The following is a 72,089-nucleotide window of genomic DNA, read 5'->3' as shown; positions in this document are numbered from 1 at the left end:
AAATGTGGGAGTGCACAAAGATGGGGAACCAAAAAGGGGGATAAGATGTGACTTATTTTTTGAAATCAACCAACTTTGAACTTCAACAAGAAATTGAATGTATCATTAAAATCAAATTTTCAAGATGTAATGATCAAGATTTTTGGTACTCCAAATATGGTTTATAAACTAATAATTTATTTTGAAAATGGTGGAGATTAAGGCCCTCAAAAAGGGGAGCACAAAATATTAATTGTATATATTTCTTTTTAATAGGGAAATGGCTCAAAAACAAAATATTGATTGTTGCTGTTGGACATGGAAAATAAAGCTAAAAGATCAAATATAACAAATCTTACAAAAAGTTTTTTTTCTTTAAATAAAATAAATCCTATAAATAGGCTTATACTATTTTTATCTTCTTGGGAAAAACTTCATTGATCCCAACATTATGTATCTATTACTCCTAGCTAAACCATCCCTTTCAACCAATACTAATGCATCAACAAGTCTATTTATAAATTTATTTTCAACCATTACAAAGTTTCGGAAGGAAATTGTTAAACTTTGTCAAGATATTTAAAAAAGTTTAAACAATTTATATGTAATTATGTTAGTTGATAGAATAAGTTAATGTCTATTAGAACTTAATAAATACAAGAATTTCAATATGTGTTTTTTTATATTTCTTATTTGATTTTTCATAAAGATCGAGATTTACAATAATATTAATAATAATTTAAATTGAATTAACAATAATCCAAGTAGTATAATTTCTTCATCAAAAAGATTCTTGGCTTTTCAATAGGATAAAATTTGTGTTCTAGTTCTCATATTATGGTTTATTCTTTGACACTTCTATTTTTCTTAACTTCAATATATGTGTATCCTTGTACCTAAAGATGGGCATGTTGACTCTTGAGAAGCACCATGGGGAGACTACTAATGTTTATAATAAATATATTTTTAAAAAAATGCATATATACTAGATATATAATAATAAGTCAATTGTACAATTGTAGCTACAAGCAAGCATAATTAGGTAGTTTCTGCAATACACATTCATTTTTGTTCTCACACTAAATATATTATTAACCCTAATGCAAATACACATTCAACTAATCCTAAAGAGGATTCATATAGTTTTGATAAACCCCAGATTGAAAGTATTTTGCCTATTGATGATTCAAAAAATGAGCAGAGAACGAGAATGAGCATACCTGTCCATACGAGCATACCTGATAAACCCTAGATTGAAAATATTTTTCCTATTGATGATAAGAAATGTCCATACCTATAGAGAAGGAGTAGAGGTCGAGATGAGTAGAGGTCGGGACCAGCAAGGTGTGAACCAAGTGAGATGTGCAATGAGCAAGGCGTGAACCAAGCGAGATGTGTAACGAGCAAGGTGTGAACAGGTGAGATGTGCAGAGGTGGGAATGAGCAAGGCCAAAAATGTGGTCGAGCACCAAATATTAGTCCATCGCAAACCTAACAAAACATTGTTTTTGCAATAATTTGTAATGCTCGATTTTGTAAAAATGGAATTAAAATGGGAATTTGGACAATTCCACCTATTTTGGTGAAAGACCGAATCCTTGTTTTGGGGGCAAATAAGGATACTGGATCCCACTTTTTTCTAATTCCCATTCCAATTTGGCAGAGCCAAATAGTGGATATGAGAATCTTGAGAATTCTATATTCTAATTCCAGCTCTAATCCGCGAGCCAAACAGGCCCTAGAAGTACTCAATAGTAGCCCCTAGTTGTGGATAGGAATTGGTTCGGAAAGAATTTTTATCATAAAATATGTAAATCATGAAGAATAGATATCAAAAATTTTGTGAAAATACTTTTAAAATATTCTGGATTTTGTAAATTTATATTGGGAAATTGTCAGCCCATTCGGGAAAAATTATTTCTGATTGTTTTAAGCTATTTTCCATTTTTTTGAGTTCTTTGATTTATCTTTATTTCTTTTAGATTTATGTCTATTCATATATGTTGTATCTTTAAATCTCCTTTCTACTACAGCTCATAGTGGGTTTTATTAGGCTATTTGGGATATTTCCATTTTTTATACTGATTTTCTTGATAACTAGTCTTGAGATATACTTTTTAAAATGGGAGAGAGACTAATTATGGCTAGAAGAGAAGATTGTAATGGGAGAAAAATTGAAATAATACAAAGTTTTCTACATTTTATTCTATGTTTGAATAATAAATTACATTGCTCTTTTGAAGCCTTGGTATCTAAAGTTGCATCTTATTAGGGATTTGTATTTCTTTTTTTTAAATTTGCATGAGCATACATGATAGTTCAGTCGGAATAAGATTTGATTATGATTAAAATTGGCTAATATGCATAAAATCAATTTGTCCAAGCCATTTATTGATCACATTCTGGACTACAATAATCTCTATTTATTGAAAATGGATGGAAGTATTGGATTGTAGAAGCCAAACTAGGTGTTGGTGAAGCACAAACTTGATGCTTGAGAAAATTGGTTTTTACATGAATTTGTTTTCCTGCATGCATCCTATACAAATACGTGAAATGGCATGTCTTATTCAAATTAGAGCAGATTTGTTTTGAGAAATCTAATTTTTTAAAATGTTTTTATGGAAAGAAGTTTATGTCATGCATTTAGGGTTGTTAAAATAGGGAACTTGACTATAGTCAGTTCTTTTAAGTTTCAAAGACATAAGTGCAGATTTTGGATATTGGTGCATGCAGATAATTTATAGTAAGAATTTATGAGTAGATTATATGCCATATATTATTTACCTTAATGTTTCAAAGTGAGGAAATCAAATCTAAGTTTGAAAGGGGATTTAGAAGCTCTATTTTATGAGCATGAAATTGATTCAAAGTTTTTCTTGAAAACAATGGATAAAGGAATGATTTTTTATCTGATTCAAGCCAAAATAAAGTATATCCAAGTTATGAAATTATTTCCTTGGATCATATTTATGCTATTATTTTGGACACAATAAAATTTTGGTGTGGATTCCCCTGAGTCATGGTTGAACCAAAATTTTTGTCATTTCTCATTATGCAGATCCATATGAGATATACAACACTTAATGTGTTGAGAGAAGTTGACCACCAATTGTTTGATAAAAATCAAGTACTAATCTACAATACGTTACTCTCCTGTAAGTTTTTTAATTAAAAAATGATTATTATTTTGTATTGACTATCATTAGCTTTAATGGTACAAAGCATATCATCTCTATCAACTTTGTTGCATGTACACAAATGAGCAAGTGCTAGTTTTTAAAAATTTGGTGAAAGGTGCATTTTATAGAGGGCAATGTCTATCTAGAAAAAAATATTCACTGGATTTGACATTTTTATTCTAATTTATTAATTAATGTAAAAGTCACAAAACAATGGTTCTATGAATTTTAAATTATTTAATAAATTAGAAAAAAAACTTAAATCTGATGCATATTTTCAACTATTTAGTCGAGGGCTTTATAGAGAACCTAACATTGTCCATCATTTCCTTGTCATTTGCATGTATCCTAGTTTTCATAATATTTAAGAAATTTGCATACACCTTATTACAAATATATAGTTCTCCAATCAAGTTGGAAAGGGGTAAACAAACTCAAGCTATCTAATGTATATTTGAGAGCTTCTGAAGTTGTTCCTTTAAAGTTCTTTAATAAATTTCTTTTATTCTTTAATATTTTTACACTCAAGCTACCTAATATTTTATTGAGAGTTGTGAAGTTGTTCCTTTAGTTCTTTAATAAATTTCTTTTATTCTTTAAAATTTTTGCAATAGTTTCTATTTTTACTAGGTGCTATCATGATAAATACAAATTTCTTATGTTAATTTATTTAAACTTCTTTCTTTCATTCTTTTTGTGCTCCTAGATTTGATTGTATATGGTTGTTTAACATCAACTTTTTGCATCAACATTCATTTTTTTATCACGGATTGTGATTTGAGACATTGATGTTAAAAAAATACATAATCAAATCAAATGCTAGGAAATAATCAATTGGATTGTGGAAAATTGATAAAATTCTTCCTTTCATCCAAATATAATCAGATTTAAATTTAAAATAATGAGTGAATTAGTTTGAGGCCAAATATTTCACATTGAGCTTCATTGTTTGAAAATATGAAGCTAACAAAGGACATTTTCTTGCACAAAAATATTCCAATTTAAAATTGTTATTTGAGAGAGTCATTTTCTTCTTCTCTACCCATTCTACCAAGTGTATATTATATCACAAACTGAAATCCATTTAACATGTAATGCCCCGCCAAGGGATCCAAAGAATTAACCTAAAATTTCACTAAGTTTGGTAGCATTTTTTTTAAAAAAAGTGAATACATGAAAGTAAATACCACTTATACACAATAATAGAAGCAATAGCAATAACCATCTAAAAGTAAACATAACATACATAACAGGTTACATTCTTTAAGGATCCCTTAACGTTGAATTACATCTAAATCAACTAACATTTTTGAATCCATCTAATACAACAACTACATAAAATAATAATGATAAGTCCAATGTTTATACATTACATTTCCCATTGCTCAATCATCCATTATACATGTCACAGGGTATGAAAGGCTTAAAAGAATATACATATGTGAAACAAGGTACATCATCCTATTCTAATCCATGATACAACAAGTAAAGATAACCACATGTCTCACATGATACATTATCATAAAAAAGTCAACATAATAAACTAAGTGCACGGTTCCTCCCAACTGTAAATAGCATCATTAGACCATCGTGGGTCCTAGCCATCCCTCCGTGCATAACATTCTAAATTACCGAAGAGATCATCGGTATTAACATAGTAGGAATGTCACACCTATACATACTACATCATATGCAAAAAATAATCTAACATGAAAATATAAGCATAAGATAACATCATCTAACATATGCTAACCAACAATGAAAGGATACATATCCACCATCATAAAAGATGCATCAGCCACGATGTCTCAATCGGATCTCAAATGATAAGAGTGGAAAAACACTACCATCCGACCGTGTGGAACCTAAGTGGTCCACTCCCACCGTGCTGAGGAGATAATCTCAAGTCCCAAATAGGCTATCAAAATCACATAGCGTAAAAATACTCTCTAAGTCCAAGAATCCTAAAAGTATACTAACTCAAGGTTCCAATCACAAAACCGACATCTAATTCCCAGAGGCACACAAAGACATGTAGAAAACCTACTATGCAAGCGGGAAAGTGTCATCACATATATCATGTAGAAGTTCCCCTAGCAGTTAGCTTACAAGTCCACGGGTCCCTATTGATCCTCATGTGGCCAATAGTATCCTCTCATACTGACAAGGCATACTATGGAATGCAAGGTTGCAACCAAGGGTTCTCTCTACTCCCATCCTAGTCTGTACAAGCACTCGAGGCATGGGGGAGAACAAAACAATTATCTTTTTAGGTTCATTAAGTCAGTATTAGGTGAGAATGTTTTCACTTATTAAAACAACTTACAATGAGTTACCCTGGCAGCCTCTTAGGGCCTCGACCCCCATTGCAAGCCACTTCCCGACACTACAAGCAGATAGCCTACCCTAAGCTCATGGAATCATAAATCACCTCAGTCTTATACAAGCGACTAGAAAGAAATATCAAAAGATAATCCACAATAAGAACATCAAATACCCATAATAAAAGCATCAAATCTCCATGAGCAACTGAAAAGCATCCATAGATAATCATGACCACAACAGTTCTCTATTGGTAACTAAAGGTATCACTGATAATCAAAAGTAATCCATTGGTCCTCAATAAACAAAATATATCTCAAAATCATACTGATCAAAGACTCCAAAATGGTCGAGTCAAAACATGTCTCAACATGACATCATAAATCAACATTTTAGTCCATCATGGCGACTGGATAATAATCCAAGGATAACTGATCGATGACTCAAAAATGGTTAAGTCAAATGTCTCATACATAAGACTAACATTCAATAAATACAAGCATTTCATAGAGAATTCCATCACATTACCATGGTTGGGTTTATAAAGATCGGAAATAAGACATCATCATGACATCACAATCATAACCCCCAAGCCTCTAGTAGACGTCCTATAACTGGTCAACACTAGTCAACCCAAAACCCAAATAGAAGCATAAGAATACACAATGCAAGCTCATGTTTTGGTTTACATAATTGAATTAAGTGTGAAGGTTTTAGTTTTCGTTTCCAATTTTAGATATTGAATGGAGGAATGTTTTGCACGTTTTCCCTAACCCATGTATATGTTTGGGTCTAAAAATTGATCTTCCAATTATTAAAATAATATTTTGTTTATATGATCGTTATTTGTAAACGTCCCCCATTAAATTTAAATCATAAATTTTGACATGAAAATTTACCAATTAATTTCATAAACCCCTTTTCTTAAATTAAATCTATATAGTTAGACTGTACTATTACAAAATAATTCTTTATTATAAAATATCATCCTTTAATTCAAATCATTTATCAAATTATGATAATTATTAATTACTAATAACTTATATACATACTTACATATATACATACATATATATATATATATATATATATATTTATATATATATATTTATATATAAATATATATACATACATACATACATACATACATACATACATACATACATACATACATATATATATATATATATATATATAAATATATAAAATTACTAATATTAACATTTTTAAAAAAATAAAATATAAAAAAATTGAATTATATATAACTAAACATACATTCTTCCCTTTAAAAAAAAAATCAAATTTTAAAAAAAGTCGTCATCATTTCAAACGACTGTCACAAATGTGACTACTGTTGCGGGTACCCTGCGACTGATGTTTTAAGTACACTGTCGCGGGTACACTGCGTAAGCAGGTACCCAACAACCATTAAAGCCATGGGATACAGGGGAAATGCAATCCGCCCCACCCAAATTTATATAAACTTTCTTTATAACATTTTCAAAATCACATTTCACAGATGCAAAACGAAATTCGAATTTTTAATGAAAATTCTTGACTACGATTCTATATTCGATTTTTAATTATATATATATATACACATATATAAATTTATATGTATATATGTATATATATGTGTATATATATGTGTATATATATGTGTATATATATATATGTAGATATTTATTAAGCATAACATATATATATATATATATATATATATATATATATATATATATATATATATATATATATATATATATATATATATATATATATATATATATATATATATATATATATATATATATATATGCAAATCTGAATAAACATGTCTATATCTACACAATTTTAAAGGCTTTCAATTTTAAGAAAATCCATAAAATATTTGTTCTCCAAATTTAATCAGTAAAATTTTCTAATGGATTTGGTTATAATTTAAACCCTAGCCCCGTAATCTCTTCAGATCTATGCATATAAGGTTTTCTCAAATAAATTTTAACTATCCATATTGAGAATGCATACAACCAAAATAGGAAAACCCTCAGAAAGCATATGGAAGACACGAAGAAGATAGGAAGTGCAAGATGCGAAAATAACATAAGCAAAATCGCAAGAGTCTACCCAGATTCTGATGCTAATTCGCTTCTCCTCAGAAACTGCAGAGCAAGCTCCTTCCTTCTCTCACATTCCCGAGTCCTCCAATGCTCCAAAATGCTCCCCAAACGCTCTCCCTAAGCCTCTAAGAGTGCCCAAATATAAAGGACTCTCAGGAAGCACATAGAATGTCTCTAGAAACAACTAGAAGGTGTAGACAACCAAGCACAAGCTTTTCCAACCTTCTTGATGAGTCATAAGGTTGTAGACACCATGTGCTTAATTTGTGTGCTAACCTCCGTGTTGTTGACATATGAGAAATAAAAAGGTGCATTAACTCCTAGGCAAGCTTATAACTTTTATTTAATTTTCTTATAACTTCTATTTAAATTTTATTATAACTTTTATTATTATCATTTATTTATTATTTTATTATTATTATTATTACTTTTTAATTAATTACTTTTATTTAATTTTTTTCTCAATTAATTCTCATTTAATTAATTATAATCAAAATATCAAAGATCATGATATTATTTTTATTTTTATTTTTTTAAATTCCAATAATTAATTTATTAATTAAATATATTTATCAAGACTTAATTAATAGGAAATTCACCATAGACCTCCAAGATAAAATATGAAAACCCATCATAGAAAAATTCACACAAAATCAATCTAAAGGGTTAAACATCACGAAATATGTCATCCGACACATTCGGAAGGTAAAATATCTAGATACTTGTCTTACCTCACTAGGACAAATGGTTTAAGGGTTTGGGATTTGGACTTGATAATTTATCTCCCTTCTCTTATCATTGAGATAGTGTGATAAGGTATGCTCATCCTGGCAATTCAGGGAAGTCAATACCCAGTACCTGCAACCTGCATAAAAAATAATGTATGTACATACAATACATATATAATGCTAAGCTAAATAGGCAATGGCAGGAAGTGGTGCATCATGTAGATCCCAACTAGCAGGTGACTACGACTCCCTTCCTTAACCATATCAAAAATGCCATACAATAAGAGCAAACATGCACACCATACACATGCAAGTATGGGGTAAGTATCCATAATAAAACACATGAGATAATAAACCATCTAACTAATCATCATCAATAACTGAAAGCAATGTAATAATCATCATGCATACATAAAATGTAGAGTCTAAATAATCTCATCATACATCAATTGAATCCATAATGTCTGATAGTCTCGAAACAATGCTACTAATCCATCAACATAAAACTAGTCCAACATAGTCTAATAATAATAGCAACAATGTGTCCAAAAAAAGGTAAACGAGGGCAGGCACTACATCCACCCCCCCTTGGATTAGGCTTACTCCTCGAAGCCTAAAAACAAGTAGGGATATAACTCCCATAATCTCGTTGCATCCTCCCAAGTAGCTGAAGAATCATCATTAGGATCCCATTAGACCCTTAACTACTCGATGGTTTGACCTCTGAGGGTCAACCCCCGCTACTCCAGAATATAAACAGGCTCTAAAGCTAGTTGCCCGTCCTCTACCTGTAACGCATTCCAATCAAGAACATGTACAACATTAGGAATATACTACCTAAGTATTGAAACATGGAAAACATCATGAATGCGAGCTAGGTTGGGTGGTAGAGCGAGGCAGTAAGCAACTGGTCCAATCCTCTGTAGAATCTCAAATAGTCCCACAAAGTGAGGTGCTAGCTTAGAACCCTTTCCATATCGGATCAGACTCTTTCGTGGTCGCACTCTCAAGAAAACCTTATCTCCCACAACAAACTGCTTATCTGTCCTATGTGCATCAGCATACTTCTTCTGCCTGTCCTGCATGCCATAGTCAAGTGCTCACAAATACGCACTACCTATTGCTCCATATCATGAAGCATCTCAAGACCCAATAGGATACGATCCTCAAGACTGTCCCAACTCAAGGGTGTACGATAAGGACATCCATATAAAGCCTAAAATGGTGCCATGACAATAGAACTATGATACCCGTTGTTGTAAGAAAACTCCACTAGGTAGAGATAGTCCTCCCAATGTGTCTGCCTATCCATCACATACATCTGTAACATATATTCCAAAACCTGATTCACCCTCTCCATCTGATCATCTATCTCTGGATGATATGCCGAACTAAAATTTAATTGCACTCCAAGCTCATGCTGCAGCAATGTCCAAAATGCAGATGTGAATATAGGATCCCTATCAGAAATGATCTTTATAGGAATGTCATGTAATCTCATAATGTCACACATGAAGACATTAGCTACAGAAGCTGCTGTGTAGGAAGACTTGATCGGTGAAAAATGCACCACCTTAGTCAACCGATCAATAGTGACCATGATAGCATCATGATGATGAACAGTCATAGGTAATCCTACTATGAAATCCATGGAGATGATATCCCACTTCCATGAAGGAATGAGATTTGGCTGCAAAAGTCTAGCCGAGTGCTGGTGTTCTGCCTTAACTCTTTAACACTCAAGACACTTGGCCACATAATCAACAATGTCTCGCTTCATCCTAGACCAAAAGAACAAATGCCTCAAATCAGCATGCATCTTCTTGACACCTGGATGTGCCAAGTAGGGTGTACAATGGGCTTCTGCTAGTATCAAGGTGCGAAGCTCATCCAGTAAAGGCACATAAATCCTCCCCAAATGTCTCAAAAGACCATCTGACTCTCAGACATAGCCTGCAAACTTACCCTCCAAAGGTCTTCCTAAATCTATCTCTCTACACACTTCCTAGTACCAGAAGTCTATAGGAAGTGCTTGAAGAATCTGACTCCTCAAATCCACACTAAGAGTCATAGAGGATATCACATGTCTCTTGCAACTCAAAGCATCTGCCATCACATTCTCCTTTCCCTGAATGTACTTTACCTCAAAATCATACTTGCATAGAAATTTCATCCATCGCCTCTAGCGAGCATTCAAATTAGGCTGAGCGAAAATGTACTGAAGATTGCAATGATCACTATGTAGCTTGAATCTATGCCCCAACAAGAAATGTCTCCACCTTGTCAAAGCATGAACTACTGCTGCTAACTCAAGATCATGCATAGGATAATTTAGCTCGTGATCTTTGAGCTTGCGTGACTCATACATAATCACCTGTCCATTTTGCATCAAAACTGCCCCAATCCCTTCTAGGGAAGCATCTGTACACACCATGAAATCACCTTCTGGATCAGGTACGGCTAAAATCGGTGCACTAGTCAAAACCTCCTTGAGCTTCTAAAATGCTTCCTCACATTTCTCTATCCAAATAAACTTCTTTCCTTTCCTCTGAAGATAAGTGATAGGATACGCTATTATGGAGAAGTTTTGGACAAATATGTGATAATAACCAGCTAAACACATGAAACTACAAATCTCTGACACATTAGTTGGTGTAGGCCAATCAATTATAGCCTGAATCTTTGCATGATCCACTAAAATACCATCACCTAAAATGACATGCCCTAAGTATTGAATCTCTAATTTGAAGAATTCACACTTAGCTGCATTGGCATAAAGCTGATTGTCCCTTAAACACTATAAAACCAATCGCAGGTGTTCCTCATGCTCCTTCTGTGTCTTAGAATATATCAATATGTCATCAAGAAACACAAGTACAAACCTATCAAGATAAGATCGAAACACACCATTCATCAAACTCATGAAAATCGATGGAGCATTAGTCAACCGAAAAGGTACCACTGTGAACTCATAATGCCCATAGCGAGTTTGAAAAGCGGTCTTATGAATATCAGCTTCCTTAATGTGAAGCTGGTGGTATCTTGACTTAAGGTCAATCTTGGAGAATACTGTAGCTCCCTTGATCTGATCAAATAAGTCATCAATCCTAGGTAGAGGATACATGTTCTTAATAGTCACCTTATTCAACTATCTATAATCAATACAAAGGCACAAAGAACCGTCTTTCTTCTTCACAAAGAGCACTGGAGTACCCCATGGTGATACACTAGGTCGAATGCTCCCTTTGGCCAAAAGTTCCTCTAGCTAAAGATGTAACTCACCCAATTCCTATGTAGTCATACGATAAGGAGCTTTAGAGATAGGCTCTGCTCCAGGAATCAGATCAATGTTAAAATTGACGTCCCTCTTTGGAGGCATGCCTGGAATCTCACTAGGAAAAACATCTGCGTACTCCTATAAAATCGGGTGATCTAAAGTCTTCCTCACAGGATCTTCCTCATCAAGATCATTTACCATAACAAAAAATATCTGACATCCCTTACGAAAACTCCACTTCATTTGCATAGCAGAAATCATCCATAGAGATATAGGCCTTGGTATCCCAACTATCTTCACTGTTATAATTCTTTAGAATAACTGAGAGGTGGGGGTGAATCAGTTATTCAAGGTCCAAATGCCATAATAAAACTTTTTCTATTTTCTCTACAAATCCTTAATGGTGCATAACTAAACTTTATCATGCATGCAATTTAAATATTGAAACAACTTAAGAAAAGTAAACATGCATCACACCATAACACTAAGAATTTGATAACCCAGAAAACCTCCAGGAATAAGAAGGTAAAACTGGGGTGGGGATGATACCCACAAAATAACTGCGCAATTGATTTTAACCACTTCTGATGGTCTGCCCTATGAAAGACCTCCCTTGTTAAAGGCTACAACATATTGTTAAATGTGACCTTGTTAGAGGATTTCACCAAACTGTTAGGAATGGGCCTGGTTAAAGGACTTTGGAACATTCACTTGGAATGTCACCCTGTTAAAGGATTTACAACATGGCTATTAAACCAACCTAAGTCCATAGGTTTTATCTTAACTGTTACAATTGCTAGAAAGTAACAACAATGGCTTTGATCTGATTCAACTTACAACATAACTTGCAGATTACAGATCACACTTTAGTTCAATCCTTTGCTTGGCTTTTAACCACTTCAGTTCTGTTAGCTTGTCTTCCTCTCAAGCTTTGTTTCCTTGAGTCTTCTTCTTTACTCATCAAACCAATGCAATCATATTTGTGGTCATCCAGCGAAACAGAGTATTCTTTGTTCTCTTACTCCTCAGTAGCTCATGATTTCATACTTTCTCACCACAAAACTTCTGCTTCGTGGCCTTATGACTTCTTAAATAGAAATCTGAAATATCTTTCCCGCTCAATTCTCCTTCTCCAATTTTAGGGTTTCAATGGATTAGGTAGGATACAATGTATCTACCCCATATTTCTTCTTCATCTAGAGACCTTGTCTAGCATCTAGTTGTATTCGCTAAAAACCTTTTTACATGGTGTTCTGTGCCACCAGCTCATCACTCTTATCTTCTATCTAGTTTACAAACTTCTAGGTAACAACCTTGTCGGCTCAGATCTAGGAAATCTTTCATTTCAAAATAATGCAGCAACTCGACATTATTGGTTTACTGATACTCGGCTTGTTGTGTGTTACTCGACACTTGTATCCTGCTTGACATCTATATCTTTACTCGGTACCTATTTCATGCTCAAAATTTGATGTTTACTCGGCACTTGTTTTCTGTTCAGCATCTATATCTTTACTCAGCACCTATTTCATGCTCAACACTTGTTTTCTGCTCGGCATCTATATCTTTACTCTGCACAATCTAAAAGTGAACTTGCTCGGCTTCCTCTAAGAATTTGCTCAGCACTTACTTGCTTGCTCTGCTCTCTCTCTCTAATGAACTTAGTTAGACTTTACAAATGACTTAGCTAAAACTTTACATCTTTGATATGTTTCAGTGTGCCCATTCTCTATGTCTTAGAGTATGTCATCAATACACTTTTTCATCAATGGCTTAATTGATCCTTGTATTTTATTAAAACATCATAACTTCAACCTTTCTCTAGGTACTCTAGTTACATCTTATTGATTGCCTACTCCTTGTTAATAAACCAATTGATAGTATTTGGATCACTAAAGCAATTGTCATTCCTACAAGTAGCAAGTTTGACATCAATGACAAAACAATGATTGAGAACATTCTTTACTAGTTCGATTACTTTTTATGTATAATCTCTTTAGTCATTTCCAACAATCTCCCTTATGATCTTTTTCAATCATTTCCAACAATCTCCCTCTTTGGCATTGATGTCAAACCAAACTAATCATTTGATCAACTTAGTTACCATCAAAATTACATACATTTTTCTGCCACTTTCTGTTTCTCCCTCTTTTGCTGTAGTTTTATTACTGATCATATATCTTTACTCGTAAGTCTCCCTCTTTCATATTTATCTCCCTCATGAGTATCTTTCTCCTATTTTGTTTATTTTGATTAGTTTCTTCATATTTTGATCAGTTTCTTCATATCTCCCTCTTTGACATAAATTCCAAAGATGTAGCATCTTTAACATGTGAAATATAGGCTTTGCATCTCATATGTTCTCCCTCTGTCACCATTCTTTGTGATTGATTTGGAGTTTCTGCTCCTACTGTCATCCTTTGCATCATTCTTCTGATATTTCAATGATTTATTCCTGTTGATGCAGGGAAACTTCCTTGTTATTTTTATACTGCTTGAGTTAGGGGTATTACCCCCAACTTGCCTCTAAGATATTCATAAGCATCCTTGGGAAATGGTTTGGTGAAGATATCTGCGGTTTGTTCCTTTGTGTATACTCCATTTTCACTTGTTTGTCTTCTACCAATTCTCTAACATAGTGATACTTGATTGCAATATGCTTGGTTTTTGCATGCATTACTGGATTCTTGGATATGTTTATAGAACTTTTGTTATCACAATACAATATCACAAGTTTGGTTACCTCTTCTTTCATTCCTTTCAATAAATGTGTGAGCCACACAATGTTTGTGCAATTGACTGTTGCTGCCACGTATTCTGATTCTGCAGTGGATTGAGACGTGCATGTTTTCTTCTTGCTAGTCCAAGTAACTAATATTTTTCCTAAAAAATAGTGCTCCTCCACTTGTTCTTTTTCTGTCATCAATGTTACCTCCCCAATCTGCATCTGTATATGCATTGAGCTCAAACTTTTCATTCTTTTTATAATATAGACCAAAGTTATCAGTTCTTTTGAGATACCTCATTATTCTTTTTACTGCTATGAGATGATTTTCTTTGGGATTAGCAGAGAATCTAGCCACTATTCCAACTGCTAATGCTATGTCTAGTCTGCTATGCACAACATATTGTAGTTTTCCAATCATGGATCTGTATATTTTTTGATTAACTTTAGCTGATACATCATTTTTGGATAGCTTATTTCTTTTTGCCATTGGTGTGTTGACAGGTTCAAAATCTTCTAATCCAAATTTTTAAGTATCTCTTTGATGTACTTTGATTGTGTCATAAATATGCCATGTTTTAGTTGATGTAATTGCAATCTAACAAAGAATTTTATTTCTCCAAACATAGACATTTCAAATTCATGTTTCATTTTGTCAGCAAAACTTTTGCAAAGTACTTCCTTTCCTCCAAAAACTATGTCATCTACAAAGATTTCAGATACAATAATGTCCTTACCTTCTTCTGATTTGATATACATGTTGTTGTTGTCATCAGTTCTTTCAAATCCAATTTGCACTAGATACTTGTGAAGTCTCTCATACCATGCTCTAGGTGCTTGTTTCAGACCATAGAGTGTTTTATGTAGTTTACAAAACATATCTTTGTTTTTTTCATCAACAAAACCATCTGGTTGTTCAATATAGACTTCCTCTTCCAATATACCATTCAGAAAAGTAGACTTTACATCCATTTGATAGACTTTAAAACATTTATATGCAGCATATGCAAGTAAAGTTCTTACTCCTTCCATTCTTGCAACAGGAGCAAATGTTTCCCTATAGTCTAATCCTTCTTCTTGAGCATAACCTTTACACACTAGTCTAGCTTTGTTTTTGGTAATTTCTCCATTCTCATCTAGCTTGTTTCTGAATACCCATTTGGTACCAATCACATTTTTGTCAACTGGTCTGGAAACTAAATTCCAAGTTTTTTTCTTTTTAATTTGATCAATTTCTTCTTTCGTAGCTTTATACCAGTCACCATCTTGTAATGCATCGTACACTATCTTAGGTTCAATTTTTATTACTAGACATTATTCATATTTAGTCTATTCCTTGTCATTGGTCTTGCATCTTTGTCACCAATTATCTGTTCAGCAAGGTGATGCCTCTTCACAGATTTGGACAATCTTGGTTTTGTCCTTGTTTCCATATTTGATCTTTTAGATTCAGGATCACTATGCACTTCATTGTCAGGTAGCTCTACATCTCTATCATGTGTACTGACTTCAGAGTCAGAATGAGCATTTTCTTTATTCTGCAACTCGGCTTCTAAATGCCACTCGACTTCTGAATGCAACTCAGCTTCTGAATGCAACTCAGCATTCACTGGTTGTGAGTTGGCTGAAACTAAAACTTTTTGTTGAATCCCAGTTTGATTGATGGTATCTTTGTCAATAGGCATTCCTTCATAAGAATACATGAAGGTTCTGTAATCATCCATTTTCTTTGGTTTTTCAACTTGGACATCTGCGTGCTCATCAAAGTTTACATTTGCACTTTCCACAATTTTGTCGGTGTTATTATTTAAATACTTGTATGCTTTACTTCTAGTGGAATAACCAAGGAATATGCCTTCATCACTTTTTGCATCAAAATTTCCATTTCTAGAATCTTTAAGGATAAAACATTTGCAGCCAAATATTTTGAAATGCTTTACATTGGGTGAGTGACCATACCATAATTCAAAAGGTGTTGCATTTGTACCTTTCTTGACTTGTACTCAGTTCAGTGTATGAACAACCACACTTACAACTTCTCTCCAATATTTTAGAGCAATAGTCTTTTCCATCATTAACGTTCTAGCACAGTCAATCACAGATCTATTTCTTCTTTCAGTAATTCTATTTTGTGGGGTTGTTCTTGGGGCTGATGCTTGTCTCTTGATTCCTTTGTCATTGCAGAATATCTTGAATTCATTTGATGTAAATTCACCACCTTTGTCCGATCTCAAGCATTTCAAAATTTTTCCTATTTCCTTTTGAACTCTAGCCACATACCACTTAAACATTTGAAAAGCATCAGATTTTTGCTTTAAAAATATAACAGTCATCATCCTGGAATAATCATCAACAAACAACATTATATATTTGTCTCCTTTGTAGCTTTGTACTTCCATTGGAACACATAAGTCAGTATGGACTAACTCAAGTACTTCTTTAGATGTATAGTTTTTACTTTCAAAACTTGACTTGGTCATCTTTCCTAGCTGACATTGTTTGCACATGATATTGTCAGGTTTCTTCAATTTAGGTAAACCTCTAACTTTCTTCATTTTACTAATATTGACTAGATTATAAAAGTTGACATTACATAGCCTTCTATGCCATAACCACACATCATCAAATTTTGCAACGAGACAAGAGGTATTTTCTAGATCAAGATAAAATAGATTTCTTCTTGTTTGATCTCCTTTTCCTATCAGTCTATCATCAGTATCATAGATTTTTGCAGTTTTATTTCCAAATTTTACTTTGTAACCTACATTGCCTAACTGTGAGACACTTAGCAAATTTTAGTTTAGTCCTTCAACATAGTATGCATTATCACATGAAATTTGTTCTGTAAGCTTAATGGTACCTTTTCCTTTGACTTGAGATGGAGCGTCATTACCAAATCTAACACAATTTTTATCATATTGAGTAAAGTTAACAAACTTACTTTTGTCTCCTATCATGTGATGTGAGCATCCACTATCTATGATCCATTTATCATTATTGTGCATGCATGTTACCAGTGTTGTTGGCTCTTCTTCATTAGATTGGTCCTTCATGGCCACATAAACAACTTCATCAGAATCCTCTTCAGCAATATAGCACTTCTTGCCTTTGTCTTTGTAATCTCTCTTATCATCTTCTCTTCTATTTTTGTGCTTGTTGCCTTCCTTGTATTCCTTTTTCTGTGTACACCTTGCAGCAATATGTCCTACTTCATTGCAATTAAAACAAATGATAGGCATCTTACCTTTGAATCTTCCTTTGTCTTTGTGAAATCTTCTAGCTAGTAGTGCTTCCAATTGTTCCACATCTTCCTCATTAGTGCTACTGTCACTAGATACATATTTCATCTTTCTTCTTTCTTTCTTTGATTTCACCCAATCAACATCCTTTAATGATAGCTTGGCTTTGAAAGCAGATTCAACATTTTCAGGTTTGTAGTTATCAAAGTTAGATAAATCAAATGCAGTGAGTCTACCTACTATGCCTTCAAAACTTAGATTGTTTCTTGGCACACATCTTAGCTCTTATATAGCTGACACTCTAATAGCATAAATAGGGAGCAAGGTTCCTAAAAACTTACTAAGAATAATATCATCATCTAATTGACCATTCAAGCACCTTATTGCACTTACCACTTCCTTTATTCTAGCAGCATACTGAATAGCATTCTCACCTTCTTCCACTTTCATATCATTAAACTTTCCTCTGAGACTTTCTCTTTTTGCTCTTTGAACATTCTAATCTCCTCCATAAATGTCAGACAGGGCTTTCCACATTTTGAATGCAGTTTCACATCCTTTGATATCATCAAATTCAACATAGTTAAGTGTAGAAGCAATTTCCAGCATTGTTTGATTGTGTTCCTATTTATTTTTTAAATCTTCTGTAGTAGGAGCACCAGTTGGATCAACATGTTTAGTATCAATTGAGTTTCAGACATAATCTCCTATGGATCCAAGATGTATGTAATGTTCCCATGTTTTAGCCTTCATGTTCTCCAAAGTCTAAGTGGAGGATAAGAAAATTAAAGTCATTCAATTAAAATTAAAAGGTGACTTTGTATTAATAGCTTCTCGGGTTTGTATTAATTATTGGAATGACAAAAGCCTCTCATGATTTAATTAATTATTGCCAGGGAGGAATTTCTAGGGTATGCATTAGTTATTGGAAGGAGGAAGCTTCTAGCTCTTGCAATTAATTAATGTTTTAGTTCCTTCCAAAAGGATGAAGAAAAAGATAAATAGGGATGAAAGTCTTATTGCTGAGCATCCGATGATTATAAATTGCATTTGATAAGAGCTTGGATGTGTGAATCACACTCTTTTTTGGCAATAGGGGACGTTCATTCTCTGTTGTAACATTCTAGACATCATTCCCTTAGGGTTTGGCCTTTGGAATACATCTCTTTGTACTTTATTGCATCATTTTTAGAATTAATATAATTTTAGTAGTTGGTTCAGCTTTTGGGCATTCCACTATAATGGGCACCCAAGAATGCCCAAAAGCTGAATCAACTACTGAAATTATATTAATTCTAAAAATGATGCAATAAAGTACAAAGAGATGTATTCCAAAGGCAAAACCTTAAGGGAATGACATCTAGAATGTTACAACAGAGAATGAATGTCCCCTATTGCCAAAAAAGAGTGTGATTCACACATCCAAGCTCTTATCAAATGCAAGTTATAATCATTCGATGCTCAGCAATGAGACTTTCTATAATGCCCCACCCGGAGATCCTTGGAAACAAGGATTCAAATCAAGCCAAGATTTTTTTTTTATTTACAAGTATGAATGCACAAGACAACATCATACCGGGATCACAAAGATCACAACGGAAGACTTCAACACAATCCCGGCAACCAACGAATCTTCGAACTCCACTACCCAATTGACACACCCAAACAAAAGCCAACAACCACCACAACAAGATGAGGGCACAAGAAATGACCACTGATCAACAAAACACCAAGCTAGGGTAAAATGCAGAATCCTAAAATTTGGCTAAGCCTGAAATCTTGGAGCCCTGAAAATTGGCTAAGTCTGGATTTCTGAAGCCTTGAAATTTCCTAGAATCCATAACTTATCTCCGAGAGGTCTAAAACCTATCTCAAATGATTTATCACATATATTAAAACATATCTTAAGTATAAACTTATACTTAAACGATATATTTTAAACTCCGAAGGACTACAACAGAAACCCAAAAATTGAATTCCAAAAGAAACCTCCTAAATTCAAAATGCAACAACATAGGCTTGAAGAACGCCCAAAAGGGTATCAGATCAACTCTCAAAAAGACTAGAACACTACAAAAAGTGCCCATTGTTGGCATGCGCAGGTTTTAACCAAAAGGCGTACGACACTTTTCACTAAGGGAGGGCGACACTTCTCCCTTACTGCGTGCGACACTTCTCAAGAAGGCGTACGATACTAAAAAAGTATCGCGCGACATTTCTCATAAAGCCACGCGACACTCTTCCAGTGTCATATGAAACTTCTCCAATAATACGTACGACACTTTATAGTATCGTACAACATTTTTTCTATGGGCGTGCGATACTTTATTAGTGTCGCACAATGCTGAACAAATATCGTCCATAGAAAGTAAAAACACTTCCAGAACTCAAAAATGGGGAAAAATCGACAAAAGAACCTCCACACTGGGGAGTACCAAATCCACCAAGGCTCAAGGAATGAACACTCGAGTGCAAGAACAACACAGAAAGAAGAACATCAAATCATCTAAACTATAGCAGCAAAGAACACATTGAATTAAACATCGCAGAGAACAAAAGCAACATCGCAATGTACAAAAATACATCTCAGGAACAAAACAACCAAACTAAGTACGCAGTTCCTCCCAACTATCAATAGCATCATAAGACCATCGTGGATCCTAGCCATCCCCCGCACATAACATCCCAAGCCACCTACCAGGTCGTCGGTACTATCGTAATAGGGACGTCACTACTAAAAAAATGCAATAATATAAGCATAAGGAAATCTAATATGCTAGTAGAAAAGCATAAGATAATCCTACAGTAGATAACATCACCTATCACATGCTAAACAATAGTAAGCAATATATATGCTAATACAATAATTCACAGCATCTAATCATATGCTAAACATCATAATAAGGGAATGCGCCAAATAAAATAACATCATCTAAACATGATATACAAGCATCCCAATGAAAGCATAAATCACAAGAAAGCATACTCCGGAACCCGAAGTACCAAGTGAAGACATCCAGCAACGGTCGCACTAGGGAAAAAGATCGTCTCTGTACACTGATCCCTAGCAGTGGTAAAGGTAGCTATGCCTCCCAACCACGTGGCACCCGTAGGTCCACACCCACCGTGCTGATGGAGATAATGATCCAAACATAAACACACATAAAGCACAACATCCAAGGCTAACACTCATGCCAGACAGTATGATGGCTAAACTAAGAACCTAAGACAATACAAGGAGTAAAGGTCCTAGTCAGACACTCAATAGGCTACTATGTAGGGGCTGACATCCTGGAGAGTCGCTTGGCATCAAAAAGCCCAAGCTTGGATCATGTGTCCTCAAACTTAAATGGGTGCTCACACATTGTGTCCTCGAACTTAATCGGGTGCTCACACATTTTACTTATCTTAAGTTTTATTAACAATCACACATTTTATTTAGTTATCACTTGCTTAAAACTTCTTATCCTCCGTCAACCTCCGGTGCCATGAACGCCAAGCTGCGAGATAGAAGCCCCCTCTAGATGCTATCCTACCCTACCCATGCTCATCCTACAACAAGTGCCCATGGGCATGCATACTCCCATCCGAACCCCAATGATCATAACTTTTAGCAAATTCACTGAAGATCGGGCCTCGCAAGTCACCCAACAAATGTACATGCACGTACTCGTGTGTGGTGCACCACCATCACGAAGATCATAACACAAGGACAAGAATGAGAACATAATGCAAAGAAAACTCCCAACTGAAAGCAACACGGGAAGGATGGATTCTACATGAATCCCAAAGCTGATAAAACCATACATCATTAAATCACTCAATCGGCCTCAATCCGAGAGTATGGATTTCGCACGAATCCCAATTATGCAACAAGACCAAACATCATGAACTCACTTAACCGGCCTCAATCCGAGAGTATGGATTCTACATGAATCCTAGTGTTCACGAACAAAAGCAAAGGTCTAAAAGAAACAATAGCAAGTATAACATCACTCAACCGAACACAATGTCGAGAGTACGGATGCAACACGCATCCCAATGTAACATAAAAGTGAAAAAGTGGTCTGACTGATATCCAAATGGATCATCCAAGTCCATGACCCACATTGTGCCAAAAAAACTCGAGAAAACAGGACGACATGCAAAACGAGGTAAAAATCTCAAATTTTGGAAAAACTTCAAAATTAAAACCCATTTGGCCTTTGGGTTCAAAAACTCCAAAAATCCAAAAATAAATGGAATCGGACACCGTATGCAAAAACGGCCAGCATAACGGCATAAAATCCCAAACCCTCATCCCAAAAAACAAGGAAATGTTCATACCCGCCCAACCAAGTAGAACTAACATACAGAAACGAAGGGGAACACTAGTTCTCAGCCTCCAAACAAACGACTACCAAAAACAGAAGTTGTAACGAAGCAGAAACAATAAAACGGAAAAGCCCTACCTCATAGACAAAAGGGAAAAATGAGAATCTGAACCATAAAATAAATATCCCGTAGAAGTAGCTGAAAATCGTAGCAATCCAAGGTTTCCCCGAGCTGGATCCAATGAGCCCGACCTCGCGACGATCCCATGCCCATAGCTCCCACAACGAAAAAAACAGTAAATCCTTATGAAGAGGATTTTGGGTTTTACTCTCCAACTTTCCAATTTGAAAGTGAGAAGTGAGGAATTAAATTCCTTTTTGGATATTTATTCACTTTTCGGGTGAATAATCGATTAGGGCATTTAACCAGCCAATCTAGTTAGACTCCAAATCGACCCAAACGAAAATAGGTTATTCCTATAAATAGGAATTCATCTATAGAAAAGCTACCAGAAATTAAAATAAATCAATTAAAAAGCCCGAAAACCCAAAAACACATAAACCTCCTTAATAACTTTTTGTGACAATGCGAACCTCTAAATGCACAGACACGCTTACTGGTCTAATCACATAATGCAAATGAGTTTGGATTTAATAATCATCGAAAGGTTTAATTTAAACATTTAATTAAGGACACGTCGACCATATAAGGACGACATTGGTAAAATATGAACGGCTGAATCACTAACTCCATGTGCCACTGCCAGGGATATAAATCCTGCACACTAAACAACACGATCAAGTGCAATTGCATATAATAACATAGCTGAAGCAATAATGCGTTAAATCACCTAATTTAACCATTTATTTAATTAGATTAAAATAATCTATTTACATCACTCACGTTTGCATAAAGCATAACAACGTAGGAATGAAGTAAATAACCATAGCATTAAATCTATCACATAACATAATAAGAGATATGTCCAAATACCAGATAACCAGATAACATCATAAAACACACTATCATCTCAAAATGACATCATCATGCAATATGATTAACTGAACAACATAGTAGTCTAAAATCCATGATACTGGAATCAAAGTGTAGCATTTGACCCTCAAATCATCTCAAATGTAAAACATCACATAAGAACAGATATCTCTTAGATCAAAATAAAACAAGGTAAATGTCCACAGCACATAACCAAATAATCTGACAAGAACAATCCATTCTAATTACTTAAGCATTTAATAATGATTGATTACTCTACATTAAAAAAGAATTTAAAACACATAAGAAAACACAGTCATAAACATGACTAACCACTGCTACAGCAACCTAGTCCAGTGTAGCATGGTAAAAGAACATAGTGCAATCTCTGCACACATCTCAATGTAATCACGAAACAACCTCATGATACCACATCGATCCTGGTAACCACTGGCACAAACCTCAGTGAACCAAAAATCACATCATAATCTCAAAGATCACTCAAAAGCATAATCCATGCAATTGATAAAGAAACATAAATCCAAACACCTCAACGGTGTAGACCACTCAGGGTCACAATCATGATCCCATCACAACAAAAGATCATCAAGGGTGCATCCATCAGGATGACGTACAAAAGTCAAGTGGGAGAGGCACTACACTTTCAGCCCTATTTATCCTTTTCTTCATCCTTCTGGAAGGAACTAAAACATTAATTAATTGCAAGAGCTAGAAGCTTCCTCCTTCCAATAATTAATGCATACCCTAGAAATTCCTCCCTGGCAATAATTAATTAAATCACGAGAGGCTTCTGTCCTTCCAATAATTAATACAAACCCTAGAAGCTATTAATACAATGTCACCTTTTAATTTTAATTGAATGACTTTAATTTTCTTATCCTCCACTTAGACTTTGGGGAATGTGAAGGCTAAAACATGGGAACATTACAATGTAGCTTCATCAAGCTTTGCCAAGCAACAAAGTTGCCTTTGTTGAGCTTGGGAGCTTCTCTCTTAGGCATTTTGATCTTTTCTGCTTCTGATCTTTTAAACTAAATCAATAGCTGAGGCTCTGATACCAATTGTTATAATTCTTTAAAATAACTGAGAGGGGGGGGGGGGGGGGGGGTGGTGAATCATTTATTCAAGGTCCAAATGCCATAACAAAACTTTTTCTATTTTCTCTACAAATCCTTAATGGTGCATAACTAAACTTTATCATGCATGCAATTTGAATATTGAAACAACTTAAGAAAAGTAAACATGCATCACACCACAACACTAAGAATTTGATAACCCAAAAACCCTCCAGGAATAAGAAGGTAAAACTGGGGTGGGGATGATACCCACAAAATAACTACACAATTGATTTTAATCAGTTCTGATGGTCTGCCCTGTGAAAGACCTCCCCTGTTAAAGGCTACAACACATTGTTAAATATGACCTTGTTAGAGGATTTCACCAAACTGTTAGGAATGGGCCTGGTTAAAGGACTTTGGAACATTTACTTGGAATGTCACCCTGTTAAAGGATTTACAACATGGCTATTAAACCAACCTAAGTCCAAAGGTTTTATCTTAACTGTTACAATTGCTAGAAAGTAACAACAATGGCTTTGATCTGATTCAACTTACAACATAACTTGCAGATTACATATCACACTTCAGTTCAATCCTTTGCTTGGCTTTTAATCACTTCAATTCTGTTAGCTTGTCTTCCTCTCAAGCTTTGCTTCCTTGAGTCTTCTTCTTTACTCATCAAACCAATGCAATCATATCTAGGGTCATCCAATGAAACAGAGTATTCTTTTTTCTCTTACTCCTTAGCAGCTCACGATTTCATACTTTCTCACCACCACACTTCTGCTTCGTGACCTTATGACTTCTTAAATAGAAATCTGAAATATCTTTCCCGCTCAATTCTCCCTCTCCAATTTTAGGGTTTCAATGGATTAGATAGGATACAATGTATCTACCCCATATTTCTTCTTCATCTAGAGACCTTGTCTAGCATCCAGTTGTATTCGCTAAAAACCTTTTTACATAGTGTTCTGTACCACCAGCTCATCACTCTTATCTTCTATCTGATTTACAAACTTCTAGGTAACAACCTTGTTGGCTCAGATCTAGGGAATCTTCGATTTCAAAATAATGCAGCAACTCGACATTATTGGTTTACTGATACTCAGCTTGTTTTGTGTTACTCGGCACTTGTATCCTACTCGGCATCTATATCTTTACTTGGTACCTATTTCATGCTCGGAACTTGTTTTCTGTTCGGCATCTATATCTTTACTCAGCACCTATTTCATGCTCAACACTTGTTTTCTACTCGGCATCTATATCTTTACTCGGCACACTCTAAAAGTGAACTTGCTTGGCTTCCTCTAAGAATCTGCTCGGCACTTACTTGCTTGCTCAGCTCTCTCTCTCTCTAAGGAACTTAGTTAGACTTTACAAATGACTTAGCTAAAACCTTACATCTTTGATATGTTTCAGTGTGCCCATTCTCTATGTCTTAGAGTATGTCATCAATAGACTTTTTCATCAATGGCTTAGCTGATCCTTGTATTTTATTAAAACATCATAACTTCAACCTTTCTCTAGGTACTCTAGTTACATCTTATTGATTGTCTCCTCCTTGTCAATCAACCAATTGATAGTATTTGGATCACTAAAGCAATTATCATTCCTGCAAGTAGCAAGTTTGACATCAATGACAAAACAATGATTGAGAATATTCTTTACCAGTTCTATTACTTTTTATGTATAATCTCTTCAGTCATTTCCAACAATCTCCCTTATGATCTTTTTCAATCATTTCCAACACTTCACATCATTCCCTTGGTCATCTTGGCACATAATAATCTTCTTCCTGCAATCTATACTAGCTTTATGAGATCCAAGCTAGTCCATGCCCAAAACCACATCATAGGAACCAAGGGGTATAACTCAAAGGTCAACTGCAATATCAAAACCTCCTAAGCTAAGCCCACACTTATGAACTACATAATATGTGGAGACCTTAATACCTGAGGCTAGTTCCACTTGCCAACCATAATCTTGCTTCACCGCATCCAGCTTACACTTAGAAACTATAGATGGTGAAATAAATGAATCTGTAGCTCCTGAATCAAACAATACTGAAAGAGATATACCTCGAATAGCACCTATGGTTTCAACCACTATCCCCTGATGATCTGCCTAACGGTGGTCTACTGCTGCAAACACTCTATGAGCTCTACCTGCATCACCAACTGTAAGCTCTAAAGCTGTAGGCCTAGGTCCTAAAAATTGAGGTGCTCATTGTGGACATTGAGTTGCATAAGTCCAATCTGTCCACATGAAAAACATTATGTATTTTTTCCAGATCCTTTACCCATAGGTGGTGCATTTGATTATTGATGACTATTCCTGCTAACAAAAGACTGGCTACTCTGAGCTAATTGATTGGGTGGATTCCATTTATTGTGCTGAGTATTGTGGTTGTTCTTGGAGTTAGAACCTCTGCCACCACCTTGAGTCTGAGAATTCGATCCCTTCTGCTACTGCATCTGCTAAGACTACTGTTGATACTGTTTCCTCTTAGAAAAAGAAGGCTTCCTGTTACCCCCTAAGTTGTAGTTGCCTTTAGATCCGTAAGAACGGTGCTGCGGGTTGCAATAGTCTGTGGTGTAATTAAATGCAATACTGTCACATACTAATATATATATATATAGTGTTTGCTTTAAAATATGTTGGTTGCGGAAATCGATTTGTATATTTCAATTTTTGTTATAATGTTTATAAAATGATATTATTATTATTAAAATTTTATTATCAAAACATATATATATACATACATATATACATATATACATATATATATGTATATACATATGTATGTATATACATATATATATATATATATACATATATATGTGTATATACATATATATATGTATATACACATATATATGTGTATATACATATATATATGTATATACACATATATATGTATATATATGTATATATATATGTATATACACATGTATATATATATGTATATATATATGTATAAACACATATATATATGTATATACACACACACACACACATATATATATATGTATATATATATGCATATACATATATATATATATATATATATATATACATGTATATATATATGTATATACACACACATATATATATACATATGTATATACATATATGTATATACATATATATATGTGTGTGTGTGTGTGTGTGTGTGTGTGTTATTAATTATAAATAATTATTATATTTAAAATGATTTGAATTATTGGATCATTCTTTAAAATGAAAATAAAATTAAAATGGGATATTATTAATATCCATTTAAATAATGTTTATTCTATTGAGTTGTTTAAATTATGAAAATTATTAGTAGAATTTCAATTAAGATACTATTAATTGATTTGGGGTCGTATATGGGGATTTATATACTCCATTAATTAATTTAATTAAGCGAGAATTTAAATGGGAATAATTCATAGAGAGATTCCTTGCCTGATAAGAATCATTATAACAATTATGTGATTATTAATTAAGTTAATTAAGTATAGAATTAATTAAATTTAATTGATAATTAAGTTATACAATGGAGTTAGATTGAAATGATTATCGATAATATGAATTTGTCAAGAAAATATTAGTATTCATTGAAAGAATGACGAATGTGGTCATTATAGATTTATTAATAAGATTTCCAATATGACTTGTTATTAAATATTAACAAGTCATCATTGAACTATTAATATTAGAAAATTGGATTGTGGATTGGCCTTTAACTTACAAATTATGGCTAGTTATTAATTGGGTCATTGATATGGATATGTAATTATTAATTAAATTAATTAACTAGAGTTAATTAGATTTAATTAATAATTAAGTTATGTAATAGAGTTTTAATTGATATGCTAATATCGATTCTTTTAACGAGATTGTTAAGTATTTACATCGAAGTTGATAAGTCTTATTCTAATGATTTGAATAATGACTTTAGATATTTTAATGGTTGTCAATGATAATTTAGTTATTATAACGATTAAAATTAAAAGGCTTAAATTTTAGTAATATTTAATTAAGTTTTAATTAAGTATTATTAGAATGATAAAAGTCATGGATTGTGTACCTATGTTAATTGATTGATTTAATTGATCATTTTGATAAAGTTATAATCTTCTTATTCGAAGACTAGTAACTGGCTTTCTTGTATTTAAACGAATAGTGATCCTTTGTTTATGTTCAAAAGTTGAAGTAACATTAAGGAAGAGTTATTCAGTTAGTAACATGGATCTTAGCAAATGAAGAGAATAATTTATTTAAGGATCAAAGAAGATTAGTTCAATGAGTAAATATTTACCCTTAAGTTATTCTTAGAATGTAATTTTAAATAAAGGAAGGATAATCTTATCGAGCTAATAAACGGGTTGACTTGTAGGTCAAATGATGAATCTTATACACTTGAAGTATACTTGCAAACAGAAAACTGAAAAAAGCTCTACACTTAATTTAGTTATGTAATATTAGTAAACCAAAACATGTGCTTGCATTGTGTTTTCTCTATGCTTATTGTTTTGGTTTTTTGGGTTGACTAGTTGTTGACCAGTTATAGGATGTCTACGAGAGGCTTAGGGGTTATGATTGTAATGTCACGATGATGTCTTGAATTTGATCTTTATAAACCCAACCATGGTAATGTGATGGTATGCTCTATGAGATCTTTGTATTTACTGATTCTTATTGCTCATCAGTCTTCTTGAGTGAAGTTGAGTTATATGTATCTAAAACACTTGACCTAACCATTTTTGAGTCATCGATCAGTTATCCTTGGATTACTTTCCAGTCGCCTTGATGGGACTAAAGTATTGATTTATTTCTTGATGATGTCATGTTGTGACATGTTTTGACTCAACCATTATAAGAAAATTAAATAAAAGTTATAAGCTTGCCTAGGAGTTAACGCACCTTTTTATTTCTCATATGTCAACAACACGAAGGTTAGCACACAAATTAAGCACATGGTGTCTACAACCTTATGACTCATCTAGAAGTTTGGAAAAGCTCGTGCTTAGTTGTCTACACCTTCTAGTTCTTTCTAGAGATATTCTAGGTGCTTCCTGAGAGTCCTTTATATTCGAGCACTCTTAGAGGCTTAGGGAGAGTGTTTGGGGAGCATTTTGGAGCATTGGAGGACTCAAAAATGTCAGAGAAGGAAGGAGCTTGCTCTGTAGTTTCTGAGGAGATGAAAATTAGCATCAAAATCCAGGTAGACTCTTGTGATTTTGCCTATGTTATTTCTGCATCTTGCACTTCTTGTCTTCTTCGTGTCTTCCATATGCTTTCTGAGGGTTTTCCTATTTTGGTTGTATGCATTCTCAATATGGGTAGTTAAAATTTATTTGAGAAAACCTTATATGCATAGATCTGAAGAGATTACGGGGCTAGGGTTTAAATTATAACCAAATCCATTAGAAAATTTTACTGAGTAAATTTGGAGAACAAATATTTTATGGATTTTTTTAAAATTGAAAACCTTTAAAATTGTGTACATATAGACATGTTTATTCTCTATATGTTTATTCAAATATGCATCTATATATGTATGTATGTATGTATGTATGTATGTATATGTATATATATAATGTGTATATATATATATATGTATATATATATATGTGTGTGTATATATGTGTGTATATATATATTTGTATATATGTGTATGTATATATATATGTATACACACACACACACATATATATACATATATACATTTATATATATATATATACATACATATGTATATATATATATAAAATTAAAAATCGAATATAGAATCGCAGTCGAGAATTTTCATGAAAAATCTGAATTTCGTTTCGCATCTGTGAAATGCAATTTTGAAAATGTTATAAAGAAAGTTTATATAAATTTGGGTGGGGCGGATTGCATTTCCCCTGTACCCCATGCCTTTAATGGTCGCTGGGTACCTGCTTACGCAGCGTACCCACGATAGTGTACTTAAAACATCAGTCATAGGGTACCTACAACAGTAGTCACATTTGTGACAGTCATTTGAAATGACGACGACTTTTTTTAAAATTTGATTTTTTTTTTAAGGGAAGAATGTATGTTGAGTTATATATAATTCGATTTTTTTATATTTCATTTAAAAAAAAATGTTAATATTAATAATTTTATATATATATATATATATATATATATATATATATATATATATATATATATATATATATATAAGTTATTAGTAATTAATAATTATCATAATTTGATAAATGATTTGAATTAAAGGATGATCTTTTATAATAAAGAATTATTTTGTAATATTACAGTCTAACTATATAGATTTAATTTAAGAAAAGGGGTTTATGAAATTAATTGGTAAATTTTCATGTCAAAATTTACGATTTGAATTTAATGGGGGACGTTTGCAAATAACATTCATATAAACAAAATATTATTTTAATAAGTGGAAGATCAATTTTTAGAGCTATAAGGGAAAACCTTTATTTACCCAAACATATACATGGGTTAGGGAAAACCTGCAAAACATTCCTCCATTCAATATCTAAAATTGGAAACAGAAACTGAAACCTCCACACTTAATTCAATTATGTAAACCAAAACATGTGCTTGCATTGTGTATTCTTATGCTTTTGTTTGAGTTTTGGGTTGACTAGTGTTGACCAGTTATAGGACGTCTACCAGAGGCTTGGGGGTTATGATTGTGATGTCATGATGATGTCTTATTTTTGATCTTTATAAACCCAACCATGGTTTTGTGATGGAATGCTCTATGAAATGCTTGTATTTATTGAATGTTAGTCTTATGTATGAGACATTTGACTTAACCATTTTTGAGTCATCAATTAGTTATCCTTGGATTATTATCCAGTCGCCATGATGGACTAAAATGTTGATTTATGATGTCATGTTGAGACATGTTTTGACTCGACCATTTTGGAGTCTTCGATCAGTATGATTTTGAGATATATTTTGGTTATTGAGGACCAATGGATTACTTTTGATTATCAGTGATACCTTCAGATACCAATAGAGAACTGTTGTGGTCATGATTATCTATGGATGCTTTTCAGTTGCTCATGGAGATTTGATGCTTTTATTATGGGTATTTGATGTTCTTATTGTGGATTATCTTTTGATATTTCTTTCTAGTCGCTTGTATAGGATTGAGGTGATTTATGATTCCATGAGCTTAGGGTAGGCTATCTATTTGTAGTGTCAGGAAGTGGCTTGCAATGGGGGCCGAGGCCCTAAGTGGCTGCCAGGGTAATTCATTGTAAGTTGTTTTAATAAGTGAAAACATTCTCACCTAATACTGACTTAATGAACCTAAAAAGATAATTGTTTTGTTCTCGCCCATGCCTCAAGTGCTTGTATAGACTAGGATGGGAGTAGAGAGAACGCTTGGTTGCGACCTTGCATTCCATAGTATGCCTTGTCAGTATGAAAGGATACTAGTGGCCTCATGAGGATCAGTAGGGACTCATGGAGTTGTAAGCTACTGCAAAGGTAACTTCTACATGATATATGCGATGACACTTTCTTGCTTGCATAGTAGGTTTCCTACATGTCTTTGTGTGCCTCTGGGAATTAGATGTCGGTTTTGTGATTGGAACCTTGAGTTAGTATACTTTTAGGATTCTTGGACTTAGAGAGTATTTTTATGCTATGTGATTTTGATAGCCTATTTGGGACTTGAGATTATCTCCTCAGCACGGTAGGAGTGGACCACTTAGGTTCCACGCGATCGGGTGGTAGTGTTTTTCCACTCTTATCATTTGAGATCCGATTGAGACATCGTGGCTGATGTGTCCTTTATGATGGTGGATATGTATCCTTTCATTGTTGGTTAGCATATGTTAGATGATGTTATCTTATGGTTATATTTTCATGTTAGATTATTTTCTGCATATGATGTAGTATGTATAGGTGTGACATTCCTGGTATGTTAATACTGATGATTATGTTAATTCCTGGTAGTTTATTATGTTGACCTTTTTATGATAATGTATCATGTGAGACATGTGGTTATCTTTACTTGTTGTATCATGGATTAGAATAGGATGATGTACCTTGTTTCACATATGTATATTCTTTTAAGCCTTTCATACCCTATGACATGTACAGTGGATGATTGAGCAATGGGAAATGTAATGTATAAACATTGGACTTATCATTATTATTTTATGTAGTTGTTGTATTAGATGGATTCAATAATTTAAGTTGATTTAGATGTAATTCAACGTTAAGGGATCCTTAAAGAATGTAACCTGTTATGTATGTTATGTTTACTTTTAGATGGTTATTGCTATTGATTCCATTATTGTGTATAAGTTACAAGTGGTATTTACTTTCATGTATTCACTTTTTTAAAAAAAATGCTACCAAACTTAGTGAAATTTTAGGTTAATTCTTTGGATCCCTTAGCGGGGCGTTACATGTTAAATGGATTTCAGTTTGTGATATAATATACATTTGGTAGAATGGGTAGAGAAGAAGAAAATGACCCTCTCAAATAACAATTTTAAATTGGAATATTTTTGTGCAAGAAAATGTCCTTTGTTAGGTTCATATTTTCAAATAATAAAGCTCAATGTGAAATATTTGGCCTCAAACCAATTCACTCATTATTTTAAATTTAAATATAATTATATTTGGATGAAAGGAATAATTTTATCAATTTTCCTCAATCCATTTGATTACTTCCCAATATTTGATTTGATTGTGTATTTTTTTAACATCAATGTCTCAAATCACAATCCATGATAAAAAAAAATGAAGGTTGATGCAAAAAGTTGATGTTAAACAACCATATACAATCAAATCTAGGAGCACAAAAAGATAATGAAAGAAAGAAGTTTAAAATAAATTAACATAAGAAATTTGTATTTATCATGATAACACCTAGTAATAATAGAAACCATTGCAAAAAATTTAAAGAATAAAAGAAATTTATTAAAGAACTAAAGGAACAACTTCACAACTCTCAATAAAATATTAGGTAGCTTGAGTGTAAAAATATTAAAGAATAAAAGAAATTTATTAAAGAACTTTAAAGGAACAACTTCAGAAGCTCTCAAATATACATTAGATAGCTTGAGTTTGTTTACCCCTTTCCAACTTGATTGGAGAACTATATATTTGTAATAAGGTGTATGCAAATTTCTTAAATATTATGAAAACTAGGATACATGCAAATGACAAGGAAATGATGGACAATGTTAGGCTCTCTATAAAGCCCTCGACTAAATAGTTGAAAATATGCATCAGATTTAAGTTTTTGTTCTAATTTATTAAATAATTTAAAATTCATAGAACCATCGTTTTGTGACTTTTACATTAATTAGTAAATTAGAATAAAAAACGTCAAATCCAGTGAATATTTTTTTCTAGATAGACATTGCCCTCTGTAAAATGCACCTTTCACCAAATTTTTAAAAACTAGCACTTGCTCATTTGTGTACATGCAACAAAGTTGATAGAGATGATATGCTTTGTACCATTAAAGCTAACGATAGTCAATACAAAATAATAATAATTTTTTAATTAAAAAACTTACAAGAGAGTAACGTATTGTAGATTAGTACTTGATTTTTATCAAACAATTGGTGGTCAAGTATATCTCATATGGATCTGCATAATTAGAAATGACAAAAAATTTGGTTCAACCATGATTCAGGGGAATCCACACCAAAATTTTATTGTGTCCAAAATAATAGCATAAATATGATCCAAGGAAATAATTTCATAACTTGGATATACTTTATTTTGGCTTGAATCAAATAAAAAATCATTCCTTTATCCATTGTTTTCAAGAAAAACTTTGAATCAATTTCATGCTCATAAAATAGAGCTTCTAAATCCCCTTTCAAACTTAGATTTGATTTCCTCACTTTGAAACATTAAGGTAAAGAATATATGACATATAATCTACTCATAAATTCTTACTATAAATTATCTGCATGCACCAGTATCCAAAATCTACACTTATGTCTTTGAAACTTAAAAGAACTGACTATAGTCAAGTTCCCTATTTTAACAACCCTAAATGCATGACATAACTTCTTTCCATAAAAGCATTTTAAAAAATTAGATTTCTCAAAACAAATCTGTTCTAATTTGAATAAGAAATGCCATTTCATGTATTTGTATAGGATGCATGCAAGAAAACCAATTCATGTAAAAACCAATTTTCTCAAGCATCAATTTTGTGCTTCACCAACACCTAGTTTGGCTTCTACAATCCAATACCTCCATCCATTTTCAATAAATAGAGATTATTGTAGTCTAAAATGTTATCAATAATTGGCTTGGACAAATTGATTTTATGCATATTAGCCAATTTTAATCATAATCAAATCTTATTCCGACTGAACTATCATGTATGCTCTGCAAATTAAAACAAAAGAAATACAAATACCTAATAAGATGCAATTTTAGATACCAAGGCTTCAAAAGAGCAATGTAATTTTTTAGTCAAACATAGAATAAAATGTAGAAAACTTTGTATTATTTCAATTTTTTTCCCATTATAATCTTCTCTTCTAGCCATAATTAGTCTCTCTCCCATTTTAAAAAGTATATCTCAAGACTAGTTATCGAGAAAATCAGTATCAAAAATGGAAATATCCCAAACAGCCTAATAAAACCCACTATGAGCTGTAGTAGAAGGGAGATTTAAAGATACAACATATATGAATAGTCATAAATCTAAAAGAAATAAAGATAAATCAAAGAACTCAAAAAAATGGAAAATAGCTTAAAACAATCAGAAATAATTTTTCCCAAATGGGCTGACAATTTCCCAGCATAAATTTACAAAATCCAGAACATTTAAAAAGTATTTTCACAAAATTTTTGATATCTATTCTTCGTGATTTACATATTTTATGATAAAAATTCTTTCTGAAACAATTCCTATCCACGACTAGGGGCTACTGTTGAGTACTTCTAGGGCCTTTTTGGCTCGTGGATTAGAGCTGGAATTAGAATACAAAATTCTCAAGATTCTCATATCCACTATTTGGGTCCGCCAAATTGGAATGGGAATTAGAAAAAAGTGGGATCCAGTATCCTTATTTTCCCCCGAAAACAAGGATTTGGTCTTTCACCAAAATAGGTGGAATTGTCCAAATTCCCATTTTAATTCCATTTTTACAAAATCGAGCATTACAAATTATTGCAAAAACAATGTTTTGTTAGGTTTGTGATGGACTAATATTTGGCACTCGACCACATTTTTGGCCTTGCTCATTCCCACCTCTACACATCTTGCCTGTTCACACCTTGCTCGTTACACATCTCACCTAGTTCATGCCTTGCTCATTGCACATCTCACTTGGTTCACAGCTTGCTGGTCCCCACCTCTACTCATCCTGACCTCTACTCATTCTCTGTAGGTATGGATATTTCTTATCATCAATAGGCAAAATACTTTCAATCTGGGGTTTATTAGGTATGCTCGTATGTACAAGTATGCTCATTCTCGTTCTCTGCTCATTTTTGGAATCATCAATAGGCAAAATGCTTTCAATCTGGGGTTTATCAAAACTATACGAATCTTCTTTAGGGCTAGTTGAATGTGTATTTGCATTAGGGTTAATAATATATTCAGTGTGAGAACAAAAATGAATGTGTATTGTAGAAACTACCTAATTATGCTTGCTTGCAGCTATAATTTGAACCCTGTTCATGATTGCAGAAGAACGTGAGATATTGAATGTTGATGAAACCCTATGAAAGATCAATCTAGCCTTAAACCTCCACATTTTTGTAAGATTTTTTTTATAGGAAATTAATTGGCCAAACTCTGTGGGTTTTTTTAAACGCCATGGAGTGTGATTCTCAAGTAAACTATCGTTTGGCTGAACGAACAGACACAAATTACATACCCATCGCTTCAATACATTTTTAAAAGATCCCCCAACGATCACCTATTCCCCAATAAATCCCTTTAAAACCCCTCTTTACACACAACCTTCATTATTTTTGTACATACTGAACCTAGATGCAGATGTTTTTGACAGTTCTAATAAACCCTAGGTAGGACATATTTAAATTTGTGTCTCTGTCGCATATGGCCACTAGTTACTTACATCTATATCATAACAATCTCCACCACTCAAATATTCCCTTCTAATTGGTTTCTCTGGCTCTGGAAACCGTAAACTATGGCATTCTAGCAGATGATGATGAGTCTTTTATTATGCATGGTAGTTAAATTAACTTGAGAATCATGTTTCATGAAGGATATATTATATTCTTGTGAACTATTTATGACTTAAAATCTTCATCATTTTTTTCAACAAGTTCATTCTGTATAAATGACAATGATCAATGTTCATGGAATCCCTTATTTTGCATATCCTATAAGTATCATTGCCTCGAAATGATTTATTCACATTCGAAGCATAGCTTTAGTCCATTGGAAGATATTGCACATGATTTTTCATTCTCATTGTAGTCTGAACATAATCTGATTCATTATGTTCCTAATTTCGATGACCTAGCCAAACCTGGGGACACTATGAAGCTCTGAAGCCTAACACTGGTAAAATTGACGGTTGGAATGGCCAAGCACTATATCCTCACTTTCCTACCCATAACTTCAATCCATTGTTGGACTTTTAAACTAAGTATGCAGTGAGCATACCTTGTATGAGGCTTCTTGCTCATATTGTTGTTAATGATATTTATCACAACACTTGGAATGAGTTTCAAACAAACCTAAATGCCGCCGGTGCACCTACAAAAAAATGGGGAATAAAATTGCCAGTCGAAAACTCTAGCCTTACTATTAATAGAGCCCACAGGTTGCACCAGAAGTTACTGTTGGCCCTCCAAAAACTAGGTTCTTGAAGATCAATTGGCTGTTCACCATTAATAATTTCATATTTAAACTTTTCTATAAAAAATCATCTCGTACTTGTCAACTTTAACTTACATTACATATCATTATCTTGTCTTCTATACTATAATCAATATCTTTTGTTATCATCATTACATACCAATGAAGCATCATATAGCACATACTACACCCAAACCATTATATTCTACAATAAAAAATTAAGTTAATAATTTGTAACTGCTCCCTCAGCCCTCCAAATATAACATGATTAATACAAATTGTGATTTAAAAGCATTCATTAAAGGCAAAATCTTCGAGTTTGAATTCCACAAAATTCATCTTTTTAAACACAATATTTCAATTCCATATCACTTGCTTAAAAGCCAAATCTTTATCATATGATCAGCCAAATATTTATCATACAGACCTATATAAAATTATCCAACACTCATGAGACACATTCGAACAAGAGGCCATGGTGTTTCAATGAAACAAACTAGGGTGAGGGTGTTTTGATGAAATTTTATTAAAGTTAATTAAATAAAAGTGCAAAAGTTAATTAATTTGAGGAGAGCTCCTAACATGTTTTCATCAGATTTTGATCTCAAGAGTAATTAATAAGTAGAGAAATAATCAACATAAATAAAAATAAAGTAGATAGTGAAGATAGAATAATAGTACAGTAGATAAAAGGTATAATAGTAATAGGGAAAAAATATATTTATATAGAAGACAAATATATAGGAGGAATCATTAGATAGTATAAGTAAAAATAATATTAAAAATAATCAGCATACAAGACTCATGAATGTGATAGAGTGATAGAGTTGCATTGTAATCAAATTGGTTAGCACAAATGTATAGTTAAAAATAAAAAAAGGTTAAGTAAAAGAAAAAGGAGATGGAGGATGATAAGAGATAATAATAGATGAAGTAGTAGCATTTGCCTTGGGAGACATGCTTGCAAAATGAAAGAAAAGATAAGTCATGTGAATTGTTTGACAGGATGCCTAATTGTAATGTGGTCATCAAATGCCATGGTTTCTGGATATGCACAAAATAGATATATTGAGAGAATATATTTGTTTAAGTTGCAACTACCCTGATAGACATGCACGCAAAAAGTGGAATCATAGGTAAGGCATTTGAGATATTTTATTGAGTGCCTCCATGAAATGTCATCTAATGGCAAGCCAATATTGCAGGTTATGCATATTGATTTGGCATTTCAAAGGTCAATTTGGCATTCAAACAATTAGAATGATATGAATTGATAAACCTGTGCAAGCATAGAAAAAAGGGGTATTTAATTGACACACGAAAGCTAATATTAAAGTTGGATCCTTGTTGCAATTCTTCTGATAAAACTAAACCCAACTAGGTGGGGTTGGGTTTTGCTGATCATAGATGTTCTCACACTAGTCTCTGGTATAGCAGGTTGTGTTTCCTGTAGCCAACTAGAATGCTACACTTTTCACATTGTCATGACTATTGTTACTGCAATCTTACAGGGCATTTTGGCATAGTGTATTGTATTGCTGCAATATATTTTATATGCTTGAAGAATAGTAGATTTATTTCTTGAAAAGTTATTAGGTGCAATATATTTTAATCCCAGTTCTATTAAAATGTGCAATTGATATTTTCTCCCACCATTAATCATTTCTTAACATAGGATTAGTTGTATTTTAGTAATTCCATGGATCTAATAAAAAGTTTCTCTACATTGGTTTTAGGGTGTTGATGGATTTACTCAAAGACAAATGTATTCTAGGGCATATTGCTAGGAAGAGACGAGTCATTTGTGCTCTTGTAGTTAGTCTTGTAGCCTTTGCCGCATCAATAGCAACAGTTGCACAAGAAGGTAGAAGATCAATATGCAAGCACAAAAGAGGCAAGATTACCTTTTATAAACATATTGTCTAAATCAAATGAGACTAATTGTCATGATCAAATTAGAATGAGTAGACGAGCCTTCTTTCATCTAGCAAATATTCTTAGGCAAAAAGGAAGCATCACAAATACCATGCACTTAACTATAGAATAACAACTTCTGATGTTTCTCCGTACTCTTGGCCATAATCTAAGGAATCATAAGATTGCTCACAACTTTGGTCACTCAGGAGAGACAATCAGCTGATATTTCCACAAGGTTTTAATGGTAGTGTTGGCACTCCATGAGAATAATCTTTTGGCACCTAGTCCACACACTCCTCTAGAAATTAGCAGGAAAGACTATTTTGATCTGTACTTCAAGGTAGATACCCTATTGGTACACTTTTGTTTCCTTGACTCTAAATTCTATTATTGCATGTCCTTTTGATTATAAATTTTCCTAATGTAGGATTGTGTGGGAGCAATTGATGGAACTCATATTCTAATCATTGTTGATGTCGACATGCAAGCTCCATATAGTGACAAAAAAGGAAACTTGTCACAAAATGTTATGGGTGTGTCTTCATTCAATTATAAGTTTCAGTACGTCCTTGTTGGATGGGAAGGGTCGACTACAGATAGTCGTGTTCTATCTTTGGCCTTGTCAAGATCTAATCCATTGGTAGTCCCCCCTGGTGTGTCAAATATATTTATATACTAATGCATATGAATTTTTTTAATAAAATATATTAATATACCTCATTTTATGTAGGAAAATATTATTTAGTGGATGTTGGATATCCCAATGTACTTGGATTTCTAGTGCCTTATTGTTGCACATGTTACCACCTAAAAGAATTCTCAAGGGCAAACTCAATAAACACTCCACAAGAGTTGTTTAACCACCGACACTTATTGCTCAGGAATGCAATAGAGTGCACATTTGGCATTTTGAAGAAACATTTTCCTATCCTAAGACATGCGACGTCATATCAAATCAGGACCCAAACAAAGATTATTTTGGGGTGTTGCATACTGCACAACTTCATCACCATAGAAGATGACATTACTTTTGATGATGACATTGAAGAGGAAGATGATCGCGAGGGGATAGATGTACCAATACTTGAGACATATGGGATGACTCAATGTGATAGAGATGATTGGGGGAGGTTTTGAGATGAAATGGGAAAAAGGATGTGGGATGATTACATAGCTCCATCTTAGTTGTGAAAGCGTAGTATTTAGTACTAGTTGTAAACTCCATTTTTTGTTTATGCATCTTGTTACAACAATCAAGACAATCTTATTGTAGCTCTAAATTTGAAAAATCATTTTGACTCATTCCTTCTTTTTTCACAAATTACATGTCCTATTAATTAGCAAATTGAAAGAGAAATTCTTGTGTTGAGGATTTTGATACTTTCTCATCGAATTAAAACATGATAAAATTGCACTACATTTATCTTTAGACACTTCTATTTCACTCTCCAAATTAGGTGAACTAACAGGTGTATGAGAAGTCAAATACATATGAGGTGGGGGAACCACACATATCAATGTTTTTCCATATCTCAGTTTAGTACTCAATACACTGCTCCTCAAATTAAAAATGGTGTCCCTGTGCTTTCCTTCATTATCAGTCAAAAACTACCCAATCCCTGCACTTCTATTCTTGAACTTTATTAGCTTTCCCAATGAATGCACTGATGCTAGTTAAAGCTTCCTCCTAGAAAGTTCATAGCATAAGCCAACAGGAATAAAACATTGTATTTCTAGAGAGTTTTCCAATTTGGCCTACGTTCTCTCAACTGCCCTTCACATCAATTGGAATAGTCATCGAGTAAATAGGATGATTTCAAATACATAGTTTTCCCATTGCCTTAGTTGCTTAGGTTTATAGACTATAGGACTTCAGAGCTTGATTTTGCATATCAGCTTGCTGAGACAAAATTTTAAAATTAGTACTAGTCTTAATATCGACTACTCACATTTTTAATTAATGATTTTATTATTGACATATGCTTCAACATTTTTTTGAAAAAACTAGTCATCGTGCTTTTTCTTCTTTGTGTTTTTCAATGTGTTCTTGGTTTTTTAACCTCTTATATTTTGTTTTTATTAAAAACATTACTAGTATGCTTGCTAAAGATGAAGTTTTTGGGCATTGTTAAATAATTCAAGACATCACTCTTGAGTCTTGAGCACATTGTGTGCTCAAAGTTTGCATGAAGGATGTTATTTATTGACTATATGCTTCAGCATAGGTATTTGAAAAAAAAAAAAATCTCATCTTGTTCTTAACTTGTTTGGTTCATTAGTATGCATTTTTACACCTTTTAACTTATTATGTTTTGTTTTAAATTTTAATGCAAATATGGCTAATACATTTAGTAGATGGTGATACTATTCTAGTAAGCACTCTAAATTGTATCTTAGGTTTGGAAAAGGGGCTAAATATAATCCTGATACCTTACCTACACATTGGTAAAAGAAGCATAAATCTTTAGTTGGGGGTAAATATGTCTTTATATGTTCTAGTAGAGAAACATATGGGACATTTAATAAGGATTCAGTCAGAAAACTTGAATGAGATTCTTAGTTTGTCTCAAATTTCTGCTCATTGCCTGGTTAATCCTTTAGTTATTTTCCATAATTTGTGATATTGATTTACTAGTTAGCTGCCCACATGTGAGAAAGTTGCCAAACAAATAACTGCTACCAATTTATAACGTGGTTTCAGTTGATTGATGAATGATTTCTGCAACATCTTTAGAACTAATCTTAGGTAGTTTAAATGTTTTCTTCAGTAAGCCTCAAGAAGTTAGGTGACACTATTGAGAGCAGGGCAATTGTAGATCAAGGAAACAAAAGAGTAGTGTAGCTTGTCCAAGACTACCAATAGTGTAGTTTGCATTTTGTAGACTATTCAAGAGCTTCAAAGGATATTATTCTATATAATGGTTCAATTATCTAATATAAAAAGACAAAAAGAATGAACATAATCTAGCCAACTACAAATCGTATATTCAAGATAGAACCAAAAAGAGAATGAAATAGCCTAATGTTCATATACACACACTATGACTTACTAGTTCCTCCCATGTTGCAAGAACAAAAGATTAAAAATGTGAGTGCAATGTGACTTCGTGTGAAAAGGTCTCTTGAAGTTCAATGTATGAAATTAACTTGCTTGAGTCTATTGCGACTGATATTTCGGAGTGACAATGAGAAAAACTACTTTATTGTTGCTTGGAATGAATACGAAAATGCTTGCAATGAATTCACAACAGATCTTGGGCTTTATTCAGAGGATTGTCCTCTTCATTACATTATGATTTTGCAATTCAAAGTGGAATGAAACTCTGATAACAAACTGCAAAATTCATGCAGGATGATCATGTAGAAATGATTATCAAGATTAATGGCAAACTAGTTTTCTATACTACCCAAATAATGAGATCATCAGAACCTTCCCGTGATATCTATAATATTGAGAAATAAATTCATGGGTGCAGCAGAATATCTATGATTAAATCAGTCAAATGAAGAAGGAAAACGATAAGCGTGATAATATCTAATGAAATGGGTACTCTTAATTTTTGCAGAGATTCATACCTGGAAGTCCTGAACTAATTTGATTTGATCTGATCTGAGAGGCCCTCGTGCACAATCTGCAAATATGCTAATAAATTATAGGTAGGACTATATTAATATAGGCTTAAACATAGTAAATTATTGTTTGTAGAGGAAGATATCATCAATGTTTCTGTGAATGCTCTCATTAATCGAGGATGAAAGTTGGTGATGACAGAGAATTGAGAGTACCGAGGAAATGGGTTTGTCTTGTACAAGAGAATTGATTTAAAAATTATTTTTTACTACTATCTATAGACATATTTTCATTCACATTTATGCTTGTCATTTTCATTCATGTTTGATACAAGATATAGAATTTTGGTGAGCTGCTACTCAAGCATATTTCCCCATTGAGTTTTTTTCCATTCCATCCACAATAGGCTAACTATTTTTTGATCTAACTTTAGATGTTGCCTCCTTTCAAGTTGTCTATGCACAATTATATTTTTTGTCTTCAAATGAGATTTAAAAGATTGTGTTTCATGTGTAATGACTTTCAAGACACTATAATACACATGTTTTTTACTTACCCTCTGCAAATCTACTTTGTATGCATTACACAATAGTTGGTGTCATATACATCACTTTTGATGAGCATGAATAATGATGACATTCAAGTTGTTGAAACACCACCTTCTACGAAAAAGGTATTTTGGAAACCGTGTATGGAACGTAAGCTTTTGGACTTGCTACATGAACAAGTCACGCTTGGAAGGAAAGGAGAGGGAGGCTTGAAGGAAAGGAGAGGGAGGCTTCAAAAAAGAAGCTTGGATAGCTATTGAAAGAAAGTTTAATGCAAATATGAACATGAGCTTGTCTAAGGAAAATTTCAAAAATAAACTAAAAACTTGGAAACAAGGTTACAAAATAATATAGGAGCTGAAAAATACTAGTGGTTTTGTGTGGAATGAGTCTGCACAATCTATGGATTCTGATGAAGCTATTTGGGATGAGTTGCTTAAGGTAACATGTCCATTTGAATATTTTAATTTCATTTAATGATTGATTAAGTTATTATTGATAATCAAATAAATAATTCAATATCTTTGACAACATGCAGAGGAAGGAATTTAAAAGTGCAAAAGTGTTTAAAAGGCAATCTTTCCAATACTATAATGACCTTGCCTTGATTATGGGCAATGATATCGCTGAGGGTGCCATTGCTGGCACTGCACAAGAAGTAGAAGAAGGACACAATATGGATGAGACAGTAGATCTTAATGATGATTACGAAAAAATTCATACACCTATTGGGGTTGCTGCTGATCTAGATGTGGAAGATACAAGTATTCCAATGTCCAATCAATTTAGTACAGCAACTGGGAAACATACTCGTTCAACATCATCCTTAAGGAGGTCGAAGAGGATGAAGGCTAGTATGGCTAATTCTATGGACAAGATGTCTCATTCAATTGATAAGCTAAATGAGACCCTCCTCAAGTCCCAAGTTATTGAATTGAGTGAAGAGCATAAGACAAAAGATTTGGAAATGGTCTATGCTGCACTAAAAGCCACTGGTGAACTTAGTATGGATACTTTGATTACGATGTTTGACACCTTTGTGGTTGATTCTGATAGAGCCAAAGGGTTCTTGATTATGAATGATGATGAGAGAGCAGAATATGTTCGAATGAAGTTTTTAGGGCTTTAGTTACTATGTTTGACATAGTTATGACAATCATTTTATAACAGTTGGATGTTGCTTAATTTTGGTGGTTCACATCACATTCGATGTCCATGTGACCAAGGGTTACAGATTTTTGGCAAAAGTTTATTAAAGGACCTTTGGATTTTCATATAGAGCATATATTTATGTTGACATTGTTAATTAAGTTTTGATGATTTGAATATAATCGTATGGTTTTATTTCATATAGAACATATATTTATGTTGACATTGTTAATTATGTTTTGATGATATGAATATAATCGTATGGTTTTATATATCCATCTATTGTTGGCGATCATTATATTCATTTCTATTTGCTTTTGAAAGTCTTATTGTTGGATATCTTTTATTCAAAATCTGTTATTCTTCTTGCTCATAGAGTTGATTCATTCTGGATACCTCTAAAGAGGAATATTGTGAGCTCAATAAATGCTATTGATAGCACACAGGATAAGATCTTAATTGTTGAGGGTAAAACATTTTTACTGTGCAGAAATAGGAATGAAGCTTGGGCAGATTGATTTTTGGACCATCACATGTGCAAAGTGCTAAAACATATACTGATGTGTTTCCTTACAAGATATTATGAGCTTTTCACATTGACCCTTTTTTTAACTGAACAAACTATGGTGTCAAGATCCTTAATTTTTTATAATAACTTATCAAAATTGACATGAAAATAATACTAAGGTGCTTTTCTTACATTCTGAATTGTGGTCGGGATTTGAATTACCCAATCTAGAGGTTTACTGTTACATCCTTGAATTACTAGCAACATGTTAAGTAGATTTTATTTTGAATACTTCAATAGCTTCCAGTTCACAAAGAAGAGTTGGTGATTCTTCATTCTTGAGCCCGAATTATGTTATGTGTGTTTCGCATTCAACCAAGTAGCCTCAATTAGTAGTAAGTTGACTTTCCTTTCTTTTATGAAACAGCTACAATTTTGTAGGTAATGTTTGCTTGTATGTTAATATGTGACAATTAGATTGACCAGTTGGGTATGAGGCTTTATTTTGTGAGATATGGAGTGTGTGCTTCCTATGCTTATTTAATTTAATTATCTTAATGTATGAATCACATTTCTTTTTCTATATCAATAGTATCAAAAATTATATGCTCCATTGTATCATGTTGCTCATATTGTTTGAGATGTGCTGGTTGGAGAGTTGTTGTTGACATGCTGGTCGGATATAACTATTGTTAACATGTTGGTTGGATATTAACTGTTGTTAACATGCTGGTTGGATATTAGATTTTAACTGTTGTTAACATGATGCTAGTTGGATATTAACTACTGTTAACTGCTGTAGGTTTTCTACCAGAATAAATTTTAGATTGATGCTACTCTGTTATGTCATTGTATTAGCTAATGACAACACTACTCATTTGATATTTTTTGTTCAGTTTGAGATGTCATAATACTTGCAACTAAAATGAGATGTTAGCCTCTATTGAAGAGCAAGAATGTTAGTAGCCCATGTACGTACATATTAGAATTGATTTTTTAGTTTTTATAGGCAAAATATAACTAGTAGTTGGTTCAACACAACCATAGATCAAATTCATCTTAAAATCACGTGGAAGGGTGGTGTTTTGTTTGAATTTCACTGTATTGGACTTCATGAAGTTTTCCAAAGTTGAACCAAGTAAAGCTGAAACAAGTTAAGGTCATCTTAGCCACTTGATAAACATTTTATCTGACTATTTATTACATAACATTTATACATTAGTACGTATAACAATATAAATCCTCCTTGCAACTGATTTCCTCAATGTTTGCATGCTTTTTTGGCCTCTACACCAATTAAGACATGGTGCATTATTTTTTGATATAGGATTCATGGATTCGAAAGTTGTGCCCATTTATAATTGCCCATGTGGTGCTGGGGTGTGCATATTAAAAGTGTCGCGCACGAGCAAAAATCCTGGGCACGAATTTTGGTGATGTCCTGAGACTAAAAAGGTTATTAATAATGACATATTATGTATTGTATGTTTCAAACTAATGACATGTAATAATATTAGTATGAACTAATATTTTGTATTGTAGGGGAGCGGAGGTTGTGGACATTTCAAGTGGTTTGACTCTACAACTACTCATAATGAAAAAAACTAGTGGAAAATGTGTAAGACATGAGAGGTGGCCAGGGCTAACATTGGTTCAATGACAAAAGATGAAATGTATAATGAAATGTGTAAAATGTTTAAGGCACGAGAGGCTGAAATAATCTTTTTACGCTACCTTCTATGTGTAATTATTGGCCTCTTATTCAGCCTTGTGTTTTGGGCCCTTTTTTGACAATGAGCTTAATACAAATAGAACTTTATTACATGTTTTGCATTACCTTTTGGCCTCTTACTCAGCCTTGTATATTGAAACCTTATGCGAGAACGATTAAATAAAGATAGAACTTTGTTATATGTTTTATGAGTTGAGTTAAAAGAAAATTTGTAAATTTAATTTAGTTCCTAGTTTAAAATTTGAAATTATTAGACTTTCTTTTCCAAAATTAACAATCTAAAGATAATTATATGAAAAGTTGAAATATGAGAAATTATAAATAAAATGTATTTTACGTTGTGTCAAAAATATTTTAAAAATACAAATAATATAAAGATGTTCAACAATTCTTATATATTCTAACTCATTTTAAATATTATTTTCTTTAAATATTGTACAATATTTTTTATATTTGTTTCTTACTACTTAAATTGTTCTAGTTAAATTAAACGATATTTTATATTTCACAAATGTTATATTATATTTATTTCTATTTTTTTGAACCTTACATTTTATATATTTGTATTATTAGAAGGATACTTGCATTTTCTATTTTATATTAAATTTTACAATACAAAATTTAGATAAAATTTGAGATTTGTTTTAGATTCTACAATTTTCTTCAAAATAATTAGTTATAAAGTTATTAAAAATTAGTAGTATTATTTGTATTTAACACTAAATTCACATATTATATAGACTACACAAATTTTTTACTTTTGTATTTTATATATAACTTAAAATCATCCATTTTAAATTAAATATTATCAACGCAAATTAAATTATTAACACCTGGCAATATGTGTTGTGCAATGACAAGTACTACCTTTTCTAAGACGTGAATTGATAACACTCGTAATATGTGTTGTGTAATGACAAGTACCATCCACCTTGGATACCTTTTACTCTTTGCATAAGGTAGAGACTCAAGCTCTCCAAAAGCTCTTGTTTTGTATACAAATATTCGACCATTTTTCTAGTAATATCACAACAAATTATAAATTAATGTAGTTTTATTTTGGTGGACTAAGTATTTTCCACAATTTTGATGACAATAAATATAATGGCTTTAAAATCATATAATGTGTAATCACGCTAAAATGATGTATTAAAAATATATTTCATTCATCTTTAAAAAAAAAACTTGTTCATGTTGGTATTCCAATTCCAATTCCTAAATGTGCAACCAAATAGAGGAAATGCGTATTCTCATATTGAATTCTTGGCGAACCAAACAGGCCCAAATCAAATTCCCAAAATCGAAACCTAGATTTCAAGTACCAAAATCCCAAACCGAGGATTCTCGATGCCAATTCTGATTTCATATTCCCCCAACCAAACAGACCCCTACCGATTTCTAAACTCTACACGTTTATATACCTTCCTAAATATTCAATGATGCATTTTAAGTTTCGCTTTCGTTCACATCTCGTGCATGGAATATTTTTCGTACTGTTCAATTTCAATAATTCAGCTAGTCACAATCGTAGCTGTGCCATTTACATCAACTGTAATCTTTTCTAGTCAATAGAAGTCGCGATTATTGGCACCTCACAATGAAGTTCCTCTCAAGATGCATTAGATTTCCTTCTTATCACTTATATTTTTCGACAGAATTGTGGGGCTCTGTAAGGGTCCGTTTGGTTCATGGAATTTAAAAAATCCAGATTTCTACAAACCTTGGTTTAGCCAAATCAAGGTTTTGTATATCTTCATTCCAATTTTTGAGATTTTACTAAAACCGTTTGTCTCACTTGGAAGATGTGTGTGAAAACACATTTTTATATGTAAGCTTGGAGTTGAAGGCAAATTTCAAAAAGTAATCCAATCTATTGTTTTTACACTCAAAAAACAAAACCAGGTTTTGATTTTCAATTTCTATTTTTTTAAGGAAGTTGGAAAACCTAGTTTTGAGGCAAAATTGGAAGTCGCGTATGCTAATTCCATTTTGCAAATTTTGAAACAAACACAAATTTTCAAATTCAGATTTTGAAAAAGCCAATTCCTCTCATCTTCCCAGAACCAAACGGACCCTAAAGCCCTGTTTGGTTGCTGGCATAGGAATAGAAAAATGGAATGGAAATGGAAATGAGGAATGGGAATAGAAATAGTGAATTCCAATCATGTTTGGTGCATTTGGAATTTGACTGGGAATATGTTAATCTATTGTTTGGTTGTACAAAAATAGAATAGGAATACGGTTAAGTTTTGTATTTTTAAAAACATTTTTACTAAAAAAATTTAATTTATTATTTTTTTAGTTAATTCATTTTCATTTTCATTTTTTTAACAAATAGATATAATTTTTAAAAATGTTATTAAAATTTAAAAAAAAAAACATTTAACAAAAAAAATTCAAAAAGTTAAAGTTAAAAAAAAAATTCAAAAAAATTAAAATTAAAATAAAAAGGTTGAAAAAAAAATTTAAAAAAAAAAAAAAAAAATTTAAAAAAAAAAACAAAAAATATTTTTTAATGGAAAATCGGAATAGGAATAGAAATGGCCTATTCCAATAACAGATATTTTTTGGCATAGACATATGCTCATTTTAGAAGCAAAATTGGAATATGTCTTCTTATTCCCAATTCCGATGGAGCTTACCCAACAGTGAATATAAAACATATTCTAATTTTGTTTCCTTATTCCACTCATATTCCAGCAACCAAACAGGAACTAAGTGTCCAAAACAAACACGGTGGTTGATTCGTATTGTTCTGTTAATTTTTGCTATTTCCGAATATTTCTTGAAGGGGATAATGATTTAGAGGGCAAAATTGAACAAACCCAAATGAAATTCTTACACACATTGTTCTTGATCTCGGTAGGAATTGTGCTGTTGCTGCCGATTTGCTGGGTATCTTGCTGTCCAGAAAATGAAAGAAATTCCCTCTTGGATTTCAAGCGTGGCCTTGACGACCCCTCTGGTCGACTCAAATCGTGGAACAAATCCACAGTCTTTTGCCACTGGAAAGGAATCCAATGCGATAATGTTACAAAGCATGTTATTCAGTTGGATCTCCACAATCCTCCCAGCAGCGATCCGGAGATGGGTTTACGGAATTCAACCAACGATGCTCATTCCAAGATCTTTTTCAGTTCACTTTTTGCTAGGAATACTCGAAAAGATGTTCTTTCTCCAGTGTTCAATCTAGAGATGCTACAACTCTTGGATTTGAGCTTCAATTCTTTCAGTGGCGTTGGTGTCCCTCACCAACTCCCTGCGCTGAAGTATTTGCAGTATTTGAACTTGTCAAATGCTGGATTTGTGGGAAAAGTACCCAGGGAGTTGGGCAACATGTCCACTTTGCGACACCTGGATCTTTCAACTAATTATTACATTTCGTCTTCCTCCATTACAATTGGTGGCATGCAGATGTGGATAGGAAACTTGAGGAATCTAGAGGAGCTTCTGCTGGACGGGGTGAATATGGCGCAAGTGACAAGCGATGAATGGGGCAAATCAATCTCCACCATGTACTCCCTCAGGCGTCTTCAAATGTCCAACTGTGAGTTCTCTGGCTCAATTCCCCCTTCTCTTGGAAACCTTACCAGTCTAACCCACCTCCAACTTGGTGGCAATTCCTTCTTCTCCTCCATACCTGTTCACTTACAAAACCTTTCCAACCTTTTTTCCCTCAATCTTAGCAACTGTGAGCTCAAAGGCTCCATCCCTTCTGCTCTGTTCAGCCTTCCAAACCTGCAAGAAGTTGACTTGTCTGCCAATTTCGACTTGGGAGGGGATCTTTCCACCATTCTGCCGCCATACTCTGCATCGCTAAACAGCCTTGTTCTTAATGCAACAGGTGTAACAGGAGCAATTCCGGATTCAATCAGCAACATCTCCTCATTAACTCTCTTGGATCTCTCCGACTGCTCTGTTCAAGGTAAGCTTCCACCCACCTTTGCAAATCTTACACAACTTGTAATGTTGGATATCTCTAATAACATGTTAGAAGGAAGTCTACCGCCGTTTGGGGCCAAGTTCCATTTAGGAACATCATCTCCTTTGGCCCACATCGACCTTTCATACAATCAGTTGCAGGGCCGAATACCCGCTATGTTGTTGGGTGCATTTGAGAACCTCCGCTTTGTTGACTTGAGGCAGAACCTATTGACCGGCGCCATTCCATCACTTGCCATGAATCTTACCTCCCTTACATCGCTTGACCTGAGCTACAATGAACTCAACGGCACAATTCCGGCATTAGCCAACATGAAGTCCCTTGTCCTGCTTGATCTGAGTAATAACCAGCTGACTGGCAAAATCCCAGCTTCCGTTGGTCAATTACTTGACCTCGGTACGCTTGATCTAAGCAACAACTTGTTAACAGATGTCATACCTGACAGCATTTCAAGTCTCTCTAAATTGAAGGTTCTTTCCTTATTCTCTAATCAGTTAAATGGGAACCTTTCAGAGTCTCACCTTCGTTATCTCTCTAGTCTGGAATCTCTGGACATTTCCAACAATAATTTAGCTGTGAAGGTCAGTCCGACTTGGATTCCCCAAAACTCGTTTAGAACGTTGAAACTAAGATCGTGTAACATGGACGGTGAGTTGCCGGCCTTCTTAATTACTCAAACAAAAATTTCCAATTTGGATCTGTCAGACAACAGATTACGGGGCAGTATTCCTGACTGGATATGGGATTCCCCTTCTCTTGAACAGCTCAATCTGTCCTACGACAATTTTGCCGGCGCTTTGCCTCCTATGCTAATGGAGCCCAAAACATTGAAGATTCTGGACTTGCATTACAATAACTCTCATGGTCAGCTTCCGCTTCCTCCTCCTTCAGTGGTTGTCTTGGATCTGTCAGAAAATCAGTTTCATGGATCCATTCCAGCTGAAATTGGAAAGAATCGATTTAGTTACCTGTCTCTGTCTCACAACACTCTGAGTGGTAGCATTCCATCATCAATATGTGAAGGGTTGTTTATGGAGATTTTGGATTTTTCATACAACAGTTTTACGGGTAAGATTCCTCCAGCTTTTGTCAACTGCAGCTCTCTTCAAGTATTGAATTTGGAGAAGAACAGTTTGGAAGGTGAGTTGCCAGCGGAGTTGGGAAACATGGCGTCGCTTCAAACACTGAAAATCGGGGGAAATCGTATAAATGGAGCTCTGCCAAGACTTCCAAACTGTACGCAGCTGCAGATTTTAGATATGGGGGACAACAGTTTAACAGGGAACATTCCTTCAAATTGGATTCAAGACCTTCCTAATCTTAAGATTTTGATCTTAAGATCAAACAGATTTGAAGTAAGTGTCCCTGCTGATATAATCAAAATGCCACATCTTCAAATATTAGACCTTTCAATGAACAGTTTCTCAGGAGCTATTCCGGAAAGCATTTCAGAGATGAAGAGCATGACAAACGAGTCAGAGATTACAGAAGTCTTTGAATTTGGATTGATAAAAGATGTTAAATATGTAGAGAAAATAATAATCAGAAACAAAGGATTGAAGCTGGAGTATGTAAGAACTTTGAGTTTAGTAAAATGTCTTGATCTATCAAGCAATAGATTGTCCGGTCATGTACCTAAAGGAATGGGATCGCTGATGGGTTTGATCATTCTTAATATTTCAAGAAACAACATCAATGGTGGTATAGCCAAGTCCTTGGGAAACATGGCACGGCTGGAGTCCCTTGATCTCTCGCAAAACAACCTGTCTGGAGTCATTCCTACTGAATTGCAATCTCTCACATTTCTGAGTTACTTGAATCTGTCATACAACAATCTTACAGGGCAGATACCGCGAGGGGCACAATTTGCAACATTTGAAGCATCATCCTTCTCACATAATGCAGGTCTATACGGCTTCCAACTGAACGAGTCAAGGTCGCCTTTGCCAAAGGATGGAAGCAATCATAAAATCGGGGCAAGAGAGGAAATGGAAATTGACACAAGTGACGTGGGAGAGGAAGTGTGGTGGGGACTGTCAGTGGGTCTGAGTTTTGCATTTGCGTTTAATGTTGTCATTGGAATTTTGCGTCTTTCCAAAACAGTGGGCAGAATGTGCTTACAATTGATGGATCACACCATCGTTTATCTCTTTGAAAGATTCAGAAACTAAGGCATGTGACAAGTTCAGTAGCTATATTTAAGCTCTTCCCTCTTGAACTTCCTAAATATTTTCCTTTATCCAAAATAACATTTTCTATTTATTTTTAAAGTTCTTTGGTTTCTTAATAAGCCCTGTCTAACAAGCCCTTCTCCAACGCAGCGTTGATAAAAGTAATGAAGAAACTGACATTTGGTGCGGAGCGCAATTCAGCTTTGCATTTGGGTTTAATTTTGTCATTTATAAACTTACTGATAATCCCCTCTTTATTTTGCTTGACATTTTCTTTATATAAAGGTTCTCCAATTAATATGATACTTACATTGTTATGAGTATATTTGTTATGGGTTGGGGCCATCCATTATATACGTGATGTTTTATTATGTGTTGTGATTAATTATTATTATATTTATTAAATTTGAGTAGACTCTAACTCAATACCTTTTAAATAAGACACTCATAATTTATTATTGTGTTGTAGGTTCTTACCTTATTTCAATTGATTTGTTAATATATTAGTGTTCAAAAGAAAAGAAAAACATATACTAATGCATTAATATGAAAAAAGATACATTTATTGTTCAAGATCACATTCACACCTAAAGATCCAATCTAGACACCTATAGATCTAAACTTCATTAATTATAGTATTCAAAACTTATTTTTCATCTCATCAACCTTCTTTCTATTATTATATGAAGAATGTAACTTTTGGAATATGAAATTTAAGTACTCAATTTCTAGGCTACAGACTCTTTTTTAGAACATAAAAAATACAAAAATTGAGTTGTTAACATTACTCCTAGGGATGCATGTTGCTTAATCCTTTCAATCTCTACAATTAAAATTTACTAAAGGTCCTAATGGCCTCTTAGATCAAACTTCACGACTTTTGAAAGTTGGGTCTCTTACATTAAAATGTTAAAATATCTTAAACATAAATAGCTTATAAGAAGTTGTGTTTATTGACCGACTAATAATGCATGCCACAACACATCGGTAGGTATATATCGATATAGACACTTGAGCCAAAATAGAGTGCTCAAATTGTGTATGGATTGTAACACATACAGTACATGAAGGAATACATTATTTTTTATCTATAAATTCATTGTATGATTTAGTACATTGGTTTTCGTAGGCATTTAAGGACCACTTCTCTGGGTGGTTTTAGCACATTACTTTATAATTAAAATTTGATGATTTCATGTATTGATCCATTTATTGATTATGCTTAAGATGAAAGTCTTAATAGTGATTGTGTAGGTATTATATGCTCCTAAAGTTGCACTAAACCTTTGGTTGGTAATATTCCTATAAAAACTCTCTCTACAAATGTACCTATAATTAGATTATTGAATAATATATTGAATTACTTTGAAGTGGGGATTTTCCCCTTAAGGACTTTCCTCACATACATCTTAATTGTGGTATGATTTTGTTAATATTTAATATGTGTTTATCCTTTGTATAATCATAAAGATCTAAAATCAGCATAGTAATCTCAACTAAGATTAGTTCAAGAAGTGGCTTATTTAATTTATCAAATTTGGATTGCCTTGGAATCCAAGTATTAGACATATTTTTTTTGGTATTAATCTCTATTTTAATTAAAACTTGTATAAAAGGGTTTGAGCCTATATTAAGAAATGATAAGAAAAGACATCCAAAATAAATGTATATAAGTTTTTAGGTACAAACTTTGAACATTGTAAACTCAAGATGGAAGATATATACTCATGAATAAAATATACATAGGCTATAATATCTTGATCTACACCAACTACTATCTTACTAGGAAATTAAGATAACTATTAATCTTAATTTGAAATGTCCCTTCCTCTGATTTTATATGATATTTCAGGCCTCTAATTAGATCTTTAAGATCAAACAACCAATCTTTCAAAGATCCACCAATTTCTCAATAAACCCCAAATTGGGTATGCCGAAAATAGTGCCAAAAACTTCACAGCTTCACATATTATTAGTAAATCTGAAAGTGGACATTTTTATAGAAATTTCAGTAGCATAACAACCTACAAAATGACATTTTCAGATTTGTATAACATTTACACAACAGCTCCCAAACGGAGGATAAAAACAATGCTCATCAGGCTCCCGAAAATAACATAGAATAACCCAGAAACACCACAAAAATACTAATAATCTATTACAGAAGTATAATCATGACCAAATACATATATTTAGCTCTATTTTAACATCTAAAAGTCTGAAATACAACAGCAACCCAAATTGATATGAAATACTCAACCGAAAACACCAAACTCTTACAAAAAACACACCCGAAAAAATCACAAATCTACACTGTTCAGCACAAAGGCAAACTCTGCATGAGCATGCACATGGAATGGCTTCAAACTCCCATCTTTAGCCTTCCTTGAAACTTGCAAAATCCCGTTCTTGGGTCTCCTTCTCCACAGGTTTGGCAGCCTCTGAAGAATAACAAAGAAATGAGCAAAAATCAAGTTCTGAAATTAGCCCAAAATGCCTCCAAACCCCTTAAAAGAGGGCATAACCCTAACTCACGTCTAAGAGGGGTTAATAAAACATATTTTAATAATAATTTTCATTTATTAGTCCATTAGCTTCCAAAGATTATCCCCTTTTTTTCCAAACTTCACCTTTTTGGGCCTGCCTGCCTTAGAAAATATTATTATTTTTTAATTATTTGAAAAGGGGACATGACAAGTCCTCCCCTTCCAAATATTGCTTGTCCTCAAGCAATAGTTGAACAATAAACCAATCAATCCACCTGGATCCCAAATGTAGTCATGAACTATACTATTGTCAATTAACATAGGCTCCTGCAATATAACCAAGAGGAATCCATAATCAAATTGACAATTACTGCTCCACCAAACTCCAAAGTCACGACTTCCACAGTCAGAAACTCAAGAGACACAAACTCTTAGAACATCAAAACCCAAGTAAAGTGGACAAATCAAACTACCAACACAGTAAATACCATCAACGCATCCCACTGGCCTATATGAAAAGTACAATCTAACTCTGCAACAATGGTGAATGCTCCCAAATGAAACTGTACCAAGTATGGAGAATCCACACACTATACAACTCTGCAGATCACCCACCATTGTCTCATAACCATAACTCCCATGCACCTCTGAGGGTGAAAAGCCATCACAAGATAAACAACAAGAAATGGAACCCAAACCAAATTTTCCATGAACAAGTGATATAGTCCACTGTGACTGACCACCAGCTAAGTCAAGAGATGTCATAGCCAAAGGAGTAGAATCAGTAACAACAACTACTGAAGCATCACTCCCAAACTCTTGCTCTAAGTCATGTATTATCAAGCTGTCAACTACAGAACCTATCGCCATGTCGTGCCCATCACAACTCATCCCGAGGTGTCAAACTATCCCATAACTGATGATAAGCATTAGGAACCAAAGTACATCTCTGTATCATCATCTCATCAACATGGTCATCAAAGGTGAATTGATGAGCATACCTCACAATGTAATGTTGATAGAATGTGCCAATCTCAGTCAGTGGCTCAGACTGCAATCTAGATGTAACTAACTGCAATCGATCACTAACCAAGTTGGAACTGACTACCACCTTTGAAGACATTGCCAAGGGAGTAGTATTACTAGCAGGAACCATGCCAACTGTCAGCTCACCAACATCACACATGGTCTTTGATACAATATCTCTAATTTTCGTGCCATTAGTACTAGAGGTCACCACCATGCCAGGCATACCACAACAATCTGTTGCAGCACCCAACTCAATTGAACCTGGCTTTAGTGGGGATAAACCTGATATGCCAATGTTAGTATCAAGGATGGATGCATCCCCATCTCCACTGTCTTTGACAATCTCGACCATGGACATCCTCAGATCACTAGACACCACAGCTTGTGACTGTACAAAATCTGGTAAAGACTATAGTTGCTCTAACTCCATGGTCGCCTTAGCCAAATGAAACTGTGACTCCTTGAAAGCCAACTGTGTACTCTCAAGAATCTCAGAAGTCACCTCAAGCTGCTGAGTAAGCTCACTCACCTCATCTTCCTTGGCCAATAATGTGTCATATCCTGTACTCCCCCACTCCGTAAGATAATCTCTGTCGGCTACCAACTGTATATAATTCTGTCTCAAAATCTGAATAGCCTCCCATAAAGAGTGGATCTCTGTCAAGGAAAGATAACTTCCTTCTTGCTCATCACTAGTAGGAGAACCCCATCCATAAACTGCTAACAACTGACGAGCAGCATCGAAATGCTGGCAAGTGATAGCAATGTCTCAATCACTAACTCTCAACTAATTAGATACATGATGGCACTGGCTTGACTGTCTCCTACAAACCTCCTCTGATGCACTATCTAAAGTAGTATTCTCAAAGTTACTAGTCTCTAGAGTATTACCATCCATATCCTGTGAATCAACTCTAAAGCTCATATCAACATATAGAGTATCAAAAACTGTAGCACTGCTGTCCAACTCCTCTGTACCCAAGGAAACTAAGTCTTCAAAACTGCCCACTACATCCTCTTGGATGTCATCAATGCCAATATTATCCTGGGACTCATCTGTATACACTGCCAAATATGAAAGATCATCAACACATTCCAGCAAGTATGGTCGATTGGATATATGAACAAAGCCCAACACCGATGTATAAAAACTAATACCAACATCGGATAAGCTCCTGGCACAAGAAAAGACAACACCGTGCAATCTACTAATCAAATCCATGATAGCACCCAAACAATCACTACTACCAAAAAGTGTTAAAGATTTCCAATCAACTGAATCCCAAACGCCAATATAACAATCTTGAGTCCATATCAGTAAATTATAATCAGCTGGTAACTCAAGAAAACTCCTCACCTGAGTAATATGACCAATACCAACTAATTTCACATACCTATATGACATTGTCCCTATATCCTGGATGTGAATGCAAGATGAACTTGCAACATTATCAATGACCACGTATGATCTACTATTCGTAGAAAGCTGAGTATCAGGAGTGTAAGATGAAACTAAACTCAATTCCATGCCATGCTTATCCCCATGTCTCTCCCAGTCTTGTAATGCCAATGGAGTATTCACCAAAGAAGCTCGAGTGTCCTCAAGCTCATGAGAAAGCCTGTCAACTTCCTCCTCCTTCCTCCTCAAGGCATCTGAATAGTCTCCAACAAGGCTAAGAAGATGGTCACGATCTGATAGAAGATGTAAATAACTCAACTTCATTGTTCCCATTCCTTCCCTAATCGCTTGTAAGTCAACACAAGAAGACTTTGCTTGAACTCCCTTATGTCTACCCTGTAACTGAATCATTCGAATGTGATCCTCTATCATATCTTGCATCCTGTCATGATGAGATAATGAAGTCACAATACTATCTTTGTTCACCTTCAGCTGGCTGGACAAATGATGTGAAGTACTACCTGCCTCAACCTCATGTGATGAAGCATCTAACTGTGCCTGGTACTCTTTCTCAACAAAGTCATGAATGCTCAATGTCTGCTCATCTCTACTAGGTATCTCACTATCATGCACAACAAAATCCTCATAATCATCATCTAAACCCACTATCTCCTGTGGCAGAGTAGAATCTGAGACCTCTGCCTAGCTATAAGCTAGTTTCTCAAACTCCTCATGCAAGTTCTTGGTAATTGTGTCATCTACTGTGTGAGAAAATTTTCCAAATAGAAATCCAATCAACTTATCCACCTTAGTTGGTTCAGACCACATGTCATTCATCATACGGTGGTGCTCAACCAACTGTTCAGACATGTCATGGCTTATTTTCCTAAGTTTATCTCGAATGTCTAAATAACCATCCTTCTTATTATTCTGACTCTAGATATCAATTGGCCAAGATCATGTCCTCTGAGACTCTGTACTATACCTGTCCATTTTGGATAAAGTAGAGTGTAACCCCAATAGGTTATAACTTCTTCAAAAACCAAGAACTAACATGCAAATGATTAGAAGTAGCATGCAACCATAGATTTTGACATGCAGTTGATTAGAAGCAACATGCAACCACCAAATTCACCAAGAACTAACATGCAAATGATTAGAAGTAGCATGCAACCATAGATTTTGACATGCAGCTGATTAGAAGCAACATGCAACCACCAAATTCACCAAGAACTAACATGCAAATGATTAGAAGTAGCATGCAACCATAAATTTTGACATGCAAGATTTGGGTAGTTGTCAAAACTGACATGCAAACTTCTACAAACCCTCAGGCTAGCAAGATCATAGCTCTGATACCATTGAAATGTCCCTTCCTCTAATTTTATATGATATTTCAAGCCTCTAATCAGATCTTTAAGATCAAACAACCAATCTTTCAAAGATCCACCAATTTCTCAATAAACCCCAAATCGGGTATGCCGAAAATAGTGCCAAAAACTTCACAGCTTCACATATTATTAGTAAATATGAAAGTGGAAATTTTTATAGAAATTTCAGCAGCATAAAAGCCTACAAAATGATGTTTTCATATTTTTATAACATTTACAAAACAGCTCCCAAACGGAGGATGAAAACAATGCTCATCGGGCTCCCGAAAACAACATAGAATAGCCCGGAAACACCACAAAAACACTAATAATCTATCACAGAAGTATAATCATGACCAAATACATATATTCAGCTCTATTTTAACATCTAAAAGTCTGAAATACAACAGCAACCCAAACTGATATGAAATACTCAACCGAAAACACCAAACTCTTACAAAAAACACACCTGAAAAAACCACAAATCTGCATTGTTCAGCACAAAGGCAAACTCTACATGAGCATGCACATGGAATGGGTTTAAACTCCTATCCTTAGTCTCCTTAAAATCTAAAAACTCCCGTTTTTGGGCCTCCTTCTCCATAGATTTGGCAGCCTCTGAAGAATAACAAAGAAATGAGCAAAAATCAAGTTCTGGAATCGGCCCAAAATGCCTCCAAACCCCTTAAAAGAGGACATAACCCTAACTCACGTCCAAGAGGGGTTAATAAAACATATTTTAATAATAATTTTCATTTATTAGTCCATTAGATTCCAAAGATTATTCCCTTTTTTCCGAAACTTCACCTTTTTGGGCCTGCCTGCCTTAGAAAATATTATTATTTTTTAATTATTTGAAAAGGGGACATGACATAATTTAAAATAAATATAAATTTATATGATAATATAATTAATTATAAGTTGAGATTGGTCACAAAATGGTATTCATGGGTTGGGGGAAACGATGGTGAGGGTTTCTCCCCAATTACACTAATATCCATTTCATTCTTATTATGTATTGCAAAATTTGTTAATCTTAAATTTTAACAAATATATGTGAAGATGAATTTTATTTATGGTAACTTAAAGAAAATAATTTGTACCTAAGATCTTGATTATTTTTTGTTAGGAAATTAAAAATTTTGAGCTCTAAAACATATCATTATATCTATTATAAGACAGACGGGTATGTGCAGGATCATGGTGTGCGAAAAAGTGGCGATGTGAAAAAAATAGAGTTTGAACACGTCTAAAAGCATTTCAAAATCTGCTTTGACTTTTTTCCACCTATCCAAATACCAAACTTGGAAGGAAAGGTCGAGCCTTATCGGATATTCGATCTAATATCGAATATCTGATTTAATATCGGATATCCAATTATATATCAGATATCCGATAATCATTTAACATTATTATTATTATATTATAATAATATAAAAATATTATATTATAATAGTATAATATATTATTTAATAGTATATAATATAATATTATAATAATAATAATTATTATACTATAATATAATATTATAATAATAATATTATAATCGTATAATATTATATTATAATGTATTATATTATAATAATATAATATAATATTTAATATTATAATATATAGTAATGTAATATAATATAATAATAATAAAGTATAATATATTATAAACTATAATAATATAATATAATATAATACATTATAATAATATAATATAATAATAATATTATATTATAATAATATAATAATAATATTATATTATAATAATATAATATTTTATATTATAATATATATTAATGTAATATAATATATATAAAATACATAAAATAAAATATAATATAATATAATATAAAATATAATATAATTTAATATCTTATATATAAAATATAAGATATATGTTATTTCAAAGCTATATGTTATATGTTATATATGTTATATCTTATATATAAAATATAAGATATGCGGGAGATCGAATATCTGATTCAATATTGGATATCTGATATCTGTAACATTACATATTAAAAAAAGACCAGATCTGCGGGCCCTTATTTCTCACATTTTGGGGGTCAGCATTAGCGCACGACCGGATATCAAATATAAGATCAGATATCGGATATTAAGGTTTTTTTTTTAAAACTAATTTTTAATCTAAATTCAATAGATTTTAACATGATTTTCTTTGTTTTAGTTGAATCTAGGATTTTTTTTGAAAAAAAAGGTTTAAATTAAGATTTTTTTAAATATATATTACGTTTTGCAATTCAATAGGAATGGTTGATCAGAATGATGACACTAAGGCAGGGAATAATATTCCTCGTAACCCCCCACCAAACGATCCAGTATCCCCACAAAATTGTCCACCAAACGATCCTCTACCCCCTCAAAACCCTACTCGAATTGAGGATTTGATAAATGAAAATCTCACTGAGTTGAGAGGTTTGCATAGAACATATAATAATGTACCCGCATTGGCTCCTATATTATCCACGTTAAACACCATAGTTGATAACATTGAAACCCTTACAAACCAACAAAATGTCGCTCTTCATTGGCATGATCAAATGCACAAGATGTTTGATGATGGTTTGGATTATGATGAGGTTGCGGCCCTCAACATAAGCAAAGACAATTTGACTAGCCTTTTTGCGAACCCAAAAATGGGTTTACCAGTTGAACCAAAAAAATCCAAACTATCGATTAAATGGTGCACAAATGACGCCATACGTGCAAACTTTTGGGATCGTTGGTCAATGGTCTTTGATATCCCTCCACATGGCAATTTAGACATACCATTTTATTTCCTTAGAAAATTATATGCTGAATTTTTGTTGAAACTTAAAGTGAACTATTGGAGCATGAAGCCCAACATGGACTTAGGACTAGGAGCTCCTAAGGATAGACCCTCTTCCCAGTGGAAGAAAGCTAGCACTTTTGTCCTCCCCACTGATATCTCCCCTCCTCCTCGAGTGCAGCATCCAAATATTATGATAGAGGCTAGCTCTCAGACCATCAGAGCCATTCATAGGTTGAGTAGCCTAATGATATCTTAGGCTAGGTCAATCCTGCCTCCTTGTGTTGATGATGCTGGTGCTAGTTCATCATCGGCCAGCTCATCACACGTTTTTGTGCCTCACACTTGCATTACGTGCAATAATATTTGCTTGGGTCCCATAGGTGATCTTCCTGAGTATCATTTTGTATTAGACAAGGATACACCAAACACACAGGTAGAGGCTACAGACCTTGATGTGAGAGAGGAGGGGAACGCAGAGGCATGGACTCCTTTAGTGTTAGTACGTGTATATTTTTTTTGTTATGACATATGTGATTTAAAGTTAATTTTTTTAATAAAGTAATTTTAGTTTTTAAGCCATATTGACTTTTATATGTATGTGATCTTCATTCACGTTTAGTTGATGATTGCAGAGGAGCTCAGACAGATTGATGATGCCACGCTCTCGGCCATTTCATTTGGCCTTGAGACATCTATGGTACATCATGTTGTGTTCGCATTTTTTTTCCTATTTGATATTGTAGCATATATGGTTGCTAATCTTTCTTTTATCTTGTAGGTAGCACCTATCCCGGAGGGACAAAGTGCGAGGGCTGAGCCAGCACGCATCGACAAAGGAAAGGTAATTAGGCACTTTCTATTTGATTAAATATCGATGCATTCTTGTAAAATTTTTATGTTAATCCCATTTAATTACATTCTTTATTATATATAGGGTGTCGCTAGTGGTGATGAGCCTGTAGAGATTTTGCGTCGTAGACCATCAAGAATTTCCATTCGCATTGAGAGCCCCATTGTATGTATAAGTATCATTTATTTTTTATTATCCTTATCTTCATAAATAAATTCAAAACTGATTTCCGTGATATTAACAACTACTATTTTGTATCTCATAGGAGACTCCTAGTGCACATGAGGTCTGACAGGAGAGTTATGTAGATTTGATGATTCAACCACTCACTCCTAAGGAGGAGCCTACAATAGTAAGTTGTAGTTTGAATTCATGATTAAATATGTTATAAATTTAGCATAGTATGAATTATAATGTTATAGTTTAAATTGTAGATTCATCTGACAAAGGTATTTGAACATATACAGCCCACAATCAGGGAGGTAATAGCATTGTCGAGGGCATACGAGAGGACTCCTGATCGGCGTAGGAGGTCGACAAGAGAGGTATTTATTATGAAAATTTGATAGTATTAATCTCCATTACGGAAAAGATCATTATGCATTTGAGTAATTCAATGTTAGATATGTAGAATCATATAAATTTAGTAGTCTAACTTTGGGTTTTCCTTTTTTGTTTATGTAGGAGGCATCTGATCCACCTAGTGCAGTGAAGAGGCTGCATTTTGATCATCCACCAGCACCCTAGGATAGTATAGTTTTCGTAGGATGCATCATAAGACATTTTGAGATGGCATATGCCACATTGTATACAGAAACATTGATATTATACACATTCTGATGGTATGATCAGCCACATTTTATATATGGATCTATGTATTTTGAGATATATTTGAGTACTTTGTCTATGGATACATAATCTTTGATATATATTTGTGTAAAATTTTGTCTATGAATACATGTATTCTGATATATATTTTTTTCATTTATGTGCACAATGATATACATATCAATTTAGTATCTAGTATTGTTCAATTTATCGTGGATCATGTGTATTGTTCATGTTTATGGAATATCATTAATTTTGATTATGTTTGTTGTATTCGATTCAAATGAAATAATTTTTGAATAACATTTTAACAACCTTTATTATCAAATTTGGATGCAATGTATAATTTGAAGTGCTCTCATGACATAAACACACTTGTTAATCTGCTACACAAGGTTCAGATAACGCCAAATCTGATTTTAAATTCCACCTTCAACCTTGAAGCTAACTCTTGGCTTCAAATCTAATCTCAACAAAGTTAAGGACTCCACTCCTCAACCATGTATTCTATCCCCAACCACCAAGTCATTCATAGATTCATAATCTTTGATAACTAGCACTTCACTTTGTTACTATCCTCATACTACAACTTTTCAATTTCAACATAACTTCAAAATATCTCAACTTAAGAGACTTGATTGGACAGTTCATTGATAGCCCTCATGAGCTCTGAGTTATTTTAGGCTTCAACATCACCGTCCTGTAGCATTCAACGGTTCATTGATAGCCCTCACGAGCTCTGTGTTGTGACCCTCGAAATATTGACCTCAAAATGCACTTAGAGCATCTTGGAGACTCCTCAGTATGGGGTGGCTGTGGATGATGGATGGTATCCATGGCTAGAACAAGGGTTTCACTAAGGTTCACTCGCCCACCCGGAGCTAATGGCATTGACAATTCGATGCCAAGATCAGTAGTTTCAAAGTTACGCTGTGGTGCACCTATGAACTGAGGCACATTGCTAGTTTTGGCATCGAGTGAGATCGATGTGCCGAATCTAAACAGAATGTGATCTCTCAAAAGTGAGATACATTATTTTAGGCCTCAGTATCACTGTCCTATAGCATTTGATAGTTCATCGATAGCCCTCACGAGCTTCAAGTTATGACCCTCGAAAGATCAACCTCAAAATGCACTTAGAGCACCTTGGAGACTCCTTGGTACGGGGTGGCCGCAAATGATGGATGGTCTTCGTGGCTAGAACAAGGGTGTGACTAGGGTTCACCCGCCTATTTGAAGCTAATGGTGCTGATGATTCAATGCCAAGATCGACAGTTTCAAAGTTACGCTGTGGTGCACCTATGAATTGAGGCACATTGCGAGTTTTGGCATCGAGCGAGATCGTTGTGCCGAATCCAAATAGAATGTGATCTCTCAAAGATGAGATAGATTATTTTAGGCCTCATTATCATTGTCCTGTATCATTTGACAATTCATCGATAGCCCTCACGAGCTTCGAGTTATGACCCTCGAAAGATCGACCTCAAAATGCACTTAGAGCACCTTGGAGACTCCTTAGTATGGGGTGGCCACAAATGATGGATGGTTTTCATGGCTGAAACAAGGGTGTGACTAAGGTTCACCCACCCATCTGGAGCTAATGGCACTGATGATTCAATGCCAAGATCAGTGGTTTCAAAGTTACGCTATGGTGCACCTATGAACTCTGGCACACTGCGAGTTTTGGCATCGAGCGAGATCGATGTGCCGAATCCAAATAGAATGTGATCTCTTGAAAATGAGATAGGTTATTTTAAGCCTCAACATCACCATCCTATAGCATTCAATAATTTATCGATAGCTCTCACGAGCTCTGAGTTATGACCCTCAAAAGACCAACCTCAAAACACACTTAGAGAACCTTGGAGACTCCTCGGTACAGGGTGGCCACAGATGATAGAGGGTCTTCGTGGCTAGAACAAGGGTGTCACTATGGTTCACCCACCCACTTAGAGCTAATGGCACTAACAATTCAAATAGTTCTATTCGTTAGGAGTTAGATTTTGAAAAGTTGTCAAGAAAATTGCAGAAGTTTCTAAGCAACTTTTTGTAATTTTTGCGCTAAGACAAGTTTTATTGCAAATTTGATTGCAAATAGACTCTACAAACTTCGAGGGACCCTAATAATGTTCTAAATATCTAGACTTACCTTAAAAATATGGAATTTACCAAAAATCCAGTTTATTGGACCAATTGATGGCCAAGGCTTATAGATGCACCATGGGGTCTTGTGTCCATTACAAATGTGGATGGTCAGAGGGAGATCATTAGATCTATCCCTAGACCTTATTAAATCACTAGTGTTCCCTATATTTCATAAAATTTAAACTATGGAGTTTTCGTCCAAAATGCTCATGTAGCCGTTACATTCAAGATTTGAATTTTCTAAAGCAGTAAGCTAAATTTTAAGTGACTTATTGCATGTTTCAACTTATGAAATCACTTGAGATTATTATGAGACCTTATTAGGACCTATCTAATGACTCACTTACCCTATGCAAACCTAGACATTACTAAAGTTCAAATCTCATGGTCCTTTACAACTTTTCAATATGAAAGTCTTTCAAAACATTATACAATATTATGACTCTTTATGCTTTCAAATGCCATGATTGGTTGCAAAATGGAAGAAATCAAGTATTCTAATTGTTCATCCGTACTTTCTAGATTTTTCTTATTTGATTAGTTTGATAAAAATAATTTTAATAATCATAATGTCAGCCTTATGTCAAATAAGGCAAAAACCAAATTTGTAATAAGATATCTGCAAGCAATTATCTTTCATATAGTTATAAATGCTCTTAAAATTGTCCTTATAGCCTTGTATTACATGCAAATATGATTTGCAAGAACTTGTTCAATATCTTCCTCTTATAATTCCTTACAAAGAACCTACCAAAATACAAATTAGAATGTGCAACTAATTTAACCTGTCTTTTTCATTATTACAAAAACCATATACAAAAAAAGTTCACATTTTACATCATAATACATCATAAATCTTAGGAATTCTCCCCAATACCAACCCCCCAACTCTTCATGATGTACCTACATTCCAATATCATAAAAAAATTAGGAACTTATTGTATTAAACTAGATAATCATCAGTTCATTGAATCATTATGAAAAAAATAACATAAGAAGTAAATATACCTAGTTGAGTGTTCCAATAGGGTCCTCTCTCTATTTTAGGGTCTCCAACAGGGCTTCATGATCAACATTAGCAATGGTAAAAAGTTCTTTTACTTTTGGTCTTCCTTGATGCTTCAACAACTTTACATTTTTTTCTATAATAAGATGTGAATATATGAGAATTATTTTGTGCTTCTGATAGTCTTCGAATGTAGGAATTCCATTCCTTCTAAGCATGTATGTCCATAGCCATGTTCTAGCGACAACCACTGAACCCGTAGGATATGTGAATCCATCATCATCGGTGATTGGTTGCACAAGTTTTTGTTTACCTCTTACACAACGTGCTAACCAATAATCAGATTTCTCATCATTCCCTTGTGGTGCAACCAATGCAAAGACATGTCTTAGCTGAAGTAGATCTTATAGATGGTTATGCTCAAGTGAACTTTCCATGTCATCATTTATGATAGAGGGTATGATAGACAATGGAGTAAGATAATGTGGAGCCCATGTATCCACCTACTCACTTGACTCACAGTGATCCCAATCACACTGAAAACAACTAGGACAAAAGAAAGCTAGCTGTCGTGTCCAAATGGTCCATGTACTAGAATCAAAGCTTTGGATTGAATGCATTTTTGATGAGTCTCTCACTGTAGCACAATCTAATCTATCAGCTACAGACTCTTCCTCAACCAACCAAAAGAACCTGTGTACCACTGAATCAAGAGTCCCCCCCTGTGATAATGCTAAACTACAACAATCAACAATGCTACGAGCATCAAGAAGCTCTACTGCTAAAATCTTCAGTTGCTCCTTAACTAGAGCACTCTTCACACATGCCCCCGCTCCATCATGTTCCCCTTTTCCATGGCCGGACTCAAAAAAATTCCAAATATGAGGCACCCCTCTCTCTACGTGCATCCTACAAAACTAATAAAACATGCGAGCATTCTTGAATTGACCTGTACAGTTATTTGACCAAATGATATGCCTATCCATAGCAATTGCATGCTCATGTAAGAAATCAAAATAATTCTCAAAACAATGCTGCAAAAACTCGTGAGAGTGAGATCTATCATCACTCATATAAAAATGATACTCATCTATATATTATGTGAACAAAAATAGCAATCTGAATAGAGTTTTAATACTGAGATTGTGTCTCATTTTGAGGTTGCAATGTGTAGTTCTCAACAAAATCAACAACTGATATAATAATGACAATGGGAAAAGTCTTATTTCACATTCTAAATTGTTCATCCAACCACTGAGACCTGTGACTATGTCTTGCATACTTGTAAAAAAGATTTGCCTTGAAATCTGAAATAAAACTAGCCACACTGATATCTTTTCCAACCAATTCACATCTAGAGCTCTCACCTACACTCGTCAATGTGTATTTCACCATTTCATATACCTTTTTTTTCACTATTGTCTTTCCAAGATCTTGTTCGCACCCCTCATGGAAACATGTGTCAAACTTGGATAAGCCACCACATTCTGAACACTTCTCATTTAAGCAAGCATTTCTATAAAAGAAACAACCATCAACTCTACGACATAAAAGTTGATCTAGCAAGTCTCTTGATGATTTTGGAAGCTCACTAGCACCACAATCCTCCAACATTTCTTTAATATGCAAAGTAGAACGGATGGAGTGTAATAGTTCATAGTGCATAGAAAACTCAACATGATATTTGCAACAACATGTATTTCAAATTTTGAGTGGCACACAATAAAATGGCTTCAAAGATTCAAAAGCCCTTTGTGATATATGAAGACTTCGATGACTCTCTCTAAATTGTTTGAACAACATAGTGTAGAACAAGATTTAGTATGCAAAGAATATTAACAAATAAAGTAAACATTCAGAAACCAAAAACTAAATTCACATATATGCTTAGACAAAGAAAGCAAACAAGAAGTGCAAACCTCACAAGATAAAACACTCCATGCTTTCTTGATTCTGTAGATGTGTCCTTTTGTTGTGGATGTATGCTCAAGATTCTCAAAAGCTTGCTTCAATGGAGATGGGTAATGAAAAATTGGTAGCTTTGTGAGCTCTCAATTTGGCATTATAAGGGTAAGATTGATGGCTTTGGTTCTCAAAATAGCATGGTAACTTTAGCTCAAAGATTGTTGATGAAATGGCTTGGGAGGGGATTCAATTTATAGGCTAAGGGGTAGAGGGATGGAGGGCTTAGATGCAAGGATGGATGAAGGCTTAAGGAGGGCTAAGATGCACTCAAAGGGGAGCACATGGATTGTGCTTGTTTAGCACCAATGGGAAGGTGACACTTGTCACAAGGAGGATGAGTGTGAGAGGGTAGGGTAAAGGGTTGGTTAAAGGCATGATGAGTGGGGTTGAGTATGTAAGAGGGATGTAAGAGGAATGAGTTTGGAAGAGGGAAGAGTGTGGAAGATGGGTGTAAGAGTCATGAGTGGGCTTGTAAGAGTCTTTTATGTTTTGTAAGAGCACTCATGACTTAGTGGTTGGGCTTTTTGAGGAGGGACTTTGGTTTGGATTAGGAAAGTCTTAAACTTGTTTAAGGAATGTGACAACATTAGGGGGTGGATTAGGCTTGGGTTTAGGATTAGATTAGGAATGTTAGAGATGTGCAAGTGGATGGCATTAATGAGGGTGGGTGAGTTAGTGGCCAAGCTTGGTTAGTATGGGTGGATGGGGTGGATTAGGCTAAATGGAGGATTAGAGATAGGTTAGGGGTTTTTGAATTTGAGGATTTCATTTATCAAATAGATTTATTTAATAAATGGGGATTTTTGGAATTAGATAGGACAAAAGGATTTAATTGATAAATAATAGATTATTTGATTTATCAATTAGGACTATAGATGATTAATTAAATTAATCAACTAGGGATGGAAAAGGATTAATTAAATAAGAATTTAATTAATGATGTCTTTAGAGATGGCTAAATTAGATTACCAAAGCAGTGTAATCAAATTTAGGTGTCTACACATAGTTTGACTTACCTCCAAATAGTGTTTAGAATGTGGCATGCAGTCTCTTATGCCAATTCTCAACTTTAACACGTCTTTAGCATTGGGTGATACTCGTGAGTTAGAGTGCCAAAAAATTGTAATTTCTTCCTTCACATCATCGGATAGCTTCTTATCAAAACATGGAAGTCTCCCACCAAATGCCCATGCTTCATTTTGAAGAGGATCATCAATTTTCTCTCGTCGACTAAATGCTCTTCTCAAAGTAGTACAATTTAGATTTAAATCAATACAAGTTTGTCTCATATATCTACCATTTCTCAAATGATGACTTACTAAAGAGGTTGTAATAACCCTTCGAGCAGCTCTGTTATCCTTCTCCCTACTATTTTTCACAATGCTATTGAGAGCATTGAAAAGATTCTTCATAATAATGACATTTCTTTCCAACATTTTATTGACACGAATCTTCAATTTGGAAAGCATAGGTCTCATCTTTTGCATCTTTAATAAGTGCATCAAAAGCTAACATTACTCTACCACTATCTTGTTGCCGAAAAACATTTGATATAGTCTTGAAGCTCATAACCAAATGGTTCTTTCTGATTTTTACGCTTCCAAACTAGTAATAATCATTTAATCAGTTTCAATTATCCATTTTGGTGTTTTAGAACATTCATGTCAATTATAATTAGGAGATATGTAGCGTTCTTGTGAATTAGGTTCATGTGCATTGTCATGTTCGACATGGTCAATTATGCAATTTGGATTATGACTTGGTAGCATTTCATCTTCAAAATTTTCATTCTCTAAATTTTTAATTTTGACATTATCATTTTCAATAGGTACATTTTCATTCCCCAACTGTACATATTCATTATCTGACTTTATCATTTCACCTTCGACTAATTCATCATCAACTTGACTGATATTTAGCATACCTTGTCTTTTTTTTCGGTGTTCCATTTTGTCTCTTTCCTTATATGTCGCAATGTCTTCATTGGATATCTTCCTTTTGCGTTTATCCTTTCGACGACTGCTGCTCCCCATTTACATAACAAATTTGAACACCTAAGGTTATATTTTTGTATTTTTTTCAATTGGTTGGGCCCCAGAATGCACATTTTAGAAAAACTCGTGAAAAAAAACTGAAAAAGTGATGTTGTCAGGTTTGTAGGGATAGGGATATGTTGGAAATTGGTGCTAGGACAAATCGGATATCCGATTTTCTCCAATGACATTTGGAGGGAAAACAACCTTTGCTATAATAGTATTAATATTATAATAATTATTGGAGGGAAACCGACTTTGGTTTATTAGTATTAATATATAGTATCAATATTATTATTATACCTATAATAGTATTATTATTATTACTATAGATTTAATAGTATTAATATTTAGTGTTTATTTATATTATTATTAATATTATGCTACAATAGTATATATATATATATATATATATATATATATATATACACACACTATGTTATATATATTATTATTATAGCTATAATAGTAATATTATTATTACTATAGATATAATAGTATTAATATTTAGTGTTCATTTTTATTATTATTATTATTATGCTACAATAATATTAATAGTATATAAATAATGTATTAATAGTATATATATATATAGTTTGCTACATATGTCATCAATTAATGGGTCAAAGGGGGTCATATGTCACCCTATGAGCCCCTTTGACCAATATGAAAAATTATAACCTAGGGACATATGTCGTCATTTAATGGGTCAAAGGGGCCATAGGTCACCCTATGACCCCCTTTGACCCATATGACCAATTCTAATACGTCCTTAAGGGTCCTACAACCCCTAGGGACATATGTCATCATTTAATGGGTCAAAGGGGGTCATAGGTCACCCACAATTCTAATACGTCCCTAGGGGTCCTAGGACCCTTAGAGACATATGTCATCATTTAATGAGTCAAAGGGGGTCATAGGTCACCCTATGACCCCCTTTGACCCGTATGAACAATTCTACTATGTCCCTAGGGGTCCTACGACCCCTAGGGACATATGTCATCATTTAATAGATCAAAGGGGGTCATAGGGTCATTTAACAGGTTAAAGGGGGTGATAGGTCACCCTATGATCCCTTTTGACCCATATGAACAATTCTAATATATCCCTATGGGTCCTAGGACCCTTAGGGACATATGTCATCATTTAATGAGTCAAAGGGGGTCATAGGGTGAACCTATGACCCTCTTTGACCAATATGAACAATTCTAATATGTCCCTAGGGGTCCTAGGACCCCTAGGGACATATGTCATCTTTTAATGGGTCAAAGGGGGTCATAGGTCACCCTATGACCCCCTTTGACTCATATTTACCATTCTAATATGTCCCTAACATATGTCATCATTTAGTGGGTAAAAGGGGGTCATAGCTCACCTTATGACCCCCTTTGACCCATATTAACCATTCTAATATGTCCCTAGGGGTCTTAGGAACCCTAAGGACATATGTCATCATTTAATGGGTCAAAGGGGGTCATAGGTTCACCTATGACCCCCTTTGACTCATATGAACAATTCTAATATGTCCCTAGGGGTCCTAAGACCCCTAGGGACATATGTCATCATTTAATGGGTCAAAAGGGGTCATAAGTCACCCTATGACCCCCTTTGACTCATGTGAACAATTCTAATATGTCCCTAGGGGTCCTAGGACCCCTAAGGACATATGCCATCATTTAATGGGTCAACCCATATGAATAATTCTAATACATCCCTAGGGGCCATAGGACCCCTAGAGACATATGTCATCATTTAATGGGTCAAAAGGGGTCATAGGGTCACCCTATAACCTCCTTTGACCAATATGAACAATTCTAATATGTCTGTAGGGGTCTAGGACCCCTATGGACATATGTCATCATTTAAT

General features: G+C 33.9%; 1 protein-coding gene across 1 annotated transcript; it reads left to right on the top strand.

Moving 5' to 3' along the window:
• The first annotated feature begins 48,946 nt into the window (after positions 1 to 48,946).
• LOC149549907 (uncharacterized) lies at positions 48,947 to 52,425 on the top strand. Its single transcript, XM_089793132.1, has one exon. It carries the CDS (start codon positions 49,042 to 49,044, stop codon positions 52,324 to 52,326), a length of 3,285 nt encoding a protein of 1,094 aa, XP_089649258.1. The 5' UTR covers positions 48,947 to 49,041; the 3' UTR covers positions 52,327 to 52,425.
• The last annotated feature ends 19,664 nt before the right edge of the window (positions 52,426 to 72,089 follow it).

This window comes from Cupressus sempervirens, chromosome 7, assembly GCF_028749045.1.
Source record: "Cupressus sempervirens isolate cs-2001-9-10 chromosome 7, ASM2874904v1, whole genome shotgun sequence".
Classification (NCBI taxonomy): domain Eukaryota; kingdom Viridiplantae; phylum Streptophyta; class Pinopsida; order Cupressales; family Cupressaceae; genus Cupressus; species Cupressus sempervirens.
Note: the sequence above shows the minus strand (reverse complement) of the source record. Positions and strands in the feature narration are given on the sequence as shown.

What these genes read in the sequence shown, in the direction of transcription:
- LOC149549907 (XM_089793132.1), top strand. Translation starts at nt 49,042, where the DNA reads ATGAAATTCTTACACACATTGTTCTTGATCTCGGTAGGAATTGTGCTG.